Genomic DNA, 72,089 nt, shown 5'->3' with positions numbered 1-72,089 from the left:
GGACGGCCAGCTTGTCGAGGCGGAGCGAACGGAGCACTCGGGGGGAAGAACCTGGGGCTAGAGGGCTTGGGCAGCTCGAGCTTGAGCTCGTGTCAATGGCAGCAGTGGGGAACAGAGCAACCGAGAGGAGAGGGGAGGAATGGATCGCGGGGATGGATAGGGTCGACTGCGGGGAGGTTATCCTTGCCTTGCCAGTGCACCGAGACGTCCAGCCAAGCAGGGAGCTGCGTGGAGGCGCCGGGCGTCGCGACGGCCACCTCCTGCTGCCTACTGGCGAGGAGGAAGACGACAGGGGAGCTGGGCCTAGGCCAGGTAAGCGACAGGTAAGTGTTTTGCATTTTTTTTTCCTGTTTTGTTTTATGTTTTATCCACTGATTTGATTTGCTATTTGTTTCAGCTTCAAAATAGTTTATAAAAATATTTTGAACACATCGGTATAATAGTTGGAATATTTCCAACCATTCCTGAAGTTTGCAAGATTTTTGAAACTTGAAAAATATTTGAATTCAAATTTAAACTTGAATCCAGTAGCTTTTGGATTTAAATAAAATGCCAAATCTGTTTTAGAAATAGTTTTCTTCATTGATTGTTTGCTTTCAAGAATTATCAGAAAAGTTGAACTTTTCTTGAGGCCATTTTGGGTTCATTGATTTTAACAAGTTTGGAATTTCCTTTAAATTGAGAAGTGGCTAGGGTTTTTGAGTTTTGCTTCACCACTTGCTTTGATCTTTTTGCAATTTTCTTGGATGCAATGCAAAGAAGATATGAGCACAATGCTATACTTTGGTTAGGGTTCCAGGGATGTGACAACTCACCCCCACTCAAAAGAATCTCATCTCGAGATTTAGAAGTCATCGGGAATAACGCGGGATACTCAAGTCGGAGACGATCCTCTCTTTCCCATGTTGCCTCCTTTTCAGAATGATTTGACCATTGAACTTTAAGAAACTTGAGGTTTCGACGTCGAGTGGTACGCTCAGCTTGATCAAGAATACGCACAGGGTATTCTCGGTATGAAAGGTTATCTTGGAGATCAAGCGTTTCGTGGTCCACTTCACGGATAGGATCCGAAAAGCAACGCCTGAGTTGTGAGACGTGGAAGACATCATGAACCTTGGAAAGATGCGGAGGAAGTTCCAACTGGTAGGCAACTTCTCCTCGTTTGGCAAGAATGTGAAAAGGACCAATGTAACGAGGAGCCAACTTGCCCTTGATACCGAATCGATGGGTACCCTTCAAAGGTGTAACCCAAAGGTAAGCGTTCTCGTCAACTTCAAAGGTCACAGCCTTATGATGACGATCATATTGGCTCTTTTGACGAGATTGGGCTGTTTTCAACTTTTCACGAATAATGTGAACCTGATCTTTTGCATCCTGGATCATATCCGGGCCAAAGAGTTGCCTCTCTCCGGTTTCTGACCAATTAAGAGGTGTTCGACATCTTCGTCCATAGAGATCTTCAAAAGGGGCTTTGCCCAAGCTTGATTGATAACTATTGTTATAAGAAAATTCAGCGAATGGAAGGCACTTCTCCCAATTCATACCGAACGATATAACACAAGCTCGGAGCATATCTTCTAGGACTTGATTCACTCTTTCTACTTGACCACTTGATTAAGGATGGAAAACAGTGCTAAAGGATAAGTGAGTCCCCATAACATTCTGAAAACTTTCCTAGAAGTGATAAGTAAAGATACTCCCACGACCTGAGTTAATCTCCAGGGGAACACCATGAATAGACTCTATTCGAGAGATATATAACTCTGCTAGCTGGCTAGCTGTTATACTCTCACGAACTGGAAGAAAATGAGCTACTTTGGAGAGACGGTCAATGACCACAAATATAGCATTATTTCCTTTCTTGGTCTTGGGAAATCCGGTAATAAAATCCATACTGACTTTATCCCATTTCCATTCAGGAATAGCTAAAGGTTGAAGGGTGCTAGCAGGTCTTTGATGTTCTGCCTTAACTCGACGACAAACGTCGCAGTTAGCAACGAATTCAGCAATTTCTCTCTTCATCCTAGTCCACCAAAACCTCTGGCGTAGGTCCTGATACATCTTAGTACTACCGGGATGAATGGTGAGAGGAGAATCATGAGCCTCCTTACGGATCAATTGCCGCAGACGTTTGCTCTTAGGAACCACTAAACGTTTCTGAAAGAACACAACACCTTTCTCATTGATGGAGAAATCCCTAGCGTTTCCGCTAGCAATATTCTCCTTAATCTGGGATATACCCTTATCATAAGCCTGCACGGCTATGATTTGATCCCTAAGAGTAGGATTCGCCACCAGGGTAGAAAGGAATCCTTGAGGAACAATATGAAGATTTAACTTCCGAAATTCCACATAGAGATGTGGTTGACCTCGTTGTATCATCAGATTGTTACAATAAGATTTACGACTTAGTGCATCAGCCATAACATTGGCCTTCCCCGGGGTGTAAGTTATCCCTAAGTCGTAATCCGAGATCAACTCAACCCATCGTCTTTGCCTGAGATTCAAATCCGGCTAGGTGAAGATATATTTCCGACTTTGGTGATCAGTGAATATTTCACAACGATTACCAAGAAGGTAATGTCGCCAGGTTTTAAGTGCATGGACTACAACTGCAAGCTCAAGATCATGTGTGGGATAATTATCCTCATGTGGACGCAACTGTCGAGATGTGTATGCAATCACATGACGATCTTGCATGAGAATGCAACCTAATCCTTGTCGCGAGGCGTCGCAATAGATAACAAAGTCCTTAGAAAAATCTGTTGGTAGCAACACAGGTGCGGAAGTTAGGCGTCTTTTCAGTTCCTGAAAACTATGCTCACACTGTGGTGTCCACTCGAACTTTTTATCTTTCTTGAGGAGTTCAGTTAGAGGCTTTGCAACCTTTTGAAATCTTGGCATAAAGGCGATGCTCTCGAAGTTTGATCAATACTAGCCTTAGATGCTCGGCATGTTCTTGTTCGTTCTTCGAGTAGATGAGAATATCATCGAGGTATACCACGACGAATTTATCCAAATACTCCATGAAGATTGAATTCATCAAACGAGAGAAGGTGGCTGGGGCATTGGTTAAACCGAAGGACATCACGGTGTACTCGTATTGGCCATAACGAGTAACAAAAGCCGTTTTTGGAATGTCCCCGTTCTTGATCTTGATTTGATGGTATCCCAACCTCAAATCCATTTTTGAGAAGACCGAGGATCCAGCGAGATGATCATACAGGTCGTTGATCCTGGGAGCAGATACTTGTTCTTTATGGTGACCAGATTAACTGGTCGGTAATCTACAACCATCCGATCCGTTCCATCTTTCTTCTTGACGAAGAGGACGGGGCAAGCCCAGGGAGAAGAGCTAGGACGAATGAAACCTTTATTCAAGGCCTCATCTAGTTGCTTCTTAAGTTTGGCTAGCTCCAGGGGTGCCATCTTATATGGTCTTCTGGCTATTGGAACAGTTCCCGGAACAAGATCTATGACAAACTCTAAATCTTTGTCAGGTGGAATTCCTGGCAGTTCCTCTGGAAAAACATCCGGAAAGTCACGGACTACCGGAATGTCTTCAAGTTCCGGAAGAGGGTTGGCATTGAGGGAATAGAGTTGGCATTTGGCAACTCGAGTAGAGACATTGACTATCTCACCCGAGGGATGGGTAAGCTAAACATTTCTGGAATGAGTATCAATCCTGGCATAGTGAGCTGACATCTAGTCCATACCGAAGATGATATTAATATCCGAAGATTTCAGGGCTATCAATGAGGCTAGAAAAACTAGCCTGTCTACTAGAATTTCATTATCATAGGTTATCCTAGAGGTTTTCCACTTACTACCAGGAGTTTGGACAACCAATGGAGTTGGCATATCACAGAAAGACATGTTATGCAACTGTGCATAACTTTCTGAAATGAAGGAATGAGAAGACCCAGTGTCAAAAAGAACAGTCACTGGGTGATGATTAACAAGGAGCGTACCCAATATGACATCGGGATCCTCTGCAGCTTCTTCTGCTGAAACATAGTTCACACGGCCACGTGCAGGAGTTGGCTTCACATAGTAAGCTTTGCCCGACTTGCCTTGCCCGACGGACTTTCCGGGTTGCTTGGCACCCACATTCTGAGGACACTCACGGGAATAGTGCCCTGGTTCTCCACACTTGTAACAAATCACTTGATTGGAGCATGGTGCAGCATTGCTAGCTGGACCACCATAGGTTTTTGCTAGAGGGTTGGACTGATTCGTCTGAGGCGCCACATAGGATGGCCTCAGAGTGTATCTTGGCGACAGAGAACTGTTTGGAACCCACAGCTTGCATTTTGGAAACGCGGAACCAGATGACGAGCCAAAGTCACGGGAGTGCTTCTTTGTGGCTTCATAGTCGGTATGACCCGTCTCGGCACTGATCGCCTTGTTGACCAGGGCTTGGAAACTTGTACACTCGTGGAGGTGCAAATAACGACGAAGCTCAGGGCTCAGACCCTTACGAAATCTTTCTTGCTTCTTGGCATCAGTAGACACCTCCTCTGTTGCATAGCGGGCGAGGTTACCGAACTCATGGCTATAGGAATCCACGGTCAACTTTCCCTGGGTGAATGCACATAACTCCTCTCTCTTTTTGTCCATCAGGCCCTCTGGAATATGGTGCACACGAAAGGCTGCACTAAAGTCTGCCCACGTGGCTACTGGTTCAGCAGGATGCATAGCTTTAAAGTTCTCCCACCACAGATTGGCGGGTCCTTCCAGGAAATACGCCGCGAAGGTCACCTTGTCGGCCTCAGAAACATTCGTAGAGCGAATCTTACGTGAAACATTGCACAACCAATCATCAACGTCGAGGGGATCGACGGAGTGATGGAACTTTGGAGGATTCAGCTTCACAAAGTCATTGAGGGACACTGCAGCATTCCTAGGCTGACGAGCCGTATTTTGCTCAATATGCTCTAACAGTCGGTTGGTCTCCCTTTTGTTTCTCTCTGCTTCAAGCATGACTACCGCCAGAGAGGGCGGGTGATGCAGGTCTTCCTGCGACGCTTGACTACCCTCGCCTTGCTCATGAGCAGGGGCACGATTCAACCTGGTGAACACCATCCTGACAAACAAACTCACAGCTTAGACCAATATCATCATCAATACTAGCTATGGATTAAGAATGCACTGAACACATGGAATGCGGAAATGAATATCCGAACAACATGGTAACAAGCAACTGCTATATATACACCATGGTTCATACACACCCTTACATAGTTCGGTACAACCTTAACCGAAGAGCAAGCTACTGAAGTTATGAAACTACTCATCAGAGGCTTACAAGCTTCCTATACATTATTTATCTATGCCTCCGGAATTCATTTCACGTCACAAGCATACTTCACAAGTCACATAGTACTGTGAAAGTACAGCTACTACCATACTATCCTTCCACTCACGGTTCAGGCATCCGCATAGAGCATCTCATAAAGAATTCCTCCATGGCCTGGAAGCTCAACCTGCGGATCAGGAAATACTCTAGCCTGGGATCCCTCGGATCCGTAAGGACACGGATGTGGCCTTGGTCCCCTTACTGGTGGTAGTAGTGGTCCCCGAAGAGGGGTGACTCCTCCTATGGCAGGCCAGTCAACATGGGCCGGAAGATGGGTTCTAACAGGGTTCAACATCTCCATATCTCCGTACCCTGTCTGGACTACCGGTGCCAGCTGCGTCAAAGCCGTCCACAGACGGGCACTTGTAGCATAAAGCTCCATGCGGAGGGCACGAGCATCCCTGTCTCTATTCTCTAGCATATCAGCAGTGGACTGTAGTAGCGGATCCTCCATACAGGAATCAAAGTAGACCCCGCTGAGGTATCCTTCTTCACCTGGCTGAGAGGCAGGAACATAGCAGAACTCTGAATTCTGCAGCAGTGCATGTCTAGCCCTCATAATGGTCAGCATTGAATAGGCAACATCTTGTACTACCATGTCAACAGTGACTCCCAATCCATAAGACCAATGGATTGGCTCCTCAGCTCCAGGGTAATCTGGGAATACCCTAACAGTGCAGATATACTGGCTCTGGTTGAAGTCTCGGTATTGTTCCTCCACTGTGTACTTTGGGTACCAGCGGTAACCGCACACCGACATCACCCTGACTAGCATGGCCGTATGACCCGGCACATCAATGCACCTGGTCAGACGAACCACCTGACGAGAAGGACGGCCAGGCCTATGAAAATAGAGAGTAATGCAAAAGCATTAGAGCTCTGAATGCACAATTGGGCAGCATAACGGCTGTAAATGCTCAAAAACAATTTTGAGACAATCCAAAAATAGAATAGCGTAACCACTCAACTATCAAGTTCAATTCTTTGATCATCAACTTACTTCCTTTTCCTAGGGGTAAAAGAAACTCAAAATAACTCTTGCCCGTAGTCCTATAATCTACCGATCAGAAACACGAGCCTAAAAGAAGATGAGTAACCTAGTCCTTAATTCCCGCAGAAAAGACGAGGATGACCAGAATAGAATAACTTGAGAAGAGAACAAAAGTCTTACGTTCCCTTCCACAAACAATTCTCTTATATATAACTAAAGCAATTCTATACTCAACTTCGACCAGTTTGGCTTAGTAATCCTATAGTTAGTCAGACTCTGATACCAACGTTGTCGCGACCCCGATCCTAAGTCATAGGAATCCAGCCTATAACACATCGCATCTCTTTGCGGTCTCACACACGGTTATCCCCACATCTGCAACCTTACCTTAGCCGGGACCGTTTGCGCCTTTTGACTCGCGTATGCAATTGTGTCGCTAGCAATCCAGTGACAGAGATCCCGGATCGACATGTCTAGTCATAAACCAAAGCGGCAGTTCCGCACAGGGACATGCATACATGACCCAGCAAAGCAGGTGTCGGTCGCCAGCGAATGTAGACGAGTCGTGGCAAGCTACAAGGACTCCATTACATCGCGTGACATTTCCCCATCGGGGACAGACACAACAGCTAAGAAGGACACATGCCGGTCAACCTATGTGTCCGGAGCAGTAGCGAACTACCATGGCTCATTGGATCACAAAGGGGCATTTCCCTGTAAGGAATGCTACTAAATCCTATGGCTAGGTAATCGAACCCCATACATATCAAGTACGACAAACGTACGCATGGCATACCGATATGTATAGATACATCGATGGCATCACAACATAACCATAAACATACAAGCTTTATTTAATAGGCTCAGAAGAGCCTCACACATAGTATTACATAGTAGGGGTCTCACAACCCATCATAACAGTCATTCAAGTTACAAGCCAATGGAAGTAGATAAACTGTCTGAGTACAGACAGTTGAAACTAGAAGGCACATGGCCTTACTATACTACAAACCCACCCTAGGGCCAGATCGTAGCTGGGATACCAGCTACTCGTCATCGTTGATGTCTAGGAAGAACCCCCCATTAGGGTCATTAACAACCTCTGAAACAAATATTAAGCAAACATGAGTACGGAGGTACTCAGCAAGACGTTAGGATAACTATCTACTCATGCAATGTATCAATAAGGAATTGTGGGGTTTCATGCGGAAAGCCAGCATTTGACTCGTGGCTAGACAACTTGCATTTTAAATAATTTTGACAACTTGATTTCTCGCACACGAGTCCACTAACACCATACACTACTGAAATTCAGAAATTTGCCGTCTTCCAAGGCGGACGGCAAAGGGTGCAACCACGGACGGCAAAGGCTTTGCCGTCGGTCAGCTGACGGCAAAAAAAATCCGGTGAAGAGGTTCTTTGCCGTCAGCTTACCCAAAGAGGACGGCAAAGAATCTTTGCCATGAGGGGGCAGACGGCAAAAGAAATGGGACGAGACATATTTGCAACGTCCCCGTTAAGTGTTAACGGCAGGCCTCCTCTCTTTGCCGTCTGCCTTCCCCCCTTTGCCATGTGGGGGCAGACGACATAGAGGGGAGAAAGAGGGGGCAGATTCCCCCCTTTGCCGTCTGCCTTCCCCCCTTTTCCATGTGGCGGCAGATGGCAAAGAGGGGAGAGAGAGGGGTAGATTCCCCCCTTTGCCGTCTGCCTTCCCCCCTTTGCCATGCGGGGGCAGACGGCAAAGAGGGGAGAGAGAGGGGGCAGATTCCCCCCTTTTCCGTCTGCCTTCCCCCCTTTGCCATGTGGGGGCAGACGGCAAAGAGGGGAACCAGCCCCTTTTTTATTTATTTTTTGTTATATCCAACATTTTTAACAATAATCAGGATATATATATATATATATTTGACATAAATAAATTTCTTTCCATACTCATAGCCATATTAAAATAACCTCTTATATCCAGCTTTCAAGTTGCATCCGTACCAAACCATATATTACACCAGTTTCATCCATGTGCATACAAAGTTTCATATATTCATATACTACAATAGTTACAATACAACCCATGGTCATCTTCAAGCATTCCATCAATATTTTCCAAACTTCTCGTGAAGTGAAGGTAATCTGCAAAATGACAAATAAGAAAGTTAGAAGAATAATACTAGATGAAGTAGTGTATATACAGGTTATTTAGGAGAGAAATTAGCTAAGTATAGACCATTTATGAGCTAACTAAGCTAATTATGTCATTTAGGTGGAACCCTAGCTAACTATAGGTCGTTTCGGAGCTAACTTGGGTAAAATAGGTCATTCCGGAGCAAACTATGCTTATTAAGCCATTTTTGATCTTGCTAGGCAAATTATAGGCCATTTAATACCTAAGTTAGGGGGAATAGGTCATGTTGCAGCTACGTAAGCCTTATTATGTCATCTAGGAGAGAACTTAGCTAACTATAGGTCATGTTTTATCAAATAGACCATTTAGGAGCTAACTAAGCTAATTATGTCATTTCGTAGGATAATTAGCCAATTTAGCCTTTCTTGGATGAGTCTAAGCTACGTAGAAGAAGAGAAAGAGAAGAAGAAGTAAAATAAGAAGGAGGAGGAGGAGGAGGAGGAGAAGGAGAAGGAAGAGGAGAAGAAGAAGAAAAGAAGAAGGAGAAGGAGAAGGAGGAAGAAGGAGGAATAAGAAGGAGAAGGAGGAGCTCCTTCTCCTTCTTCTCCTCCTTCTTCTCCTTCTTCTTATCCTCCTCCTTCTCCTTCTTCTTCTCCTCTTCTTCTTCTTCCTTCCTTTCATTTTTCCACTTTCTTCTCGTCTTGTCCCCTTCTTTGGGCTAAATTCGCTAAGAATGCCTTTTTGGAGCTAATTATGTCATTTCGAGGATAATTAGCTAAGTATAGGACATTTTTTATTAAATAGGTCATTTTGGAGCTAACTAAGCTAATTATGCCATTTAGATGGATAATTAGCCAATTTAGCATTTATTGGATGAGTCTAAGCTACGTAGAAGAAGAGAAAGAGAAGAAGAAGTAAAAGAAGGAGGAGGAGGAGGAGGAGGAGAAGGAGAAGGAAGAGGAGAAGAAGAAGAAAATAAGAAGGAGAAGGAGAAGGAGGAAGAAGGAGGAATAAGAAGAAGGAGGAGCTCCTTCTCCTTCTTCTCCTCCTTCTTCTCCTTCTTCTTATCCTCCTCCATCTTCTTCTTCTCCTCTTCTTCTTCTTCTTTCCTTTCATTTTTCCTCTTTCTTCTCGTCTTGTCCCTTTCTTTGGGCAAAATTGGCTAAGATTGCCTTTTTGGAGCTAATTATGTCATTTCGAGGATAACTAGCTAAGTATAGGATATTTTTTATTAAATAGGTCATTTTGGAGCTAACTAAGCTAATTATGTCATTTCGATGGATAATTAGCCAATTTAGCGTTTCTTGGATGAGTCTAAGCTACGTAGAAGAAGAGAAAGAGAAGAAGAAGTAAAAGAAGGAGGAGGAGGAGGAGGAGGAGAAGGAGAAGGAAGAGGAGAAGAAGAAGAAAAGAAGAAGGAGAAGGAGAAGGAGGAAGAAGGAGGAAGAAGAAGGAGAAGGAGGAGCTCCTTCTCCTTCTTCTCCTCCTTGTTCTCCTTCTTCTTATCCTCCTCCCTCTCCTTCTTCTTCTTCTCCTCTTCTTCTTCTTCCTTCCTTTCATTTTTCCTCTTTCTTCTCGTCTTGTCCCCTTCTTCGGGCTAAATTGGCTAAGAATTCCTTTTTGGAGCTAATTATGTCATTTCGAGGATAATTAGCTAAGTATAGGTCATTTTTTATTAAATAGGTCATTTTGGAGCTAACTAAGTTAATTATGTCATTTAGATGGATAATTAGCCAATTTAGCCTTTCTTGGATAAGTCTAAGCTACGTAGAAGAAGAGAAAGAGAAGAAGTAAAAGAAGGAGGAGGAGAAGGAGAAGGAAGAGGAGAAGAAGAAGAAAAGAAGAAGGAGAAGGAGAAGAAGGAAGAAGGAGGAAGAAGAAGGAGAAGGAGGAGCTCCTTCTCCTTCTTCTCCTTCTTCTTATCCTCCTCCCTCTCCTTCTTCTTCTTGTCCTCTTCTTCTTCTTCCTTCCTTTCATTTTTCCTCTTTCTTCTCCTCTTGTCCCCTTCTTCGGGCTAAATTGGCTAAGAATGCCTTTTTGGAGCTGATTATGTCATTTCGAGGATAATTAGCTAATTATAGGTCATTTTTTATTAAATAGGTCATTTTGGAGCTAACTAAGCTAATTATGTCATTTAGATGGATAATGTAGCGACCCGACTCAAAACGAGTCAAGCCTCTCTGTTTCTGTGCCATCCCTAGATCAGTATGCTGGCACACACAGTACATCAATGTATATATCAAAGTGCAATCACATGTAAATAGCGTAAAACTGATATATACCTTAAATATCTCAGCGGAAGCAGTCAAGGGAGTGGAGTCGCAATAAACACCAACGGCAAGTTGAGTGTAGACCGTAACCCTAAATCGTACTCTTACTCGTCGAAGAAAATATCTGCAACATAAGACGTTGCAGCCGTGTAGGTCAACATATTGAATATGCCGGCAAGTCACATAAGAGAGGGGTGAAAAGTAATCATCTATACTATATGCATATATGGCAGGTGGGGCTATAAGTTTTTAGCGAAAAGCAAGGTTTCTCCTACATCAAGAGAGGGCTAAAAGCAAAATGTTACTACTTTGTTGGTTGTTAACGAGATGGTTCCACCAACCAATTCTCGTACCCATGTTGTCGATAATACCCACATCAATATTATTATTTGTATTGAGAATTTTAGATAACTTCATTTCCTTTGGCTCAAGTTGTCCATGACCGTGGACACGGCTAATCGATTAGGTTTGAGTACTCTGCAGAGTTTTGCACATGTTCCCCACAAGATTTGATCGCCTCCGTGTATGTCCTCGCACTTCAGGGTGTTTGAAGACCGGATGATCAAAACATGGTCTTTCAACGGGTCCCTCTGAATCCCTGTCGGTGCCCATCCATTCCTACCGTTCTTCTACATCTGCTAGCATCGCCTGTCCAGAGTCGCCGCGTTGTCCAACCAAGCCAGAGCCCATAATGACTTGTGGTGGTGCAGGTAAGCCTTGGGTCTTGAAAATATCCGTCCGTCTCTTTGAGCCTGGGTGAAGCTTTCCGCAGGATGTCATGGCCTCTCCAGCATCCCGGGTCATCCACTGGGTTCTCCAGGGAGCCGATCAACCGTCCTTCACCCAGAGTTGCATTGCGTCCGAGGTCTTGAAAATCTTGTCTTAACCGGTCTTGAGTATTTAATCAACCTCGCATCACTCGTGTTATGCACTCAACCGAAATCCCGTCTACTCAAGCATAGCAATATGAACTTTGTCGTCCCGGGGCCAAGTATCGGGGTTGTTGGGTGCCTACCACATGATACTACAATATGTAACCATAATTTCCAAGTACCTAATCAGCATGCAATTGGGCATAGGATGGTAGAACTACGATGCATAATACATAGGTGATACTACGATGCAATTGGCACTCCAGCGGTACTACCGCTGACACTCCAGCGGTACTACCGCTGGCCCCAGCGGTACTACCGCTGGGCCCCTGGTAGTGCAAAGGCACTACCACCGCCAAGAAAGTCTTCGCAAAAAGTTCCGTCCACGAACAACCGCTAGGCAGGCGGTACTAAGCTCCTGGAGCGGTACTACAGCTCACGAGGGGCGGTACTACCGCTCACCAGGGGCGGTACTACCGCTCACCAGGGGCGGTACTACCGCTAGGGCCAGCGGTACTACCGCCAACTCTAGCGGTACTACCGCTAGGTCCAGCGGTACTACCGCTAGGTCCAGCGGTACTACTGCTCGCCACTGAAACAGCCATAACTTTCGCATACGAGCTCCGAATCGAGCAAACCCAAGCTTGTTGGATTCACGACGACAAGGGCTATCCGAATCGAGCAAACCCAAGCTTGTTGGAAATCTTAAGACCATGCGGTTATGAATATGCCAAAGATATAGAGATGTGAGATCTCTATGAATGAAGAACCGGCAAAAACTCCAACATCGAAAACATCATAGTAGATGCATATGGACTCCGTTTTCGATGAACTCGAGCTTGTCACGAAGATGACCATGTGCTCTAAAACTCACAAAGAGAAACACCAAACAGGAACCAAGAAGTATGATGCAAGGATGCAAATGGTTTGAGCTCTCAACGAACGATACGATCAAGCTACTCACTTGAGAGCCCCCCTTGATAGAACAACAATCTATCCTAACCAGAAAACCTATCAAGGGCAAACCTATACCTTGCACCTCTTCCTCTTGAGCTAGATGATGATGATCTTGGCTTCCTCAAGATGGACCACCTTTCTTGATTGTGTTGGCTTGATGAAGACTAGTTGATTGCTCCCCCATACTCACTATGGGTGAGCCACTCTTCAGCATATCTTCACAAGTCCATTGCCACCATAATGGACGGCAAGCTTCAAGCATGCTATCTTCGTGCTGATCCACTTGAACTTGCACATCGCAATCTTGATGACGATCACAACTTGACGTCATACTCCATGGGTTGTATGAGATCTTCCCTTTGACGCAAGCCCATGGAAACACACCTAACCCCCACATAGAACTCTCACGAAGACCATGGGTTAGTACACAAACACGTAATGGACAATGCTTACCATACCATGGGATCACTTGATCCCTCTCGGTACATCTTGTACGCTTTGTGTGTTGATCATCTTGATTTACTCTTTGTCTGAGATCTTGATCAACCATGTGTCTCTATGACCATTCTTTGGATAATACCTTGAATACCATCTTGGTCATCATATAAACTCCTTGAACCCAACAGATGGACTTCAAGAAGTGCCTATGGACAAATCCATACCATGGGATCACTTGATCCCTCTCGGTACATCTTGTACGCTTTGTGTGTTGATCATCTTGATTTACTCTTTGTCTGAGATCTTGATCAACCATGTGTCTCTATGACCATTCTTTGGATAATACCTTGAATACCATCGTGGTCGTCATATAAACTCCTTGAACCCAACAGATGGACTTCAAGAAGTGCCTATGGACAAATCCATACCATGGGATCACTTGATCCCTCTCGGTACATCTTGTACGCTTTGTGTGTTGATCATCTTGATTTACTCTTTGTCTGAGATCTTGATCAACCATGTGTCTCTATGACCATTCTTTGGATAATACCTTGAATACCATCTTGGTCATCATATAAACTCCTTGAACCCAACAGATGGACTTCAAGAAGTGCCTATGGACAAATCCTATAAACGTAACTTAAGGCAACCATTAGTCCATAGGAATTGTCATCAAGTACCAAAACCACATATGGAGATATATGCTCCAACACTGCTACTGCAACAAAAGACCTTCCAATGGCGCCAGAAACAAGCGTGCTGATAGGAGACTATTCTTGTCTTGATACTCCTCAGCAACGACACCAGGAATCCTTCTGATACGGCTACGCCTTTAGTGACGTCCTAGGCAAATATGCAAACGATTCCCCCATGGCCTTGGAGCCTTGCGTTGGTGTTCCCTTGAAGCGGAAAGGGTGATGTAGCACAACGGTGGTAAGTATTTCCCTCAATTTTGAGAACCAAGGTATCGATCCAGTGAAGGAATATCACAAGTACCTGCACAAACACAAAGAGCTTGCTCCCAACGCTATGAAGGGGTTGTCAATCCCTTATAGATTGTTTGCCAAGTGAGAACTGAAAGCAACAAAGAAACAAAGCAAAGTAAAAGCAAAAGTGGAAACGATAGGTGTGAATAGACCCGGGGTCCGTAGTGTTCACTAGTGGCTTCTCTCATGAAAGCAAGTAGACGGTGGGTGAACGAATTACTGTCGAGCAATTGATAGAACCGCGCAAAGTCGTGACGTTATCTATGGCAATGATTATATTTATAGGTATCACGTCCAAAACAAGTAGACCGATACTTTCTGCATCTACTACTATTACTCCACACGTCGACCGCTATCCAGCATGCATCTAGTGTATTAAGTTCATGAGAACAGAGTAACGCCTTAAGCAAGATGACATGATGTATATGGACAATCTCATATCTACGATAAAAGCCCATCTTGTTACCCTTGATGGCAACAACACGATGGGTGCCTTGCTGCCCCTTCTGTCACTAGGAAAGGTCACCACACGGTATGAACCCAAAACCAAGCACTTCTCCCATTGCAAGAATCATAGATCTAGTTGGCCAAATAAAACCAAAGACTCGGAGAGACTTACAAGGATATCAAATCATGCATATAAGAAATCAGCAAAGACTCAAATATATATCATAGATAATGTGATCACAAATCCACAATTCATCGGATCTCGACAAACACACTGCCAAAGAGGATTACATCGGATAGATCTCCATGAAGATCATGGAGAACTTTGTATTGAAGATCCAAGAGAGAGAAGAAGCTATCTAGCTACCAACTATGGACCCGTAGGTCTGAAGTGAACTACTCACGAGTCATTGGAGGGGCGATGATGTTGATGTAGAAGCCCTCCAACTCCAAAGTCCCCTCCGGCAGGGCACCGGGAAGGGTCTCCAGATGAGATCTCGCGGAAATGGAAGCTTGCGGCGGCGGAAAAGTGTTTTCGTGGATGCCCTGATTTTTTCTGGATTTTTAGGGAATTTATAGGCCCAAGACCTAGGGCAGGGGAGCGCCAGGGGGGCACAAGCTTGGTTGCCACGGCCTCCCCTTGGCCACGGCAACTGGGCTTGTGGGCCCCCTGTGGGCCCACTTGCTTGGCCCTCAAGCCTCCCGATCTTCTTCCGTTCTGGAAAAATTCATTTCGGGGATTTTATTCCCTTTGGACTCCGTTCCAAAATCAGATCTGAAAAGAGTCAAAAAACAGAAAAAACAGGAACTCGCACTTGGCACTGAGTTAATAAGTTAGTCCCAAAAAAGATATAAAAGGTAAACAAACCATCCAAAGTTGACAAGATAACAGCGTGAAACCATCAAATATTATAGATACGTTTGAGACGTATCAAGCATCCCCAAGCTTAACTCCTGCTCGTCCTCGAGTAGGGAAGTGATAAAGAATGAATTTTTGATGCTTTCATGCTGTCTAACATAGATGTCCTTTGTAACTCCTCTTATGTGACGTGAATGTTCAGATCCATTAGATTCAAAACAATAGTCTGCCTATAGTAATTAGATTCGAAACATTAGATTCAATACAATAATAATTCAAGCAAACTAGCAAGGTAATCATGAACTTTCAAAATAACAAGGCCAAAAGAAAGTTATCCCTACAAAATCATACAGTCTGGCTATGATCTATCGTCATTGCACAACGAATTTAAATGATGCACAACCCCGGTATTGGCCAAGTAATTGTTTTCACACCTTTAATTTCTCAAACCTTTTCAACTCTCACGCAATACATGAGCGTGAGCCATGGTTTTAGCACTATAAGTGGTGTGGAGTGTGGTGGAGGTTGCAAGACAAAACAAGGAGAAGATGATCACAATAACTAGGCATATCAATGAGCTATGGAAATGCTCATCAATAGATATCAACGTGAACGAGTAGGGATTGCCATACAAATGATGCACTAGAGCTAAGAGTATGTGAAAGCTCTTAATGAAAACTAGTGGGTGTGCGTCCAACTTGCTTGCTCACGAAGACCTAAGGCAAATTTTAGGAACCCTATTATTGGAATATACAAGCCAAGTTATATAATAAAAATTTCCCTATGGTGGTGACAAAACGAGAGACTCTCAATCATGAAGATCATGGTGCTTAATATGCACAAGTGTGGATAGGTGGTAGCATTGTCCCTTCTCTCTTTTTCTCTCATTTTTTTGGATGGGCTCATTGGCCTCTTTTTTTTGGTGGGCATCTTTGGCCTCTTTTATTTCCTCACAAGGGACAATGCTCCATCAATGATGATCATCACACTTACAACTCAAAACTTAGAGCAACGATGACTCTATATGGAATGCCTTCGGTAGTGTACCGTGACAATGATCTAGCATGGCATGAACATTAATGGAAACCTCATGCTAGCTATCTTACGATCATGCAATGGCTATCTAGACGTGGTGGCACATGTCATGGTGGTAGTTTCATGGCAATATATCTTGGAATGACTTTGAAAAAGCCATAGTAGGTAGGTATGGTGGCTGTTTTGAGGGAGGCTAATGGTGGGTTTTGTGCATCGACGAAAGTTGCACGGCACTAAAGAAGATACTGATGGTGGAAGGTGAAAGTGCATCTAAACCATGGACTCAACATTAGTCATGAAGAACTCATATACTTGTTGCAAAAGTTTTATTAGTAATCGAAACAAAGAATTCAACGCATACTCCCAGGGGAAGGGTTGGTAGGTATAAACCATCGCGCGATCCCGACCGCCACACAAAGGATGACAATCAATAGACTAATCATGCTCAGACTTCATCACATAGCAGTTCACCATACGTGCATGCTACGGGAATCACTAACTTAAACACAAGTATTTCTAGATCCACAACACATTATTAATATAACTTCAATATTATCATAACCACATCTCAAAACTAGTTGAGATGAATCAAACTTCTCTAACTATTCAATGCACATGAAGGTGGAAATTTTCGTATCCCTTTGGATAACTACCCCTTTTGAGACTACTTTCATAGCATAGATCAACTACCAAGCCATGCACCGCCGTGCTCTAAAAGATATAAGTGAAGCACATAGAGCAAAATCAACTAGCTCAAAAGATATAAGTGAAGCACATGTGAGTTGAATTGTCTAACCAAAGGATATAAGTGAAGCTCAACAAAATCACGGTGAGTGCATGTCTCTCTCTCTCTTGGTGTGCAGCAAGGATGATTGTGACACACCAAAAAATAAAAGACTCCTACGATACAAGACGCTCCAAGCAAAACACATAACATGTGGTGAATAAAAATATAGCCCCAAGTAACGTTACCGATGGATTGAAGACGAAAGAGGGGATGCCTTCCCGGGGGATCCCCAAGCTTAGGTTTTTACGGCATCCTTGAATCATCTTGGGGTGCCTTGGGCATCCCCAAGCTTGAGCTCTTGCCACTCTTTATCTTTTTGTCCATAAGAACTTCACCCAAAACATGAAAACTTCACAACACGAAACTTAAACAGAAACTCGTGATAACATTAGTATAAGAAAGCAAACCGCCACTTCCTTAGGTACTGTAGAAAACTTAGATTCTACTTATATTGATGTTGGCTTACTGTATTTTCAATCTTCCATGGGTAATACCCCCCGATACTATCCATAGTTTTAGCAAAATAAGCATACAACACAACAAAAAACTGAATTTGTTAACAACAGACCAGTCTGTAGCAATCTGTATAATTCGTATACTTCTGTTACTTCAAAAATTCTGAAAAATTACGACAATCTGAAGAATTTGCGTAGAAATCAGCAGCAAAAAGAATCAACTCAAAAGCTCTTACAGAAAAAAACGAAAATTCTTTTCGTGAGCAGAAAGTGTTTGTCTTTTTCTAGCATGACCTAACGATCATCCCCAAGACCAATCATAAAGGTTTTGCTTGGCACAAACGCAAAAAGAAACACAAAAAACACAATCATAGCAGAATTATGAAAGTGTGGAAAACACAAAACAGAAAGAAAAAGGATAGATTCTTTGGGTTGCCTCCCAACAAGCGCTATTGTTTAACGCCCTTAGGTAGGCAAAAGGTGATGGAATCACGTATAGTCATCCTTGGTGGTCAAACCATAAGTAGTGTGATCATTTATCATCTTAAGATCTTCCTCTTTGTTGGATGACTCACCACTAGCTTTAGGAACAAAAACGGACTTGACGGTCTTTTTGAGAGTGAGATTTGGAGTATTTTGCACAGCGGCAAAAGCGGAACCCAAGTTGGTTATGACATCCTCTAGTTCGCCAATTCTACAAGAATCATTAACTATAGGTTCCTTCTCCCTTAAATTTTTCAAAACATTTCCCACTTTGGATCCATACTGAGTAATTTTATTGTGGATCTTTCTATGCAAACCCTCAATAAGTTCAACTGTGGCAATTTTGTTTTCAATAGCGTCAAGCCTTTGCATCACGTGTTCCAAGGTTAATGTAGTTCCATTAACCATGAGCAGGGGTGAGCCTACCAAATTCGTGATAGCTCCATAGGAGTCAACAGTATGGCTCCCCAAAAAATTGCCGCCTACGATGGTATCAAGAATATACCTATTCCAAGGATGGATTCCAACATAAAAACTGTGAAGAAGGATGGTAGTGGATTGCTTACGACTGGATCTACTTTGAGCACTGCAAATCGTGTATCAAGCGTCCTTTAAATTTTCTTCCTCATTCTGCCTGAAAATGAGAACTTCGTTCTCAGGGGTATCGTTTGGAGTAGTGGGTCTAGCCATTGATGGACTATCCCACACAAGAACGAGCATGAAGAAAGCGAGTGAAGCGGGCAAAAGAGAACGACAAAAGAAGACAGCAAAAAGGCAAGAAGGCAAAAGAAAACTCCAAAGGAGAAAGGCAAAAGAAAGCTGCAAATGTGAAGTGGGGAGAGGAAAACGAGAGGCAACTGGCAAAAAAAGTAAATGCAAGAGATGAGTTTGTGAGACCTACTTGGATAGACCTCTCCTTCCCTGGCAACGGCGCCAGAAATACTTCTGCTACTGCAACAAAAGACATTCCAATGGCGCCAGAAACAAGCGTGCTGACGGGAGACTATTCTTGTCTTGATACTCCTCACCAACGGCACCAGGAATCCTACTTCTATGGTTATGCCTTTAGGGACTTCCTAGGCAAATATGCAAAGGATTCCCCTATGGCCTTGGAGCCTTGCGTTGGTGTTCCCTCGAAGCGGAAAGGGTGATGTAGCACAATGGTGGTACGTATTTCCCTCAGTTTTGAGAACCAAGGTATCGATCTAGTGGAATATCACATGTACCGGCACAAACACAAAGAGCTTGCTCCCAACACTATGAAGGGGTTGTCAATCCCTTATAGATTGTTTGCCAAGTGAGAACTGAAAGCAACAAAGAAACAAAGCAAAGTAAAAGTGAAAGTGGAAACGATAGGTGTGAATAGACCCGGGGGTCGTAGTGTTCACTAGTGGCTTCTCTCATGAAAGCAAGTAGATGGTGGGTGAACGAATTACTGTCGAGCAATTGATAGAACCGCGCAAAGTCATGACGTTATCTATGGAAATGATTATATCTATAGGCATCACGTCCAAAACAAGTAGACCGATACTTTCTGCATCTACTACTAGTACTCCACACGTCGACCGCTATCCAGCATGCATTTAGTGTATTAAGTTCATGAGAATAGAGTAACGCCTTAAGAAAGATGACATGATGTAGATGGACAATCTCATATCTACGATAAAAGCCCATCTTGTTACCCTTGATGGAAACAACACGATGCGTGCCATGCTGCCCCTTCTGTCACTGGGAAAGGTCACCACACGGTATGAACCCAAAACCAAGCACTTCTCCCATTGCAAGAATCATAGATCTAGTTGGCCAAACAAAACCCACGACTCGGAGAGACTTACACGGATATCAAATCATGCATATAAGAAATCAACAAAGACTCAAATATATATCATAGATAATCTGATCACAAATCCACAATTCATGGATCTCGACAAACACACCGCCAAAGAGGATTACATCGGATAGATCTCCATGAAGATCATGGAGAACTTTGTATTGAAGATCCAAGAGAGAGAACAAGCCATCTAGCTACTTACTATGGGCCCGTAGGTCTAAAGTGAACTACTCACGAGTCATTGGAGGGGCGATGATGTTGATGTAGAAGCCCTCCAACTCCAAAGTCCCCTCCGACAAGGGACCGGGAAGGGTCTCCAGATGAGATCTCGCGGAAACGGAAGCTTGCGGCGGAGGAAAAGTGTTTCGTGGATGCCCTGAATTTTTCTGGATTTTTAGGGAATTTATAGGCCAAAGACCTAGGGCAGGGGAGTGCCAGGGGGGGCACAAGCTTGGTTGCCGCGGCCTCCCCCCATGGCCGCGGCAACAGGGCTTGTGGGCCCCCTGTGAGCCCACTTGCTTGGCCCTCAAGCCTCCCGATCTTCTTCCGTTCTGGAAAAATTCATTTTGGGGATTTTATTCCGTTTGGACTCCGTTCCAAAATCAGATCTGAAAAGAGTCAAAAACACAGAAAAAACAGGAACTGGCACTTGGCACTGAGTTAATAAGTTAGTTCCAAAAAAGATATAAAAGGTAAACAAAAGATCCAAAGTTGACAAGATAACAACGTGAAACCATCAAAAATTATAGATACGTTTGAGACGTATCACTTACCCCTTCGGTTTTCTAAAATGAACCGGCCAGCCGGTTAAGTTATTAAGTTAACTGAAACGTTTTTCTTACATATCGGCCGTTTGCTAGTTTAGCTCTAGCAGCGCACGGTTTCAGCCAATCAGAGCATGCGACGTCACCGTTTTCTTTTCTATTTTAAATCTGTAACAGAAATAGTTCTGTTTTTGGTTTCTTAATAACTTTAAAACTACAAATCCAGTTAAGGTGATTATTTTTGCGTTAGATCACAAAGTTTATGTAGTTTCCAAAATATAAAATTGGACTATGTTTGAATTTATAAAATTTGAGTTAGAACAAATTTGGTTTAAATCTTATTTTGTGCATACTGGCAGTTCAAAAATAGATTTTTAATTGATTCCTTTTGCTAATGATCACTAGTGATCTTATTTGTTAGTAGGTTTAATTACAGAGTTTTTAGAGTATTTTATCTTGGGGTTTTCAACAAAACAAATTTTGTTTTGGTTCACGAAAGACAATTTTCATCTCACATGTTATAGCTATTTTTGTTTATTGGTCTATTTTGATCACTTGTCCTTATGGTGCTTATTGTGTGAATTTGTTTGTGTCGATAGATCACCCGGAGTGCGAAGCTTGTTACCTAGAAGCGTTCGAGTTCGACATTCGTCAGCAAGGCAAGTCATGTTGATCATGTTTCCTATGTTTTATATGCATTGTAGATCAACCTTTCTTCACCTATTGCATGCTAAGTAGGAACTCGACAAATTGGTTCTTGATGTAGTATCATGTGGTAGGCACCCATCATCCTTATTACTTGGCCCAGGACAATACATGTTATTTTGCTATGCTTAAGTAGACAGGGTTTTGGTTGAGAGTCTATCACGAGTGTTGTGAGAAAATTTTAATAATCAAGACCGGATATGTCAAGACTTTCAAGACCTCGTATTGCAATATACCTCTGGGTGAAGGACGGTTTTGATGGGCCCTTTGGGATAAACCAGCGGAGGACCCGGGATGCATGGAGAAGCGCCATGATATCTTGCGGAAAGCTTCACCCAGGCATGAAGAGATGGATGGATGCTTCAAGACGCAAGGCTTACCTGCACAGCCACAAGTCATTATGGGCTCTCGCTTGGTTGGACAACGCAGCGACTCTGTACGGGTGTTTCTACGAGATGTAGAAGAACGGTAGGATTGGATGGGCACCGACAGAGGCTCAGAGGAACCCGTTGAAAAACCATGTTTTGATCATCCGGTCCTCAAACACGCTGTAGTGCGAGGACATTTAACAGAGGCGATCAAATCTTGTGGGGAACGTGTGCAAAACTCTGCAAAGTACCCAAACCTAATCGATTAGTCGTGTCCACGGTCATGGACAACTTGAGCCGAAGGAACCGAACCTATATGGAATGCTCAACACAATTAATAATGATGTGGGTATTATTGACAACTTGGGTACGAGAAATTGGTTGTTGGAACCATCTCGTTAACAACCAACTATGTAGTAATATTTTTCTTTTAGCCCTCTCTTGTTGTAGGAGAAAACCTTGCTTTCCGCTAAAAAAACTTACAAGCTCCATCTGCCATTTATGCATGTAGAATAGAAGATACTTTTCAACTCTCTCTTTTGTGACTTGCTGGCATATTCCATATGCCGACCTACACGGGTGCGACGTGTCATGTTGCAGAGTACTTTTCCGACCAGGAGTGAGGTCACGATCTACGCTCGGTGATATGCCCTGGAGTCAGATGGACTCGACTACTTTTGAAGCTTCCAGTAGTCTTTGTTTAGTTATCTCATGAGATGGCCTTCAGCCACTTTATTGTAATAATTATTGTAATAAAGTACTCGATATGAGATCCGATTAATAAAGCTCTGTGATTGAACTCTCAATATGTACATTGATGTACCGTGTGTGTAGCAGCATGATCTTGGGATGGTACAGAAACACCAGAGACTTGGCCGTTTCAGGTCGGGTCGCTACAAGGATACCATATCATCATATTACATCACAACCATTTTAAAGCATGTTGACATCCAAGATAAATCATTATCCACTCCTTGCTACTTAAGCATGGCATGAACAACTATAATATATAATTGTCATTGCAAACATTTTTAGTCATAATATGCTAAATCGTGTATACTGGTCTAAATATATTTAGAAAAACAAAAACAAGTTGAGTTCGTACCCGCATCTCTCTTCCAGAGTCACTTCATCAAATATTGTCATTATTTCCTTTCACTTGCATGACCGAACGATAAGAAGATAATAATAGTGCAAGAGTGCCATGGACTAAGATGGGATCTGCAACATTTTGTTCCAAAGGAGAAGACAAAATAATATGGGCTCTTTATTAGATCAATAATAATGCATATGAGAGTCACTCAATATTTTCGTCATGGTCTTCCCCTTGGGTACAACTCAATAAAAGGAAAATAAATTCATAGAAAAACACTAAAATATTTTTGTATTTTTTATTTTTTTCTATAAAAAAAAATTAGAGGGAAAACTAAAACGAGAAAAAAAAAATTACATGGGAAAGCTCCCAACAAGCAAAAGAAGAAAAGAGAAATCTTTTTGGGTTTTCTGCAAGTTTTTCAAACACACAACAAGAAGGCAAGAAAAATAAATCTAACATGGATAATACAATACAAAAGGTGAAGACCAACAACTAGAATATGTGAGCATGAATGTAAAGTCGGTGGAAACACGTACTCCCCCAAGCTTAGGCTTTTCTCCTAGCTTGGTAATCACCACCCGTAGTGGCCGTCCGGCCTCATGTAGAAGTGTTTGGGAAGAAGCACCCGAGAGTCCCACTCCTGGGGCTGCTACTCAGCCGCTGCCTTGGCATTCTGGTAAGATAAAATGTCCTCAAGCATGATCATGTATCCGTTCCTCGCAATAGAATCAAACAAGGGGTGCACGCAATGAAATAACATCTTGGGTAATCTTAATAAAAACCAAGTTATAACGAATGTTATCAAAGGAATCATCACAGTCAGTAAAGTGGTGAGCCACCAAAGGTTGATGGTCTTGATAAACTCGTAGTAAAAGATAACCATCATGACGAAACGGGATGTTAAAATGTTTCGCTAAGCGCGTGGCATAAATACCGTCATGGATTTTGCCCTTAGATGTGTTAGTGTGTAAACGACGAGCAATAATAGCTCCCAAATTAAAGGTCTGATCGTTATGGAGTGCTCGGTGTAGAATGGCAAGGTTGGGAGAACTAAGTATACTACTCTTCTCCCTAGCACGTAAACACTCCGTGACAAATAAAACAAAGTAATGCACCGAAGGAAACTGCATGCTAGTGCCAGTGGCTTTCGACACACTAGTTCCCTCATCCACCGTTAAAGTGAGCAGTAAGTCCTAAAACTCAGGGGGCTTGGGCTCTCAGTGAGCAGTAAGTCCTAAAACTCAGGGGGCTTTCGACACACTAGTTCCCTCATCCACCGTTAAAGTGAGCATAAATACCGTCAAAAGGAATTAAGCATATCTCAGAGAATTCCGTAAGCAACATTTGGTGGGTTTCAACATATTAATTAAACCGCACTAAAGGAGGATCATGCTTATTCAGAAAATAGAATTTTTGCACGATGGAATTAGTGAGGGTATGGTATTGGTCCCACCCATCCGCGATGAAGTTGGTTAAGCCAACATTTGCTATGAGTTGTGCGAACTCATGGTGGAATCCATCTTGTTCCACGAAGGGAATGTGTGGCGATTCGCATGGCCGGGCCTCAATCAACCGCGGGGTGGTGAGTCTAGAAGCAAATTATTCACAAACAACCCCCTTGCCATTCTTCTTGGGTGAACTCCTCCTGAAGAGATTCATGTTTTTCAAGAACAAATTTCTGATTTTTTTGGGTCACAACATAAAGTTAACAAAACTTCACAAGAATGATAGCAACTACTCATAAGGATGCCTGGAGCCTAAAATAAGCATTCAAGCTACTTGGAACTTCAAAAATTCAACATGCAAGCTCATCTACTTCAGCACCTAAAGTAGCTAATTACTTCTAAGATAAACCACTAAAGCAAAAAACTAATTGGAGGAGTGGGGGAGTTAAATATGAAGGAGCAATCCGCAAAATAGTTTCAGAAATGGAGTTTCGAGAAAAGAGATCGAAATCTGCGGGTTTGAGAGCAAGAACATGGGAGAGAGAGATACATGGATTTTTTTTTCTGGAGGTAGGCGAGGATGTCAGCTGAAGGGATAAGTGAGGGGCCCCCGAGGGTCCCATTAACCACGAGGGCATGCCTCGTGGGTGTGGGGTGCCCTGGTGTCTAGTGGACACCTGGGACACACCCGTGTGAGGTTTTCTGTGCCAGATATTCTGAAATATTCAGGAAAAAATATTGTGAAAGTTTGAGGTCATTTGGAGAACTTTTATTTTTGGGCACTTTTTTATTGCATGGAAAATTCAGAAAACAGGATAATCATGGCAGTTATTGTATTTAACTAAAAATAATAGGAAAAATAAAGTGGGTACAGAAGGTTGTGCCTACCGAATTCATCGACCTCAATGCTTTAAAAAATGACACATTGACAAGGTTGATCAAGTCTTATTAATAACCACTTCCAAATAGCATGAACCCAAAGAATTTTCATAAGACACTAAGTTACCTCAACGGGGATATGCATATCCCCAACAGTAAGTATTTCATATTTATTTTTGGAAGTAGGTAGAGGTAGATGAAAAGTTCCATTAGTGACAGTCGAAGATGTTTCAATAACATTAACACCATTCACTTGGAATTGTTTCCTCGGAAAATGCACTATATGTTATTTACCATTGACATAAAAAGTGACTTTGCTTTTATTGCAATCAATAAAAGTCCCCGCAGTATTTAAGAAAGGTCTACCAAGGATAATCGATATGTTGTCATCCTCGTACATATCAAGTATAACAAAGTTTGTCTAGATAGTAACATTTGCAACAACAACGGGAACATCCTCTCAAATACCGATAGGTATGGCAGTTGATTTGTCAGCCATTTGCAATGAAATTTTAGTAGGTGCGAGTTTATTCAAGTCAAGTATTTTGTATAAAGAGAAATGCATAACACTAACACCATCTCCTAGATCACATAAAGCAGTTTTCACATAGTTTCTGTTGATGGAACATGGTATAGTTGGTATTCCTGGATCTCCTAGTTTTTTAGGTACTCCATACTTAAAAAGTATAGTTAGCAAGCATGGTGGAGATTTCAGCTTCTGGTATTTTTATTTATTAGTGATGATGTCTTTCATATACTTAGCATAAGGGGCCAACTTTAAAAGATCAGTTAAACGAGTACGCAAAAGACCGGCCTAAGCATTTCAACAAAGCGTTCAAATTATTCATCATGTTTTTTCTTAGTCGGTTTGGGTGGATAAGGCATAGGTTTTTGAACCCATGTCTCTCTTTCTTTGACATGCTTTATAACAACAAAATCTCTTTTATCATAACATTTATTCTTAGGTTGTGGGTTATCAAGATCAACAACAGGTTCTATCTCAACATCATTATCTCGTTGTTTATCTTTATAAGGTTGAACGTCATTATGAGCATCATCATTACCATTTTCATTATCGCTAGGTGAATGCTCACTACCAGTTTGAGTTTCAACATCAGAGATAGAGATATCATTAGCATTATCAGAAGGTTTTTCTATTTCAGGTTCACTAGAAGTATGCAAGGTCCTATAGTTTTTATTTTTCTTCTGCTTCCTAGAAGGACTAGGTGCATCAATATTTATTCTTGTTCAGTTATGTTAGGACGACCTTCAGGATATAGTGGATCTTGAGTAATTGTTCCTCCTCTAGTCATTACTCTAACAACATGATCATTTATATCATTATTCATTTCATGAAGTAGCTCACTTTGAGATTTAGCAACTTGTTCTAGTTGAGTTTGAAACATAGAAGCATTTTCCCTGCACCTCTTACATCATTGGTGATTCTAAATAACAAGTCACTTAAGCAAGCAATCATATTTGAGTCTGGTTTCAATGGTTTCATAACATAGGCTTTGAAATGATCTTGCTTTCTAATATAATTATCAAACTCATATAAGCATTTCCTAGGATGTTTATTGTAAGGGATGTCACCTTCATCAAACTTTAAAATACAATTTACCTCCACCACCTATGGTGATGTGTTGAGACCATGTATTTCTTTGATAGGTGGTAAATTCTAAACATCTCCAGCTTTAATGCATTTTTCATTAATACATTTCTTTGCCTCTTGCATAGTTTCAGTACTAAGAAATAAGATACCCCTCTTGTTCGGAGTAGATTTAGGTGGTGGTTCAGGAAGTGTCCATTCATCATGATTCTTCAATATATTAGTTAATAACTCCCGAGCTTGTTTGATAGTTTGTTCCCTGAAAACACAACCAACACAACTATCTAGGTGGTCCCTAGAAGCATCAATTAGTCCATTATAAAAGATATCAATTATTACATTCTTCTTAAGAGGATGATTAGGCAAATCATTAAGTAATTGGAGAAGCCTCCCCCAAGCTTGCGGGAGGCTCTCTTATTCAATTTGCACAAAGTTAGTTCCAGTAAGGCAACTTGTTTCTCATGAGCAGGAAAATATTTTTCACGGAAGTAATAAATCATACCCCGGGAACTATGCACACAACTAGGAGCTAGAGTATTGTACCAAATCTTAGCATCACCCTTTAATGAGAACATAAATAATTTGAGAATATAGTAGTAGCAAGTTTTATCATCATGAGCAAGTAGGGTGGCTATATCAGTTAACTTAGTGAGATGTGCCACAACAGTTTCATTTTCATAGCCATGAAAAGGATCAGAATCAACCAAAGTAATTAACTCTGGGTCGACTGAGAATTCGTAATCCTTATCGGTTGCAAAGAGAGGTGAAGTAGCAAACTTAGGATCATATTTCACTCTAGCATTCAAGAATTTTTCTTTCAACTTGCATAGTAGTTTCTTAAGATCTTCTATATCCTCACAAGCAAGAAAGTCTCTAGCTATTTCTTCATCCATAACATAATCTTCAGGTACTTTAGGCATTTCAGTTCTAGGATAGTCATGTCTATAAGGTGTTTCAATATTTTCAGTTTCAAAGACTTCATCAGTTTCGATAATATCATCAGTTTCAGCATGCTCAATCTCTTTAGCTCTAGCAAGTTGTTCATCAAGAAATTCACCTAGTGGCATAGTATCATCAAGCAAGGTACTAGGACCAACATTAGCATCATTCTTAGCAGAGGTAGCATCATCAATAACTTGCCACATATCAAGATTAATAGGATGTGGTGGTGGTGTTGCAAGTCTATTCCAAACAGAGGGTGAATCAAGTGCATAGCTAGATGGCAGTTCCTTACCTCCCCTCCTCTTAGAGGGAACAATCTTGGTTCTTGTATCTTTCATATTCTTCATTGTGATCAATAAATAGATATCACAAGTGACTGAAGAAATATACCTATGCTCCCCGGCAACGGCACCAGAAAACGTTCTTGATAAGCCACAACTATATGGGATCTTTATAGTTTTCGAGGGTAGAGTATTCAACCCAAATTTATAGATTCGACACAAGGAGAGCCAATGAATATTTGTAGGTATTAGCAACTGAGTTGTCAATTCAACCACACTAGGAGATTTAGTATCAGTAGCATACCAATACGATAGTTTTGATAGAAGTGGTAACAGTAGCAATAGTAATAATAATAGTGATAGCAGTTTTGTAGCAGTTGTAACAACAATAGCAATAGTAATATCTTAGTAAGAACAATATGTGGAAAAATCATAGGCATTGGATCAGTGATATTGTTGGATGGTATTTATCATGTATTAGTCATAAATTAGGGCGACACAGAACTAGCTCCCGTTCATCGATATATTGTATGCATGTATTCCGTAAATAGTCATACATGCTTATGAAAAAGAACTTGCACGACATGTTTTGTCCTACCCTCCCGTGGCATGGGGTCCATAAGGAAACTAATTATTAAGGCCACCTTTTAATATAGCACTGGAACAAAGCATTAACACATAGTGAACACATGAACTTCTCATACTACGGTACTGACAGGAAAAATTCCAATTATTATCATGTTGGGGTATGCGGATCCTAACACGTAGTAGGTGCATATAACTTGCAAGATCGAATCGAGAACATAGATATAATGGTGAAAACATAAATGGTTCAGATCTGAAATCATGGCATGCTGGCCCTAGTGACAAGTATTAAGCATGGCAAAGTCATAGCAACATCAACCTCCGAACATAGTGGATACTGGGGATCAAGCCCTAACATAATTAACTCGGTTACATGATGAATCTCATCCAACTCCAAACTGACCAGCGAGACTACGAAGGAATTACTTACTCCCAGTGGGGAGCATCATAGAATTGGTGATGAAGGAGGGTTGGTGATGACGAAGACCTAAGATTCCCCTCTCCGGAGCCCCAAACGTACTCTAGATCTAGCATCCCGATGAAGAACAGGAGGCGGCGGCGGCTCCATATCGTGAAATGTGATGAAACTTCCTGCCCTATTTTTTCTCCAAAAATAGGAATTTATAGTGCTGGAGTTAGGGTCAGCGGAGCCCCGAGGGCCCTACTACCCACGAGGGTGTGCTAGGGGGTGGCGAGCCCTCGTGCCTAGTGGGAGGCTGCCCCCCTCCAGTGGGTCTTGGTTCTAGTATTTTTCTTTTATTCAATAAAAAATCCCCAGAAAGTTTCGTCCAATTTCAAGAACTTTTATTTCTGCACAAAAACAACACCATGGTAGTTCTGCTGAAAACAACATTAGTCCGGGTTAGTTTCATTCAAATCATGCAAATTAGAGTCCAAAAGAAGAGGAAAAGCGTTTGGAAAAGTAGATTCGATGGAGGCGTATTAGTGCTAATTAGAATCCCTTTTGTGAATTGTGATGTCCGACTTATGCCGTGTTGTAAAAAACATCTAATCACTTAGTCTAAATGATTTTAAACCTTTCTTAGAATGCGATGAACCCCAAGTGGTTCTTATTCCAATACTAGTCTTCGGATTGCACACCAGTTCTTACTTATCGTGCCCGTCAATTTTCGGCTTTCTCCACTTAGGTACTTAACCAGACTAGATGGAAATACAATCGCATCGGTTCTCCCTATGAACACAGGAGCGGGGCAACCCAAATTTTGACCAAAGACATAATTCGAATCCGATGCATATAATGCGAATGCAAGACCCCACACATGTGAAATGTCAAATAGTATTGTAACAGTTCGAAGGGGTGGTCATGACGTCCAAGCCCCCTGTCAATTTAGCCAATATCTAAGATGTGCATGAAAATAGGCTTGTGTTGGTGTTCAAAAACAGTTCGGAAAAAGAAGGAGGCAAAAGACATTGTGTAGCTTGTAAACCAAAAAGAGCATTCCTTGTTTCCGAAAAACTTTTAATCGTATAATTCAAAACTCAACAAGCGGTTGTATACATATAATGAAAAAAAGTTTAAAAAGTAGAGGTTTACATAGGGTTTGGTATAATTGGCTTGATTTTCCTATAAACACCCTACTTCACGTGTTTGCATTCACTCTTCGGGGAATATTCCTTGAAAGGGGATAACTTCAACGAACAACTATTTTTAAATAATGGAATTCTTGAGATATCGTCGATCTATGGATTTGCTTAATGCAGAGATTGGTCCTTAACGGTACTTATATGTGTTCGAAATTATACTAGCCATGGTTCGGTTTACCCGAACAATAAGTTGTATATTATTATTTCCCATAGCTTCCCATGGTATTTTAAGTGCAAAATTGTGTACTCTAGGTACATAGTTTGCTCGAGGCAATGTGCAGCTATGGGGAGCATATCCCTATTTAGCTCGTGTGATATGTAAGTGCGGTGGGGTGCGAGCCCGTTTATGGTGCTTGATGGTTAGCTTTGGCTTGGGAGTCATGTCCTTGACCTGTACTTTGGCTGCCCAAGCCATAGTGTGATCATCTGTCCGAAGGGATCGCTCAGTGTTACCATTGACTGTAATAACACCCTTAGGTCTTGGCATCTTCAGCTTGAGGTATGCATAATGGGCGACGCCACTGTAGCGAGCGAACGGCGTACGACCGAGGAGTGCATGGTACCCATTGCGGAAGGGGACAATGTCGAAGATAAAATCTTCGCTATGAAAGTTGTCGGGTGAACCGAACACTACCTCTAGGGTTATCATGCCCGAACGGCGAGCCTCGACGCTAGGAATTACTCCTTTGAAGGTGGTTTTGCTGGGTTTGATTCTTGATGGATCAATGCCCATTTTCCACACCGTATCCTCAGACATGATATTGAGGCTTTTATCTCCATCCATGAGGACTCCTGTGAGATGGTACCCATCAGTGATTGGATCGAGTACCAAGGAAGCTGACCCACCATGCCGAATACTAGTAGGGTGATCCGTGCGATCATAAGTGATCGGGCATGCTGACTAAGGATTGTACTCCGGAGTTACTGGCTCTATGGCGTATACGTCTTGAAGTGCCCACTCCCTCTACTTTTTTGGCAAGTGGGTGACGTTGATCATGTTCACCGTTTTTACTTCGGGTGGAAACTGCTTTTTGCTCCCATTGTTCGAGCGACGAGGCTCTTTGTTGTCTTCGCTGTGGGGGCTCTTGGCCTAGTCTTCAACCATGCTCTTGCTTGATGCCTTGATCACCCAACAATTAGGGTTGGTCTAGGTAGCAAGCTTGTTTTGATTGTTGTGTATCTGATAGGGCCTCTCGAGTATTTTGTCCAATGCGGTCGGCCTGTCCTGATTTCCTTTGAAAGGCTTCTTTTTTGGTCTGAGCATGGAGTTGCTGAATCCCGCATTGACTATCGTGTCATCGGCTTCACAACTATTGTGCCAACACTTGTTCTTGTTGTGTCGTGACTTTCCATTACTGTCCCAGACTGTTGAGGTTCCGGGCTTTGAGCGAGGGTTGCTCTGACGGGATAGCCAAGTATTCTCACTCGCACAACGGCGAGTCTTGAGTGAGGCAAGGGCGGCCATTGCCCTTGGCCTTAGTTGCCCATGCATTCGGGCTAGACATTCATCTCATATGTTGTTGCGGAAGGAATCTAGCACCTCAGCGTCTGAAAGTTCAACAATCTGATTTTTCTTGGTGAGGAATCTGTTTCACAATTGCCGAGATGACTCATCGGGTTGTTGGAAGATGTGGCTTAAGTCATCGAACCAAGGTGCCCGAACATAGGTGCCCTGAAAGTTGTCCCGAAAGGCATCTTTGAGATCCTCCCAACTCCCAACGGAACTTTCTGAGAGGTTGTTCAACCAGTGCCTAGCTAGCCCTTTGGGATTTAGTAGTAAGTATTTGATGGCATGTGAATGTGGAGGAGGAAATCTTTGATCCATACGACATGGTCTATTGTCCCTTCATACTGCTCAATATTTACGGGTTTAAACCCTTTGGGGAATTGATTCCACATCACCTTAGGTGTGAAGCACATTGGGTGGACGCGCCCCTTACCCGAGATCTGTCATGCAGGAGATCACACAGATCCTACCGTGCTGCTGATCCCGAACTCCATCGTTATGATTGGGACGAGCTTTGTATATTTCTTGTCTCACACGATGTGAATTTTGGATCGTTTGTCCTGCTTGAGATTTAATGTTCTCTCATAGATCAAATAGGTCTCTCGGTTGAACCGATTATTTTCTCCTATCCCGTCCTCGAGGTGGACGGTCTTCTTGATAGTCTTGTGCGAATCTGGGTTGTGCTGGCTCCAAGGCCTCATCTTCGAATTCTGGCAACAAGCAGTGATGTGGATAACTTTTAGTTTGTCCTTATCATTCCTGTCTGTACCCCTCTTCGGTGGCAACACCTTTGTCCATCTTTTAGTGATGGAGACTTGTTCGGCTTTGAGTTTCCTCTGCTTTAGCTTAAGACTCCGAGAAGTAGCTATGAGTTGTCGCTTCAATACTTCTTAATCCAGTGGGTCTTTGGGGATGATGAAATCCTCGTCTCCCAAGGTGTCCTCCTCCTTAATCGGAGGGACATAGTTGTTGTCTTCGAAATTGCTGAGATCTTCAGGTTTGTGTGTATCCATTTAACTTGGTAGGCCAGGATCATATTCAGGGTCTGTAGGTTTTGGGGATTCTCAGGGTATAAATTGTCCGCGGTGCCCACATTGCTTTTCTTCACCTTATGAGATTTAGGTTTTTCACGCTCGTGACGTCGCTTGATGGGCTCGTCATCACTGTTTTATGCCAAGGTCTCATCTTCACTTTTCCTCATGGCACCCTCGTCCCTAGGGGTGTCCACCATGTAGACATCGTATATGGAGGTGGCAGTCCATTCTCCCATTACGGGAGGACTGGGTGATTGAATAGCCATGTCCATATCTTTGGCTTCTTCGGAGAAGAAGTCTAAAAGATCGTTTAGATCTTTGATAGTGGCGATGAAGTGGGTCGTGGGTGGGGAATAAAGTTCCTTACACCTGTTCCCTGGACCGAGAGGGTCCTGGATCGAGGTCGGTCTGTCCGGACCATCAATGGTTTTGGTTTGGGACATCGTCTCATTTGACCATGAGAGATTTGTTGGACTGATCCCCAAAGCCATGGTAGAGTTGAACCCCGGTTCTTCAGTGTGGGAAGTGTGCTCGTGTGGTATTACCATCGGGCCTCCGAACAACATGGTCATATCCTGGCTCGAGGCCAAATCAAGGTTGGAATCTATTCCAGACTCGAGGTTGGGAAGAAGGCCCGAAGTTAAGGATTCAGAGTTTTCAAGCTCCTCGTCCAAAGACAAGGCCTCAGAGAGGATCATGTCGCCCCTGAAAGCACATATGTTCCCTTAGTGGTTTAGATAATTCATGAAAACATACATTGTCTCTTGGAATAACACTTTTACCTAGTATATTTCAAGTATAGTCCACAAAGAGCATTGGCTAAGGATTTTGTGGAGAAGCCCCAAGGAAAGGAATAGGGTTGGCCAAGCTTCAAGCTAAAAGACTCTACATTTTATATTTGTGAGAAATCACTTTTCAGTCCACAAGAAAGCCAATACTATTAAAAGGGGGTTGGTTATGAATGATGAATTGGTTGCTGAAGTGCTTAGAGATAGCCATCATAAATACTCATCCATTCTCCCACGATATTCTCTGTCCAAAGCCTAATCATCAAAATTGGTGCCACGAAAAATTTCCACTCGGCCCTACCAATTATTCCAAAGACAGAACCTATGCCAAATCCTAGAATCTCGGCACCACCAACTTTAACTTCGATGCAAGCAAAAATCAGTGACCATCTTTTTGGTCTATCAATTTCAAGAATCAAAATTTCCGATTTTTGAAATTGGTCTCACCGAGATTTGGAAACTGCCATAGGTTACCAAATTGGTACCACCGAGATGCTTGTATCGGTCTCATTGAGAATTAGCAAGTTGCCACATTTAGTGCAACTCAGTACCACCGAGATTCACTTTGGTTTCATCGAGTTGGGAAACAAGGTTGTAATGGTTGGACTTTTGGTGATGCGTATATATACCTGTCTGCCACCTCTCATTCGTAGAGGAAGCACTCATATTACACACACACTTGCCATACTCATTTTTTCGAGAGAGAGCCACCTGCTCATCTGTTGAGATCTAGATTCCAATCCATCCATTAGAAACTTGATCAGTAGCCTCCCCAAGTTTCCTTCCACCAAATCAATCTCTTCCACCCATGCCAAATCTGTGAGAGGGTGATTGAGTGTTCAGGAGACTATCTTTTGAAGCACAAGAGAAAGGATTTCATCGTTCTACCGCATCTATTACCTTTTGGAGGGTGTTGCCTCCTAGATTGGTTAGGTGTCGCTTGGGAGCGTCCTACTTCATGTTGTGGAGGTGAACCAAGAAGTTTGTACGGGCAAGGAGATCGCCTACTTTGTGAATATCTATCCCGAGTGAGGCTAGTCTTGTGTGGACGTAAGCCATGGTGGAATAGACAAGGCCGCTTCTTCATGGACCCCTTGTGGGTGGAGCCCTCCATTGACTCTCGTAGCGGTTACCTCCATGGGTTGAAGTGTCCACTAACGTGGACGTATGATAGCACCACCTATCGGAACCACGCCAAAAGTCACCATGTCCATCTTTGTGTTTGATCTTCCTAAACTCTACTCCTTATTTACATGTGCAATGTCTTTACTTTCCGTTGCCATATATGTTGACTAGCATGTGTAGGGTGCACTAGACTTGTTAGAATTGCTAAAATCTGCCAAGAATTAAAAATGGGAAAATGCTAGGTTTTAATTTATGCAAGTAGTCTATTCACCCCCCTGTAGACATACCTTCGGGTGATCCCACAATTGATATAAGAGCTTTGGTCTCCATAGCCTTGGTTTAATCAACACTGGATTAAGATGTATGTGTCTAGTTTGGGGAATCTTAGTTGTAGAGTGTGTGTCCTTAATGGGGAGTATTATAGACAACGGAAAGGTGAAATGCTTGATATATTCGATGAATTCCATTCAATGTATGTGTCTAGTTTGGGGAATCTTAGTTGTTGAGTGTGTGTCTTTAATGGGGAGTATTATAGACAATGGAAAGGTGAAATGAGATGAAGAACTTTGAATGTGCTTATACTTTCTCGAAAGATTTGGAGAAAAGATATCCCGACTACTCCTTGAAAAATCTTGATATCATTTTCCAAAAATCTATTGCCTTTCACAAGATGACGCCAAATGATCCTAATTTTGGTAAATGTCTATTTGAGCTTCGTGGCCACATGCATGGTAAAGGAGATGTCATTACCATTAATAACATCATTGTTGAAGACATTCACATGCATAAATATGAACATTGTCATAGTTGAAATTCTGAGGAATCTCTTGATTCTTGTGATGAGGATATTCCATGTGATGATGACAATGTGGAGCATGGATACTACAGTTAAGATGAGGAGCTTGACATCACATATGAGAAGAACATGAGGACCCGAAGTCTTATGGCAAACCTTAGAGGCTACATGGCCGGAGGAAAGGAGTGGATACTTGACGGTGGATGGACCTATCACATGACCGGAGATAGAGACATGTTTCATGATATGACACAAAACCATGTACCTCAAAGGTATGTGACCCTTGGAAACAACTCCAAGGGTAAGGTACTTGGTCTCGGTAAAGTGGCCATATCTCATGATAGTTCCATTCAAAATGTCATGCTTGTTGAATCCCTTCGCTGCAATCTTCTTTCCGTATCTAGACTAGCGGACTTTGGTTTCAATGTGTTATTTACGAAAGTTGACTGCCAAGTGTTTCTTAGCGATTCATAACATGGTCTTTACTAGTTTTCGTAGAGGTGATCTATACGTTGTCGATTTTACTAAAAGATCAAAACCCCGTATATGTCTTATTGCAAAACCTTTTAAAGGTTGGTTATGGCATCGAAGGCCAGGACATGTTGGTATGCATAATCTTGACAGGCTTACCAAAGGTGATCATATTCTCGGTGTTGAAGATGTTATCTTTGACAAAGATAGACTTTGTAGTGCTTGTCAAGCAGGAAAACAAGTCGGTGGAAGTCATCCCGTGAAGAACATCATGACTACTAGAAGGCCACTCGAGCAACTTCACATGGCTCTCTTTGGTCCCAATGCTTACAAAAGCCTTGGCGGAAATTCTTTTGGTCTAGTTATTGTTGATGATTTTTCCAGATTTAGGTGGGTGTTCTTTCTTGATGAAAAGTCGCACGTATAAAAGATCTTCAAGAACTTCGCTCGGAAAGCTCAAAATCAGTTTGAAGTGAAGATCAATAAAGTTCCGAGGGACAACAGATCGGAGTTCAAGAACACAAATGTGGATACTTTTCTTGATGAAAAGGGTATCTCACATGAGTTCTCGACAACCTACACACCTCAACAAAATGGAGTTGTTGAGAGGAAGAACCAAACTCTCATTGAGATGGCTAGAACGATGCTTGACGAATACAAGACGCCAAGACACTTTTGGGCTGAACCCGTGGAAACACCTTGTAATGCCACAAACCAACTCTACTTACACTAGCTTCTCGGTAAAACGGCATACAAGCTACTCACCGATAACAAACCCCAAGTTGGACACTGTCGTGGTTTTGTCATGACACATGTCCTCATGAGAGAACTTAGGTGTGGAGCCATCGCAGCTATCTCGCGGCTTGAGAGGGGTTGGTCGGAATCGAGAGGCGCGAGTTTACCCAGGTTCGACCCCTTCGATGGAGGTAAAAGCCTACGTCCTGCTTGTGTTTCATTGATGAAGATGATGACCTCGATTATAAAGGTGCGTAATCGCTACCTATAGTATCGAGGGTTTCTAATATGTCTATCTAATGTTTAGTCTTGTCTAGACCTAATTTGACTTGTCCCTCTTGGGGTGTCCTTCCCCTTATTATATAGGTTGAAGGGGTAGGCTTACATGGAGTCCTACTAGGACTTGGAAGGAATTCATCCTCTTCTTGGGCCTTCTCTGTGTACCGCCTTCCATGCCTCTCCAGAAGCCTCCTTTGTCGGCTTGCACACTGGGCCTTGGGCCTCGTCGTCCAGTTCCATCGAGCGAGCGAGGTGACCCACGAGCCGCCAGCTGTATGGAACAAGTCATACCTCCTGGCCGCGTCATACCTCCTTGCTTGGTCAAACCTTCTTGCCGGGTCAAACCATGTGGGATATCCCCAACATTAGCCCCTAGTTTAGCTTGAATTTATTCATCGTAAGCTCCTGAAATAAGAATAATAAATATGTTAAGGGACCGCCTTGATCCTTGGTCATCTTATTTCAATGAAGTGGCTCCTTGAAAATCCTGGTTTCTTCGAGCCGTTTTGACAATCATCTTGCTGGTCAATGTCCTTTGCAATAGAATATTGGGAATGAAACACCCATATGTCGTTGAGTCGACCTCGAATGCTTTGTCTTCATAAATTTTTTGGAAATAATAAAACCATATGACAACCTGTAATCACTTTTTATCTTCACCACCTCAAACATTAAGGATTCGCATCTGCATTTATATTCGTCCTCAAAAAGTGACTTTGAGCTTAATCCGTCCAACTCTGTTAGCTGATTTTCCAAGAATAATGCCATAAAAAGTCGTGGCAGAAGTTTGCAAACTGTTATTGTGAAGGTTCATCCGCCGGAAAGTATCGTAATATAAGATGTTGATGTTGCTTCCTCCATCCATGAGGAGCTTTGTGAGGGTATAACCACCAACCTGCGGCGCCACCAGAGAGGCTAGATCTCATGGGTTATCAACCCGGACAGGGTGATCCTCTCCGCTCCAAATGATTGGTTGCTCACACCAGTTGAGGCATGTAGGGACTGCCGGCTCGACCATATTGATGGCTCTTTGCTTGCACTTCTAGTCTTGTTTGCAAGTGTTAGTGATGAAAATATGGTATTGACCATTTTTCAGATAATTAGGGTTGTTTTGAAACCAAAATTAACTGTTATGCTGTTGAATGCCCTCATGAGGATGCTCCCCATTGCCAGTGTTTCCTTAGTGCTAAAAATCCGATTGCGAGCTGCCTAGTTCATTCAAACCTGATCCTGAAAACCCTCCAGGCGAGCTGCCTTGTGAGCTGGTTTGACCATACTGACCTGGATGTCCTCCACCATTAGGCCCGTAGTGACTCTGGAAGGCTTGATTCTGGAACTCCGACATAATATAACAATTCTCGCATGAGTGAGTAGATACCTTGTCTTGGGTACTATGCTTTGGGCAAGTCGCCTTTAGTGCTTCCTCACAATTGTGCGGCTTATTCCCATTGTAAGCTCCTTCATAGAGGCCATGGTTCTTGAACCCAGTATTTGTATTAGGTGTTCGGGAACATTGCATGGGAAACAAAAAAATTCCTACACTCACCAAGATCTATCTATGGAGACTAACATCTATGAGAGGAGGAGTGCATCTACATACCCTTGTAGATCACCAAGCGGAAGTGTATATAACACGGTTGATGTAGTCGAACGTCTTCATGATCCAAATCACAATCCGTCCTGCGATCCCATCACGACCCGTCTTGCGATCCCATCATGATTTGTCTTGCGATCCCATCATGATCCGTCCCGATCTAGTGTCGAACGAACGTCACCTTTGTGTTTCAAACATGTAAAGATTGATGACGTCTCCACTTCCTCGATCCAGCAAGCGACTGAGGAGTGGTAGATAAGTTCCCCGTCTGCACGACGGTGTGACAGTGATGGTGGTGTAGCTATCCTGGTAGGGCTTTGCCAAGCACTACTGGAATATCTAGAGAAGGAGACGATCTAGAGGGAAAGGGAGAGGCTGTGTCGTGGCATTGGTGTGATGTAGTCTTCTCTCCCTTGCCATATATATAGGAGGAGAGGTGGAGGGAGGCGCCCTAGGGTTTCCCATAGGGGTGGGGCGGCGGTCAAGGGGGGTTCCTTGGCTGCCAAGGCAAGTGGGGTGCCTCCCCTCTTGGCTCAACCCTAGCCCTAGCCGCAAGGGCCTTAGGTGGGAGGGGCGTCCAGCCGACCAGGGGATGGTACGTCCGCTCTCACATCCCATGGATCCCTCCGGGGTAGGTGGACCCTCCCGGTGGAGCCCCAGAACACTTCCGGCACTCATGTCACAAAACTGGCGAGTCCCGTAACGTTTCCGGAATCCGAATACCAACTTCCCATATACCAATCTTTACATCCAGACCATTTCGGATATACTCGTGACGTCCGGTATATTATCCAGGACTTCTAACAACTTTCGGTTACCACCAACAATAACTCATTAATACTAAATCATCACTAAACATTAAGTGTGCAGACCCTATGGGTTCGAGAACTATGCAGACATGACCGAGACACTCTCCGTTCAATAACCAATAGCGGGACCTGGATGCCCTATTGGATCCTACATATTCTATGAAGATCTTTATTGGTTGAACCATGATGTCAAGGATTCAATCAATCCCATATACTATTCCCTTTGTCCATCGGTATGTTACTTGCCCGAGATTCGATCATCGGTATTTGCATACCTAGTTCAATCTCGTTACCGGCAAGTCTCTTTACTCGTTCCTTATTACAAGATCCCGTGACTAACTCCTTAGTCACATTTCTTGCAAGCTTCTTATGATTTTGTATTACCGAGTGCGCCCTAGAGATACCAATCTGTCATATGGGGTGACAAATCACAGTCTTGATTCACGCCAACCCAAAAGACTCCCTTGGAGATACCTGTAGAACACCTTTAGAGACACCCAGTTGTGTTGTGACATTTGATAAATAGAAGGCATTCCGCTAGTTTCCAGGATTTGCATAATCTCATGGTCATAGAACAGATACTTGACATGTAGAAAATAGTAGCAATAAACTCACATGATCATATGCTACGTTTATAGTTTACGTCTTGTCCATCACATCATTCTCCTAATGATGTGATCCAGTTATCAAATGACAACTCATGTCTATGGCCATGAAAACTTGACCATCTTTGATCAACGAGCTAGCCCATCATAGGCTCACTAGGGACACAGTGTTGTCTATGTACCCACACATGTATTTGAGTTTCCAATCAATACAATTCTAGCATGGATAATAAACGATTATCATGAACAAGGAAATATAATAATAACTATCTTATTGTTGCCTCTAGGGCATATTTCCAACAGTCTCCCACTTGCACTAGATTCAATAATCTAACTCACATCACTATGTGTTTTACATTGTAACGAATCTAACACCCATACAGTTGTGGGGTTTGATCATTTCTTGTTTGCGAGAGAGGTTTTTAGTAAACGGTCTGCAACATTCTGATCTGTGTGTATTTTACAAATCCCCATGTAATGTTGTAGATGTTTCTACCATGCTACGCTTGGAACTATTCCTAATGACTAATCCACTATACGAATCTGGGTTGCTACTCAGAGTCATCCGAATTTGTGTCAAAGCTTGCATCGACACCTTTACGATGAACTCTTTTAACACCTCCATAATCGGGGAAACATTTCCCTAGTCCTAAAGTTACTAAGGATAATTTCGATCACTGTCCAGTGATCCAATCCTGGATCACTCTTGTACCCCTTGAAAGACTCATGGAAAAGCACACATCACGTGTTGTATACAACATGGCATACTATAGAGTCTACGGCTAAGGCATAGGAGGCGACCTTCGTCGTTTCTCTTTGTTCTTCCGTGGTCGAGCTTTGTTTGTCACTCAAATTCACACCTTACAATATAGAGAAGAGCTCCTTCTTTGACTGATCCATTTTTGAACTCCTTCAAAATCTTGTCAAGGTATGTGTTCATTGAAAGTTTTATCAAGCGTCTTGATCTATCTCTATAGATCTTGATGCCCAATGTTCAAATAGCTTAATCCAGGTTTTCCTTTGAAAAACTCCTTTCAAACAACCCTATATGCTTTCAAGAAATCCTACATCATTTCCGATCAACAATATGTCAACCACATATACTTATCAGAAATTCTATAGTGCTCTCACTCACTTTCTTGGAAATACAAGTTTCTCATAAACTTTGTACAAATCCAAAAGCTTTGATCATCTCATCAAAGTTTATATTCCGAATCCGAGATGCTTGCTCCAGTCCATAGAAGGATCACTTGAGCTTGCATACGTGTTAGCATCGTTCGGATCAACAAAAACATCCCGGTTGTATCACATACAACCTTTCCTCAAGGAAACCGTTAAGGAAGCAATGTTTTGACACCCATCTGCTAGATTACATAATTGAAAAATGTAGCAACTACGAACATAATTCGAACAGACTTTTAGCATTGCTACGAGTGAGTAAGTCTCATCATAGTCAACTCCTTGAACTTGTCAAAAACCTCTTTGCGACAAGTCGAGCTTTCTGAATGGTGACACTTGCCATAATTGTCTGTCTTCCGTTTAAAGATCTATTTGTACTTAATAGCCTCCCGAGCATCAAGTAGTTCTTCCAACGTGCACTCGTTGGTTTCATACATGGATCCTATCTCGGATTTCATGGCCTCTAGCCATTTGTCGGAATGCGGGCCAACCATCGCTTCTCCATAGCTTGTAGGTTAATTGTTGTCCAACAACATGACCTCCAAGACACGATTACCATACCACTCTCGAGAAGTATGTGTCCTTGTCGACCTACGAGGTTGGTAATAACTTGATCCGAAGCTTCATGATCACCATCATCAGCTTCCAGTTCAACTGGTGTAGGTGCCACAGGAACAACTTCCCGCGCCCTTGTACTCTCTGGTTGAAGTGATGGTTCAAAAACCTCATCAAGTTCCACCATCCTCGCACTCAATTCTTTGGAGGGAAACTCTTCCTCGTGAAAGGACCCGTTTTAGCAACAAACACTTAGCCTTTGGATATGAGATAGGAGTTATACCCAACTGTTTCATTTGGGTATCCTATGAAGATGCATTTATCTACTTTGGATTCGAGCTAATCAGGCTAAAGCCTTTTGACATAAGCATCATAGCCCCAAACTTTAAGAAACAATAGCTTATGTTTCTTGCCAAACCATATTTCATACGGTTTCCTCTCAACGGAATTATATGGTGCCCTATTTAAAGTGAATGTGGTTGTTTCTAATGCATAACCTTAAAATGATAGTGGTAATTCGATAAGAGACATCATAGTATGCACGGCATCTAATAGGGCACGACTACGATGTTCGGACACACCATCACACTATGGTTTTCCAGGTGCCATGAGTTGTGAAACAATTTCCACACTGTATTAAATGTATACCAAACTCGCAACTCAGATATTCACCTCTACGATCACATCATAGACATTTCATCCTCTTGTCACGCTGATCTTCAACTTCACTTTAAAATTGCTTGAACTTTTCAATATTTCAGACTCGTGATTCATCAAGTAAATACACATGTATCTACTCAAATCACGTGTGAAGCAAGAACATAACGATATCCATTGCGTGCTTCAGTAGTCATTGGACTGCATACATCAAAATGTATTATTTCAAATAAGCCATTTGCTTGTTACTTCTCACTAGAAAACAAGACCTTCAGTCATCTTGCCCATGTGGCAAGGTTTGCATGTCTCAAGTGATTCGAAATCAAGTGGGTCAAAAAGATCCATCTACATGCAGTTTCTTCATGCATTTACACCAATAGGCATGGTTCGCATGTCTCAAACAATTCAAAAGTGAGTGTGTCCAAAGATCCATTAGTATGGAGCTTCGTCCTGCGTTTTATACCAATATGACCTAAGTGGCAGTGCAACAAGTAAGTGGTACTATCATTACTAACTTCGTATCTTTTGTCATACATACTATGGACGTGTGTATTACTACGATCGAGATTTTGTAAACCATTCACATTGGGTGCATGACCATTGAAGGTTTTATTCATTTAAAGAGAATAACCATTATTCCCCGACTTAATTGAATAACCGCATTGTAATACACACGATCTAATTATGTTCATGCTCAACGCAAACACCAAATAACATTTATTTAGGTTCAACACTAATCCCGAAGGTAGAGGGGGTGTGCGATGGTGATCACATCAACCTTGGAAACACTTCCAACACACATCGTCACCGCTCCTTCAGCTACTCTCCATTTATTCTGTAGCTTTTATTTCGAGTTACCAACATTTAGCAACTGAATCGGTATCTAATACCCAGGTGCTACAAGGAGTACTAGTAATGTACACATCAATAACACGTATATCTAATATACTTCTTTTGACGCTGCCGGCCTTCTAATCTACCAAGTATCTAGGGCGGTACCGCTTCAGTGATCGTTCCCCTCATAATCGAAGCACTTAGTATCGGGTTTGGGTTCAACCTTCGGTTTCTTCGCTAGAGTGACAACTAGTTTGTCATCCTCGAAGTTTCCCTTCTTGCCCTTAGCCGTGTTGAAACTAGTGGTTTTACGAACCATCAACTCTTGAGTCTCCTTCTTGATTTCTACCTTCGTGGTGCCAAAAATCTACTTTGCATCCCAAAAACAACCACCCAATTCGGAGTCCGGATGTAAAAGTTGAAGGCCTCTTGGTACAGGTATGTATGTGTAGTTCGAATCAGAGTCCAAAATGTGAAAGACTTGGACTCTATCTTCTCTTGGGCTAAAAGTGACGTGAGATAACTTATTGAACATCAACTAATTATTTCCTTTGACATGAGAGGACCTGTTGAATAGCACCCAATCATTTCCTCTTCCCTTGTCAGCACACGTGGTTCATACAAGTGTTCGACCATTCTGCATTTAGGCGTAAAATAAAAATAGGTGAAGTATTTTTGTTTCGGATAACATAAATAAATTATTGCATGACTTTTATCATAAATAACCTCAAATAAATACGCATATGCAATTATTGTGATAATATCCAAGGTCGTCATGTCCTCATCACCTGGTACGCTATATTTCATCACAAAGATAAGTAGCATTGTGGCAGTGACTTTGGAGAACTATGTCAATCACTAAGTCATTTGTAAGATCAACTCCCACTTGATTCAAGCGATTGTAGCACCCAGACAATCTAAGTACATGCTTACCGATTGAGCTTTTATCCTTCATTTTGCATGCAAAGAATCTTGTTGGAGGTCTCATACATCTCAACATGGGCACGAGCCTAAAATCGTAATTTCAGCTGTTGGAACATCTCATATGTTCCTTGATGTTCAAAACATTTTGGAGCCTCAATTCTAAGCCATAAAGCATGATGCACTGAACTATCATGTAGTCATCAAAACTTGTGTGTCAGATGTTCGCAATATCCATAGCCGATGCTTGGGGGGCAGCGCACCGGGTGGTGCATTAAGGACATAAGCCTTTTGTACAGCAATGAGGACAATCCTCAGTTTATGGATCAGACGGCATAATTTCTACTATCATCTTTCAACTTAGTTTTCTCTAGGAACGTATCAAAATATAGGGGAGCTATAACAAAAGCAATTGGTCTACAACATAATTTGCAAAGACATTTTGACTACGTTCATGGTAATGAGTTCCATTAATCATATTACTTAAGAACTCCCACTAAAATCAACATCCCTCAGGTTGTCGGAGTGTGACATGATCCTAATCCACCAACCCATGTCCGATCATCACGTGAGATGAGGTGGTTTCAATGGTGAACATCTCTATGTTGATCATATACACTATATAACTCATGTTTGACCTTTCGGTCTCCTGTGTTTCGAGGCCATGTATGTACATGCTAGGCCTGTCAAGTTTAACTCGAGTGTTCCACATGTGCAAAAATGTCTTGCAACCGTTGTATGTGAACGTAGAGTCTATCACACCCGATCATCACGTGGTGCCTCGAAACGACAAACTTTCGCAATGGTGCACACTCGGGGAGAACAAAAATTTATCTTGAAATTTTACTGAGGGAACACCTTATAATGCTACTGTCTTCCTAAGAAAAACAAGGTGCATAAAAAGGATTAACATCACATGCAAATCATAAGTGACATGATATGGCCATGATCTTATGCTTTTGATCTCCATCTCCAAAGCATTAGCATGATCTGTGATACGTCTCAAACGTATCTTTAATTTTTGATGGTTTCACGCTGTTATCTTGTCAACTTTGGATGTTTTGTTTACCTTTTATATCTTTTCTCGGACTAACTTATTAACTCAGTGCCAAGTGGCAGTTCCTGTTTTTCTGTGTTTTTGACTCTTTTCATATCTGATTTTGGAACGGAGTCCAAACAGAATAAAATCCCCGAAATGAATTTTTCCAAAATGAAAGAAGACCGGGAGGCTTGAGGGCCAAGCAAGTGGGCCCACAAGCCCTGTTGCCGCGACCAGGGGGGAGGCCGCGGCAATCAAGCTTGTGGCCTGTAACATCCCAATTTTCGTAAATTCGGATGTTAATAGATCATTCATTTGCATCCCACATTTTATGCATCATTGCGTTCCTCTGAAAAATTTTATCGTTATGTGACTACAGGCAATTTATCGGAGCGGAGATAATATGACTTCTCCCCTGTGAGTTAAAGTCATCATTTTTGATTTTTGCAAATTTTTCCAAACTCCGAATTATTTTAGTCGAGTTTTTTTTTTTCGATCGCGTTGTGTGATCCTAGTGCATAAAACTTTTTTTTAGTTGCATTAGGTGGAACTAGGGTTCCTATATATATATTATATATGTATTAGTTGTATATGTATTTTGTTTTCCTAAGTATTCTAGCGCATATACGTATATTAGTACCTACTCTGTTTCTAGTATTTTTGTTAGCTAGGAAAATATTTTTTCTGTTTTGTTTTTTTCTTTTTCTTTCTTTTTGTTGCTGCTGTTTGTTTGTTTTTTTTAAAAAAAAAAAAAAAAAAGAAAACTGCCAGCCCCCATGCATGCACGCATGCAAGCCTTGCATGCAGCCCCCAAGCCCTCTCCACGTCTCTCCCTCCCCACGTCTCCTCTTTCCTTTTTTTCTTCTCTCCCTCCCCACGTCTCCTCCTTCCTATTTTCTCTCCCTTTTCCTTATTTCTCTCTTCCTTCTTTCTCCTCCCTCTCTTTCCTATTTTTCTCTCCCATGATCTCCTTCCCAAAGTTCTCCCTCTCCTTCCTTTCTACTCTCCTCCCCTAAGCCTATATAAACCCCCCCCACCTCCACCTCTCCCCAACCCTAGCCGCCGTCTCTCCACCGTCGCCTCCACAAGCCGCCGCCGGCGCCTCACCCCACCGCCGCCCTAGCCGCCGCCGCGAGCAGCGGCAGCAGCCCGAAAGCTGCTGCACCTCGGCCTCGCCGCGGAGGAGGAGCCCTCCCCGAACTCTCTCTCCACCGCCGCCTCTTCCCCGCGGAGGAGGAACCTCACCGCCGCCGCCCGATGCCCCACCGCCCGGAGCTACTCCCTCCTTCCTCGCCGGCCATCTCCTTTCTTGCCAGTGCAACACCTCCAGCAGCAGGTAGCAACCTCTCTCTCTCTATTTCATGCACTCCATCTCAGCCATTAGAAGCTTGCCACGTGTGCCTCTCATTAACACTAGCAGTTTCGTAATTTCTGTCCAGATTTCGAAAACAGAAACTTTCAATCTTGTTTTGATCACAACTTTTTATCCCTACGTCCAATGACATTGATTCTTTTTCCAGTAGCTCACAAATTTCCTGTAGTTGTCAAAAATATATAATGTTTATGTGTTTGGAATTTTTAAATATAAGTTAGAGCAGATTTAGTTGAAACACCGTTTTGCCTATTCCAGTAGTTTGAAAAATGATATTGAGTTGATTCTTTTTGCTACTGTTTTCTAGTGATAAAACCTTACTGTAGTAGAATTTTCAGAATTTTCCAAGTATTTTTACTAGTGTTTTCAACAGAAACAAGTTTCTGTCCTACCGACGTGCAATAAAATTCTTTTGCGTAGTCGTTTGCCAATCTTTCCATGTGATGTTATTTTTTTTCTCGTGGAATGATTGAATTGCTTATGGTGTGCTTTGTGTTTGTATCGGTAGATCATCCGGAGTGCGAAGCGTGTTACTTAGAGACGCTCGAGCAGGACAACTATCATCAAGGCAAGTCATCTTTGATCATGTTATTTTCCTATGTTTTCAATGCATAGTAGATCACCTTCTTTGCCCTATTTGCATGCTGCCTAGGTACTTGGAAACTTTAGTCATAGGTGTAGTATCATGTGGTAGGAACACCAACACCCCGATACTTGGCCCCGGGACGACAAAGTTATACATGCTATGCTCTAGTAGACGGGTTATCGGTTGAGTGTATTCCACGAGTGATGCGAGGTTGATATAATAACCAAGACCGGACTAAGACAAGATTTTCAAGACCTCGGACGCAATGCAACACTGGGTGAAGGACGGTTGATCGGCTCCCTGGAAAACCCAGTGGATGCCCGGGATGCTGGAGAGGCCATGTCATCCTGCGGAAAGCTTCACCCAGGCTCAAAGGGACGGACGGAGACTTCAAGACTCAAGGCTTACCTGCACAGCCACAAGTCATTATGGGCTCTGGCTTGGTTGGACAACGCGGCGACTCTGGACAGGCGGTGCTAGCAGATGTAGACGAACGGTAGGAATGGATGGGCACCGACAGGGATTCAGAGGGACCCGTTGAAAGACCATGTTTTGATCATCCGGTCTTCAAACACCCTGAAGTGCGAGGACAAACCCGGAGGCGATCAAATCTTGTGGGGAACGTGTGCAAAACTCTGCAGAGTACTCAACCTAATCGATTAGCCGTGTCCACGGTCATGGACAACTTGAGCCGAAGGCATTGAATTTCCCCTGAACTCTCGACACAACTTAATAATGATGTGGGTGTTAGCAACTATTCGGGTACGAGAACTGGTTGGCGGAACCATCTCGTTAACAACAAACTATGTAGTAATATTTTGCTTTCGACCCCTTTTGTTGTAGGATAAAACTGGCTTTATGCAAAAACTTAGCTCCACCGGCCAAATATGCATGTAGAGATAGTGATTATTTTACTCCCTCTCTTGATGATTTGCCAGCATATTCAATATGCTGACCTACACGGCTGCAACGTATCATGTTGCAGAGTACTTTTCCGACCAGGAGTGAGGCTACCGTTCTACGCTCAGCGACATGCCCTTGGAGTCGGATGGACTCGTCTACCTGATGCTTCCGCTTAGTCTTCGTTAGATAATCTCATGAGTTGGCCTTCAGCCACTTTATTGTACTCCTTTATTGTAATAAAGTACTCTTTATGAGATTTCGATTAATAAAGCTGTGTGATTGCACTCTTGAATATATATATTATGTACTGTGTGTGTACCAGCATGATCTTGGGATGGTACAGAAACACCAGAGGCTTGACTCGTTGAGTCGGGTCGCTACAGAAATGGTATTCAGAGCACACGCTGACCTTAGGACGTAACCTCTAGGAATGGAAAAAGCCTTAGGAAGAAAACTATTTTCTCTAAAATCTTCTATTTCCTCTTTTGATCATTTCTGACTTCTCTCCGATTTTCCAATGTTTAGATGGCCACCTTCATCCCTGTTATGTTCACGGAGTTTTGCCAGCCCGACACCACTATGCCGTTCGGAAAAGAGCTGGTGCAGATCACCAAAGACTTGAGGATTGCTATGCCGACTATCACAGGGAAGCCAACTTCATCTTACCCGGAGGATTCACGCTACAGGATCGAGGTGCATATTCCCGGAAGGACATTCGAGCCGCGCACTGAGCCGATGGATTTCAAGTTCATCGCACCCAGCTGGATTCTCGGAAGGGACATGGCGATCCATTGTGCACTCGGACGTATCAAGGATAAATACAAAGGCTGCCCTATTTCTCCAGACCTATTCGTTGTATCCTGGAGAAATGAAGACGGAGACATCATCTCAAGCAAGACCAACGACGCTCTCTTATCTTATGCCCAGACCTTGGAGAAGCACAGCGTAACTCTAGAGTATCACGCGATCAAGGACGCCAAGAAGATCAAGCAACTGTCACTCCGCGAGCTTGAGCTTGAAGATGCAGCCCAGGAAGCCCACTATGAGCATGAGCTGGAAGTGAAGGACTTTCTGGAGCGGATCGAGAAGCTGAAGACTCGAGTTGCATACCTGGAGGAGGAACTGGACATGGGCGAGAACCTTCATCCCGAAGGAGACGTAGCCCCCGTGATCAGCAACGACGAGGACTATGAAGAAAGCTCCACCGAAGGACCCGACACTATGCTATTTTGAGGAGGACACTTAGACTAGACCACCAATTTTTACTTTATCGTTTTACGTTTTAGGCCGATGTTTAGGATTATCGATTTTGTATCCTCGTGCGAACCTTTGTGATGTTTGAATAAAATGTGTGGTGTGATATTTGTGTGTTGCATTCATATGGGTAGTGTAATTCCTCTAGACCATTGTTCTATGCTAATCTCACCCCTCTACAAACATCAGATGCCTCCAAGACGCGCCCCTACCTCCAACTTTCCGCCGGAACTCACCCAGTTGATCCAGCAACAAAACACCCTGATGCAACTGATCATCCAGAACCAGAACAACAACAACCATCATCCACCCCAGGCCGACAACCTTACCCGTTTTCTGAGGTTGAACCCTCCAACTTTCTCCAGCAGCATTGAGCCCATTGTGGCAGATGATTGGCTTCGCAAGATGGAGCGTGAGCTCGTCACCGCTGGTTGTTCTGAAGCTGAGAAGGTGCGTTTTGCCGCGCATCAACTTGAAGGCCCTGCAGCTGCTTGGTGGGAGAACTACACCACCACTTATCCCATTGCTGGAGTCACTTGGGAGCAATTCAAGCAAGCCTTCCGCACCGCGCATGTCTCAGCTGGTGCAATGAGTCTGAAGAAGCGTGAGTTTCGCAACTTACGCCAGGGGAGTCGCACTGTGGCCCAGTACGTTGATGATTTCAGCATGCTCGCCCGTTATGCACCCGGAGATGTGGCCGATGATGCGGCCAAGCAGGAAAAGTTCTTGGAAGGACTGAATGATGAGCTGAGCATTCAGTTGATGGTAGCCACCTTCAACAACTACCAGGAGTTGGTTGATAAGGCCCTCATCTTGGAGGGGAAACATCAGCAGATGGAGAACCGCAAGCGAAAGTATGGGGTTGGAAATTTCAACTCCGGCACTCAGCAGAAGCCTCGCTACACCCCCTACTCAGGGAATACCGGGACTGGATCCGGTAAGTTTGGTGGACATGTTCAGCATAACCACCCTGTGCACAACCATGGAGGCCACAACCATGGAGGAAATGGGAATCACCGCAACAACAACAACTTCAAGAATGACGGTACTGGCACTCAGCAGAATTCAACTCCAGCTCAGAAGGATCTGACTCACATCACTTGCTTCAAGTGTCAGAAGAAGGGACACTATGCCACTGATTGTCCCCAGAACAAGCAGGGAAATGGAAACGGCAACGGCAACGGCAACGGCAACTCTGCAGCAAAGAAGCCCAATCCTTTTCCTCGAGCTCAGGTGAACCACATTGATGTGGAAGAGGTCTATGATCACCCCGATACTGTGGTTGGTAAGTTTTTGCTAAATTCACATCCAGTATTGGTACTTTTTGATTCTGGTGCAACGCATTCATTCATATCAAGGGTAGTTGTGGAAAAGTATAGTTTGCCAACTAGAACCCTCAGCCAACCTATTAAGGTCAGTTCCCCAGGAGGCATGATGACAGCCGGGATAGGATGCCATGCTTTGAGTCTCAACATCGGGAACCATAATTTCCCCACCGACCTCATCGTATTAGAGTCCCAGGGATTGGATGTAATCCTAGGCATGGATTGGATGGCCAAGTATGAAGGTAATATCGATTGTGCCCTTAAGTCTATTTTGCTCACCACCCCCGAGCAGAAGCGGATTAAGTACGTGTCTCAGCGCCCGACACGGAGTAAGCGAGTAAACTCTCTCACGGGAGTAGTCCAGGAGGAGGTACCAATCGTACAGGAGTATCCAGATGTATTTCCGGAGGAATTGCCGGGCATGCCACCCGATAGAGAGATTGAGTTCTTGATTGAGCTATTACCCGGAACAGCACCGATATCCAAGAGACCTTATCGGATGCCCGCAAATGACTTGATAGAAATCAAGAAGCAAATTAAGGAGTTGTTGGACAAAGGGTATATTCGCCCAAGTTCTTCACCTTGGGGAGCCCCAGTGCTCTTAGTTGAAAAGAAGGACAAGTCCTTAAGAATGGTTGTCGATTATCGTGCATTGAACGATGTGACCATCAAGAACAAGTACCCCTTGCCGATGATCAACGATCTGTTTGATCAGTTAGTTGGAGCTCGCATATTCTCAAAGATCGATCTTTGATCCGGGTATCATCAGTTGAAGATTCGTGAACAGGATATACCCAAGACAGCCTTTACCACTCGGTACGGCTTGTATGAGTACACGGTCATGTCATTTGGACTGACTAATGCTCCGGCATATTTTATGAATCTGATGAACAAGGTATTTATGGAGTACTTGGACAAGTTTGTCGTGGTGTTCATCGATGACATACTGATATTCTCCAAGAACGAAGAAGAACACAAGGAACATCTGCGTCTAGTTCTGGAGAAGCTTCGAGAGCATAAGCTATATGCAAAGTTCAGCAAATGTGAGTTTTGGTTGAAGGAAGTCGGATTTCTCGGACATGTCATCTCAGGAGAAGGCATAGCAGTGGACCCTGCCAAGGTCGCAGCAGTCACCGAATGGGTAGCACCCACTTCAGTCAAGGAGATCCGCAGTTTCCTCGGACTTGCCGGATATTACCGGAGGTTCATTGAGAATTTCTCAAAGATTGCCAAGCCCATGACAGAGTTATTGAAGAAGGAATCCAAGTATGTTTGGACTGAGGATTGTGAAACCAGTTTTCAAGAGCTGAAGAAACGTCTTGTGACAGCCCCAGTGCTGATATTGCCGAACATTCAGAAGGATTTCCAGGTTTATTGTGACGCTTCTCGTCAAGGACTTGGAGGAGTGCTCATGCAAGAAGGCAAAGTTGTAGCCTATGCATCCAGACAGCTCAGACCTCATGAGTTGAATTATGCCACACATGACTTGGAACTAGCTGCCGTAGTGCACGCTCTCAAGACCTGGAGACATTTCCTGATCGGAAATAGTTGTGATGTTTACACTGATCACAAGAGCCTGAAATATATCTTCACGCAGAAGGAGTTGAACCTCAGACAGAGGCGATGGCTAGAGTTGATCAAGGACTACGACATGAGATTGCATTATCACCCAGGCAAGGCAAATGTTGTAGCCGATGCGTTGAGCCGCAAGAGTTATGTGAACACGCTCACAGCGGGAGGATTACCCCAGGAGTTAGTCGATGATCTCCGAGATCTCAAATTGGAGATAGTTCCAAGAGGATTTGTTGCCACACTAGAAATTCAGTCTACTTTGACGGAAAAGATCCGTGAAGCACATAAAGCTGACAAAGAGATAGCTGAGATTAAGCAGAAAATGGAAGACGGGAAAGCCAAAGGTTTTCGTGAGGATGAACACGGAACTTTATGGTTTGAGGATCGCATCTATGTGCCCAATGATCCCGAACTCAGGAAGTTGATACTTCAGGAAGCTCATGATTCCCCGTACTCGATACACCCTGGTAACACCAAGATGTATCTGGATCTGAAAGAAAGTTTCTGGTGGACAGGATTGAAGAAAGACATTGCCGAGTACGTAGCTATATGCGATGTTTGTCAGCGAGTAAAAGTCGAGCATCAGAAGCCAGCAGGTTTGCTCCAACCTCTGCCGATACCCGAATGGAAATGGGAAAAGCTTGGTATGGACTTCATCACAGGATTACCTCGGACCCGTTCTGGCTATGATTCTATTTGGGTTGTGGTTGATCGGTTGACCAAGGTAGCTCACTTCATTCCGGTGAAGACTACCTACACTAGTGCCAAGCTGGCCAAGATTTATATGACGAGGATCGTATGTCTGCACGGAGTACCAAAGAGCATTGTGTCTGATAGAGGGACTCAGTTCACATCAAAATTTTGGCACCAACTGCACGAAACCTTGGGAACAAGATTGGAGTTCAGCACAGCATTTCACCCGCAGACAGATGGACAGACCGAGAGAGTTAATCAAATTCTGGAAGACATGTTGAGAGCTTGCGCACTAGACTATGGGTCTAGTTGGGATGACAATTTACCGTATGCCGAGTTCTCATACAACAACAGCTACCAGACCAGTCTGAAGATGGCCCCTTTCGAAGCTCTATACGGAAGGAGGTGCAGAACACCACTGACGTGGGATGGAGTTGGCGACCGACAACTTTTTGGTCCCGACCTCATCCGAGATTCTGAAGAGAAGGTCAAGCTTATTCGTGACCGACTCAAGATAGCTCAGTCCAGGCAGAAGAGTTATGCCGACAGCAAACGCAAGGAAGTAACATACGAAGTGGGAGATCGAGCATATCTTCGGGTGTCTCCACTTCGAGGAATCAAGAGATTCGGTGTGAAAGGAAAGCTAGCACCACGTTTCATTGGCCCCTACAAAATTCTTGAACGTAGAGGCGAAGTCGCATACAAACTGGAACTGCCGGAAGGATTGTCCGGAGTTCATGATGTCTTCCATGTTTCCCAGTTGAAGAAATGCCACGCTGAGATGGCCGATGTTCCGTTGAGAGATACAGTGCCCCTAGAGGCCATACAGCTTGACAGCGATCTGACGTATGAGGAGAAACCCGTCCGAATTCTCGAGACCGCCAACAGAGTTACCCGCAGCAAGATCATCAAGTTCTGCAAGGTGTTGTGGAGCCACATTTCGTAAATTCGGATGTTAATAGATCATTCATTTGCATCCCACATTTTATGCATCATTGCGTTCCTCTGAAAAATTTTATCGTTATGTGACTACAGGCAATTTATCGGAGCGGAGATAATATGACTTCTCCCCTGTGAGTTAAAGTCATCATTTTTTATTTTTGCAAATTTTTCCAAACTCCGAATTATTTTAGTCGAGTTTTTTTTTTTCGATCGCGTTGTGTGATCCTAGTGCATAAAACTTTTTTTTAGTTGCATTAGGTGGAACTAGGGTTCCTATATATATATTATATATGTATTAGTTGTATATGTATTTTGTTTTCCTAAGTATTCTAGCGCATATACGTATATTAGTACCTACTCTGTTTCTAGTATTTTTGTTAGCTAGGAAAATATTTTTTCTGTTTTGTTTTTTTCTTTTTCTTTCTTTTTGTTGCTGCTGTTTGTTTGTTTTTTTTAAAAAAAAAAAAGAAAACTGCCAGCCCCCATGCATGCACGCATGCAAGCCTTGCATGCAGCCCCCAAGCCCTCTCCACGTCTCTCCCTCCCCACGTCTCCTCTTTCCTTTTTTTCTTCTCTCCCTCCCCACGTCTCCTCCTTCCTATTTTCTCTCCCTTTTCCTTATTTCTCTCTTCCTTCTTTCTCCTCCCTCTCTTTCCTATTTTTCTCTCCCATGATCTCCTTCCCAAAGTTCTCCCTCTCCTTCCTTTCTACTCTCCTCCCCTAAGCCTATATAAACCCCCCCCCCACCTCCACCTCTCCCCAACCCTAGCCGCCGTCTCTCCACCGTCGCCTCCACAAGCCGCCGCCGGCGCCTCACCCCACCGCCGCCCTAGCCGCCGCCGCGAGCAGCGGCAGCAGCCCGAAAGCTGCTGCACCTCGGCCTCGCCGCGGAGGAGGAGCCCTCCCCGAACTCTCTCTCCACCGCCGCCTCTTCCCCGCGGAGGAGGAACCTCACCGCCGCCGCCCGATGCCCCACCGCCCGGAGCTACTCCCTCCTTCCTCGCCGGCCATCTCCTTTCTTGCCAGTGCAACACCTCCAGCAGCAGGTAGCAACCTCTCTCTCTCTATTTCATGCACTCCATCTCAGCCATTAGAAGCTTGCCACGTGTGCCTCTCATTAACACTAGCAGTTTCGTAATTTCTGTCCAGATTTCGAAAACAGAAACTTTCAATCTTGTTTTGATCACAACTTTTTATCCCTACGTCCAATGACATTGATTCTTTTTCCAGTAGCTCAAAAATTTCCTGTAGTTGTCAAAAATATATAATGTTTATGTGTTTGGAATTTTTAAATATAAGTTAGAGCAGATTTAGTTGAAACACCGTTTTGCCTATTCCAGTAGTTTGAAAAATGATATTGAGTTGATTCTTTTTGCTACTGTTTTCTAGTGATAAAACCTTACTGTAGTAGAATTTTCAGAATTTTCCAAGTATTTTTACTAGTGTTTTCAACAGAAACAAGTTTATGTCCTACCGACGTGCGATAAAATTCTTTTGCGTAGTCGTTTGCCAATCTTTGCATGTGATGTTATTTTTTTTCTCGTGGAATGATTGAATTGCTTATGGTGTGCTTTGTGTTTGTATCGGTAGATCATCCGGAGTGCGAAGCGTGTTACTTAGAGACGCTCGAGCAGGACAACTATCATCAAGGCAAGTCATCTTTGATCATGTTATTTTCCTATGTTTTCAATGCATAGTAGATCACCTTCTTTGCCCTATTTGCATGCTGCCTAGGTACTTGGAAACTTTAGTCATAGGTGTAGTATCATGTGGTAGGAACACCAACACCCCGATACTTGGCCCCGGGACGACAAAGTTATACATGCTATGCTCTAGTAGACGGGTTATCGGTTGAGTGTATTCCACGAGTGATGCGAGGTTGATATAATAACCAAGACCGGACTAAGACAAGATTTTCAAGACCTCGGACGCAATGCAACACTGGGTGAAGGACGGTTGATCGGCTCCCTGGAAAACCCAGTGGATGCCCGGGATGCTGGAGAGGCCATGTCATCCTGCGGAAAGCTTCACCCAGGCTCAAAGGGACGGACGGAGACTTCAAGACTCAAGGCTTACCTGCACAGCCACAAGTCATTATGGGCTCTGGCTTGGTTGGACAACGCGGCGACTCTGGACAGGCGGTGCTAGCAGATGTAGACGAACGGTAGGAATGGATGGGCACCGACAGGGATTCAGAGGGACCCGTTGAAAGACCATGTTTTGATCATCCGGTCTTCAAACACCCTGAAGTGCGAGGACAAACCCGGAGGCGATCAAATCTTGTGGGGAACGTGTGCAAAACTCTGCAGAGTACTCAACCTAATCGATTAGCCGTGTCCACGGTCATGGACAACTTGAGCCGAAGGCATTGAATTTCCCCTGAACTCTCGACACAACTTAATAATGATGTGGGTGTTAGCAACTATTCGGGTACGAGAACTGGTTGGCGGAACCATCTCGTTAACAACAAACTATGTAGTAATATTTTGCTTTCGACCCCTTTTGTTGTAGGATAAAACTGGCTTTATGCAAAAACTTAGCTCCACCGGCCAAATATGCATGTAGAGATAGTGATTATTTTACTCCCTCTCTTGATGATTTGCCAGCATATTCAATATGCTGACCTACACGGCTGCAACGTATCATGTTGCAGAGTACTTTTCCGACCAGGAGTGAGGCTACCGTTCTACGCTCAGCGACATGCCCTTGGAGTCGGATGGACTCGTCTACCTGATGCTTCCGCTTAGTCTTCGTTAGATAATCTCATGAGTTGGCCTTCAGCCACTTTATTGTACTCCTTTATTGTAATAAAGTACTCTTTATGAGATTTCGATTAATAAAGCTGTGTGATTGCACTCTTGAATATATACATTATGTACTGTGTGTGTACCAGCATGATCTTGGGATGGTACAGAAACACCAGAGGCTTGACTCGTTGAGTCGGGTCGCTACATGGCCCCCTAGCTCTCCCCTGCCCTAGGTCTTTGGCCTATAAATTCCCTAAAAATCCAGAAAAAATCAGGGCATCCACGAAAACACATTTCCGCCGCCGTAAACTTCCGTTTCCACGAGATCTCATCTGGAGACCCTTCCCGGTGCCCTGCCGGAGGGGACTTTGGAGTTGGAGGGCTTCTTCATCAACATCATCGCCCTTCCAATGACTCGTGAGTAGTTCACTTCACACCTACGGGTCAGTAGTTAGTAGCTAGATGGCTTCTTCTCTCTCTTGGATCTTCAATACAAAGTTCTCATGATCTTCATGGAGATCTATCCGATGTAATCCTCTTTGGCGGTGTGTTTGTCGAGATCAGATGAATTGTGGATTTGTGATCAGATTATCTATGATATATATTTGAGTATTTGCTGATTTCTTATATGCATGATTTGATATCCTTGTAAGTCTCTCCGAGTCTTGGGTTTTGTTTGGCCAACTAGATCTACGATTCTTGCAATGGGAGAAGTGCTTGGTTTTGGGTTCATACCATGTGGTGACCTTTCCCATTGACTGAAAGGGAAGCAAGGCACACATCGTGTTGTTGCCATCAAGGGTAACAACATGGGCTTTTATCGTAGATATGAGATTGTCCATCTACATCATGTCATCTTGCTTAAGGCGTTACTCTGTTGTCATGAACTTAATACACTAGATGCATGCTGGATAGCGGTCGACGTGTGGAGTAATAGTAGAAGATGAAGAAAGTATCGGTCTACTTGTTTTGGACGTGATGCCTATAGATATAATCATTTCCATAGATAACGTCACGACTTTGCGCGGTTCTATCAATTGCTCGACAGTAATTCGTTCACCCACCATCTACTTGCTTTCATGAGAGAAGCCACTAGTGAACACTACGGCCCCCAGGTCTATTCACAACTATCATTTCCACTTTCGCTGTTACTTTGCTTTGTTTCTTTGTTGCTTTCAGTTCTCACTTGGCAATCAATCTATAAGGGATTGACAACCCCTTCATAGCGTTGGGAGCAAGCTCTTTGTGTTTGTGCAGGTACTTGTGATATTCCTTCACTGGATCGGTACCTTGGTTCTCAAAACTGAGGGAAATACTTACCACCACTTTGCTACATCACCCTTTCCGCTTCGAGGGAATACCAACGCAAGGCTCCAAGGCCACGGGGGAATTCTTTGCATATTTGCCTAGGAAGTCCCTAAAGGTGTAGCCATAGCATAAGGATTCCTGGTGCCGTTGCTGAGGAGTATCAAGACAAGAATAGTCTCCAGTCAGCACGCTTGTTTCTGGCGCCGTTGGAAGGTCTTTTGTTGCAGCCGCAGAAGTATTTCTGGCACCGTTGCCGGGGAAGGAAAGATCTATCCAAGTAAGTGTCACAAACTCATCTCTTGCATTTACCTTTTTTGCCAGCTGCCTCTCGTTTTCCTCTCCCCCACTTCACATTTTCCGTTGTCATTTCCCTTTCTCCTTTGCCTTTTTCATTTGCCTGCTTTGTTCGCCCTTTTATCTCGCTTGCTTTCTGTTCGTTTGTGTGCCATGTGCCTTTAATATGCTTGCATCTTCACTTGCTGAAAATCTAGTGATATGGATCCTCATCCACTTGCTAATCTCTTTAAGAGATCCAATTATGTTGATCCAATTGCTAGTGACTTGAGGGCACTTGACTATCTTTATGGGGTTTTGCTTGAGATGCGTGAATCTGAAAATTGTGTGGAATAAATTTATGAAGTGATTCACGAGGGCTCATTGAATGAAAAGCATGATTGCAATGGTTTCACTATAAATCCTATTAGTGACAATCATGCTAAAAATAAGCAAAACCCTAAGCTTGGGGATGCTAGTTTTGCTATGTACTCTACTTGTTGCAATGATCATGAATGGGGTGATGATTTTTCTTATGATCTTGAAAATTTGTTTAAACCTCATGATGAATGTGGTATTTGAAATATTACTGAAAGTGGGTTTGGAGAAGTCATGACTTTAGTTGATGATAATCCCACTATTTTTGAAGAGCGTCAACATTGCATGTATGTGGATCATGAAAAGAATATCCTATGGGATAGCTATATTGTTGAATTTGATTATGAACCCACATGTAATTTCTATGAGAGAGGAAAATATTGTGGTAGAAACTTTCATGTTACCCAATCACCTCTCGTTATGTTGCGATTGCTATTGTCTCTTTCTTCTTCCTTGCATTTGGTAACTATTGGTTGTCTTGCCAGTTTGTTTTCCTATAAAATTCCTATGCATAGGAAGTATGTTAGACTTAGATGTGATTTTCACATGCTTTATGATGCTCTCGTTGTGCTTCAATTCTTGTCTTTTATGCGAGCATCATCAATGCCTGGCTAAGGGCGTTAAACAATAGCGCTTGTTGGGAGGCAACCCAAAAAATCTATCCTTTTTCTCTCTGTTTTGTGTTTTCCACACTTCAATAGTTCTGTTATGATTGTGTTTTTTGTGTTTCTTTTTGCGTTTGTGCCAAGCAAAACCATTACGATTGGTCTTGGGGATGATCATTTGGTCATGTTGGAAAAGACAGAAACTTTCTGCTCATGAAAAGAATTTTCATATTTGTTTTGTAAGAGATTTTGAGTTGATTCTTTTTTCTGCTGATTACTATGCAAATTCTTCATACCTTCATAATTTTTCAGAATTTTGGAAGTAACAAAAGTATACGAAGTATACAGATTGCTACAGACTGGTGTGCTGTTAACAGATTCTGTTTTTGTTGTGTTGCTTTCTTATTTTGATGAAACTATGGATAGTATCGGGGGGTATTAGCCTTGAAGATTGAAAATACAGTAACCCAATATCAACATAAGTAGAATTCAAGTTTGCTACAGTACCTAAGGAAGTGGTGGTTTGCTTTCTTATACTAATGTTATCACGAGTTTCTGTTTAAGTTTCGTGTTGTGAAGTTTTCAAGTTTTGGGTGAAGTTCTTATGGACAAAAAGATAAAGAGTGTCAAGAGCTCAAGCTTCGGGATGCCCAAGGCACCCCAAGATGATTCAAGGATGACGTAGAATCCTAAGCTTGGGGATGCCCCGGAAAGGCATCCCCTCTTTCGTCTTCAATCCATCGGTAACTTTACTTGGGGCTATATTTTTATTCACCACATGTTATGTGTTTTGCTTGGAGCATCTTGTATCGTAGGAGCCTTTTATTTTTGTTGTGTCACAGTCATCCTTGCTGCGCACCTAGAGAGAGATACATGCACTCACCTTGATTTTGTCGAGCTTCACTTATATCCTTTGGTAGACAATCCAGCTCACATGTGCTTCACTTATATCTTTTGGGCTCGTTGCTTTTGCTCCATGTGCTTCACTTATATCTTTTAGAGCACGGCGGTGCGTGGCTTGGTAGTTGATCTATGCTATGAAAGTAGTCTCAAAAGGGGTAGTTATAAAAAGGGATACGAAAACTTCCACCTTCATGTGCATTGAATAGTTAGAGAAGTTTGATTCATCTCCACTAGTTTTGAGTTGTGGTTATGGTAATATTGAAGTTATATTAGTAAGGTGTTGTGGATCTAGAAATACTTGTGTTGAAGTTAGTGATTCCCGTAGCATGCACATATGGTGAACCGCTATGTGATGAAGTCTAAGCATGATTAGTCTATTGATTGTCATCCTTTGTGTGGCGGTCGGGATCGCGCGATGGTTTATACCTACCAACCCTTCCCCTAGGAGTATGCGTTGAATGCTTTGTTTCGATTACTACTAAAACTTTTGCAACAAGTATATGAGTTCTTCATGATTAATGTTGAGTCCATGGTTTAGATGCACTTTCACCTTTCACCATCACTATCCTCTTAGTGCCGTGCAACTTCCGCCGGTGCACAAAACCCACCATTAGCCTCCCTCATAACAGCCACCATACCTACCTACTATGGCTTTTTCAAAGTCATTCTGAGATATATTGCCATGCAACTACCACCATGACATGTGCCACCACGTCTACATTGCCATTGCATGATCGTAAGATAGCTAGCATGATGTTTCCATTAATGTCCATGCCATGCTAGATCATTGTCACGGTACACTACCGAAGGCATTCCATATAGAGTCATCGTTGCTCTAAGTTTTGAGTTGTAAGTGTGATGATAATCATTGATGGAGCATTGTCCCATGTGAGGAAATAAAAGAGATCAAATATGCCCACCAAAATAAAACAAAAATAAAATAAAAAAGAGGCCAAAGAGCCCATCCAAAAAATGAGAGAAAAAGAGAGAAGGGACAATGCTACCACCTATCCACACTTCTGCACCATGATCTTCATGATTGAGAGTATCTCGTTTTGTCACCACCATACAGTTAGTGGGAAATTTTCATTATATAACTTGGCTTGTATATTCCAATGATAGGCTTCCTCAAAATTGCCTTAGGTCTTCGCGAGCAAGCAAGTTGGATGCACACCCACTAGTTTTCTTTAAAGAGCTTTCACATACTCCTAGCTCTAGTGCATCATTTGTATGGCAATCCCTACTCATTCACATTGATATCTATTGATGAGCATCTTCACAGCTCATTGATATGCCTAGTTATTGTGACAATCTTCTCCTTGTTTGTCTGGCAACCTCCACCACACTCCACACCACTTATAGTGCTAAAACCGTGGCTCACGCTCATGTATTGCGTGAGAGTTGAAAAAGTTTGAGAAAGTAAAGGTGTGAAAACAACTACTTGGCCAATACCGGGGTTGTGCATGATTTAAATTCGTTGTGCAATGATGATAGAGCATAGCCAGACTATACGATTTTGTAGGGGTAACTTTATTTTGGCCTTGTTACTTTGAAAGTTCATGATTACCTTGCTAGTTTGCTTGAATTATTATTGTCTCCACGTCAATAGCAAACTATTGTTTTGAATCTAATGGATCTGAACACTCAAGTCACATAAGAGGAGTTACAAAGGACATCTATGCTTGGTGGCATGAAATCATCAAAAATTCATTCTTTATCACTTCCCTACTCGAGGACGAGCAGGAGTTAAGCTTGGGGATGCTTGGTACGTCTCAAACGTATCTATAATTTTTGATGGTTTCACGCTGTTATCTTGTCAACTTTGGATGTTTTGTTTACCTTTTATATCTTTTTTGGGACTAACTTATTAACTCAGTGCCAAGTGTGAGTTCCTGTTTTTTCTGTGTTTTTGACTCTTTTCAGATCGGATTTTGGAACGGAGTCCAAAGGGAATAAAATCCCCGAAATGAATTTTTCTAGAACGGAAGAAGATCGGGAGGCTTGAGGGCCAAGCAACTGGGCCCACAGGGGGCCCACAAGCCCTGTTGCCGCGGCTAGGGGGGGAGGCTGCGGCAACCAAGCTTGTGGCCCCCTTGGCGTTCCCCTGCCCTAGGTCTTTGGCCCATAATTCCCTAAATATCCAGAAAAATCAGGGCGTCCACGAAAACACTTTTCCGCCGCCGCAAGCTTCCGTTTCCACGAGATCTCATCTAGAGACCCTTCCCGGTGCCCTGCCGGAGGGGACTTTGGAGTTGGATGGCTTCTTCATCAACATCATCGCCCCTCCAATGACTCGTGAGTAGTTCACTCCAGACCTACGGGTCCGTAGTTAGTAGCTAGATGGCTTCTTCTCTCTCTTGGATCTTCAATACAAAGTTCTCCATGATCTTCATGGAGATCTATCCGATGTAATCCTCTTTGGCGGTGTGTTTGTCAAGATCCGATGAATTGAGGATTTGTGATCAGATTATCTATGATATATATTTGAGTCTTTGTTGAGTTCTTATATGCATGATTTGATATCCTTGTAAGTCTCTCCGAGTCTTGGGTTTTGTTTGGCCAACTAGATCTATGCTTCTTGCAATGGGAGAAGTCCTTGGTTTTGGGTTCATACCATGTGGTGACCTTTCCCAGTGATAGAAATGGCAGCAAGGCACACATCGTGTTGTTGCCATCAAGGGTAACAAGATGGGCTTTTATCATAGATATGAGATTGTCCATCTACATCATGTCATCTTGCTTAAGGTGTTACTCTTTTCTCATGAACTTAATACACTAGATGCATGCTGGATAGCGGTCGACGTGTGGAGTAATAGTAGTAGATGCAGAAAGTATCGGTCTACTTGTTTTGGACGTGATGCCTATAGATATAATCATTGCCATAGGTAACGTCACGACTTTGCGCGGTTCTATCTATTGCTCGACAGTAATTCGTTCACCCACCGTCTACTTGCTTTCATGAGAGAAGCCACTAGTGAACACTACAGCCCCCGGGTCTATTCACACCTATCGTTTCCACTTTCGCTTTGACTTTGCTTTGTTTCTTTGTTGCTTTCAGTTCTCACTTGGCAAACAATATATAAAGGATTGACAACCCATTCATAGCGTTGTGAGCAAGCTCTTTGTGTTTGTGCAGGTACTTGTGATATTCCTTCACTGGACCGATACCTTGGTTCTCAAAACTGAGGGAAATACTTACCACCGCTGTGCTACATCACCCTTTCCGCCTCGAGGGAACACCAACATAAGGCTCCAAGGCCACGGGGGAATCCTTTGCATATTTTCCTAGGAAGTCCCTAAAGGCGTAGCCGTAGAAGAAGGATTCCTGGTGCCGTTGCTGAGGAGTATCAAGACAAGAATAGTCTCCAGTCGGTACGCTTGTTTCTGGCACCGTTGGAAGGTCTTTTGTTGCAGTAGCAATCTCCATCGTCACCAGGATAACACCATGATCTCCATCATCATGATATCCATCATCGTGTTACAATCAAGGTTTTCACGCTAACCATGGTTCTTCTACTATTGGTACCATTTAGCGATAAAGTAAAGCATTACATAGCGCTTAATGATTGACACTCACGTCATACAATAATTAGAGACAACCCTATGACTCCTGCTGGTTGCCGTAGCATCGACATGCAAGTCGATATTAACTATTACAACATGATCATCTCATACATCAAATATATATTATCATGTCATTTGGACATAACATATCACATCATACCCTATAAAAACAAGTTAGGCGTCCTCTAATTTGTTGTTGCATGTTTTACGTGGCTGCTATGGGTATCTAGAAAGAACGCTTCTTACCTACACAAAACCACAAAGGTGATACGCAAGTTGCTATTTAACCTTCTATAAGGACCGCCTTTGTCGAATCCGATTCAACTAAGGTAGGAGAGAGAGACACCCGCCACCTATATTATGAAACAAAGTTACATGTCAGTCGATAAAACCGGCCTCTCGTATGTGCACGAGTAAAGTTGGTCCGACCGCTTCATCCCAAAATACCGCTAAATCAAGAAAAGGCTAAGGAGGCAAGCAATCTGAATATCAACACCCACAAACTCCTCTATGTTCTATTCGTGATGTCATCTACGCATAGACCTATCCCATGATGCCACTGTTGGGGAACATCGCATGGGAAACAAAAAAATTCTACGCTCACCAAGATATATCTATGGAGCCTAACATCTATGATAGGGGGAGTGCATCTACATACCCTTGTAGATCGCTAAGAAGAAGCGTATATAACGTGGTTGATATAGTCGAATGTCTTCACGATCCAAATTGCAATCCGTCCCGCGATTCCATAACGATCCATCCCGCGGTCCCATCACGATCCGTCCCGATCTAGTGCCAAAGGGTTGACACCTCCATGTTCGACACACGTAGATCTTGATGACGTCTCCACCTCCTTGATCCAGCAAGTTAGGGCGGAGTGGTAGATGAGTTCCCTGTCAGCACAATGGTGTGACGGTGGTGGTGGTGTAGCTGTTCCGATAGGGCATCACCAAGCACTATCGGAATATTAAGAGGAGGAGACAAGCTAGAGGGAGAGGCTGCGCCATGGCATTTGTGTGTTGTAGCCCTCTCTCCGCTCACATATATAAAGGAGGAGAGGCGGAGGGAGGCGCCCTAGGGTTTACCCTAGGGGTTGGGCGGTGGCCAAGGGGGTGCCTTGGCCCCCAAGGCAAGTGGGGCGCCTCCCCTCTTGGCCCAAACCAAGCCCTAGCCGCATGGGCCCTAGGTGAGAGGGGCGGCTGCTACGGCAACAAAAGTCCTTCCCTGGCAATGATGCCAGAGATCCTTCTGTCGTCTCTTGAGCTTGCGTTGGTTTTTACCTTGAAGAGGAAAGGGTGATGCAGCACAGGAGCAGTAACTAATTCCCTCAGATTGAGAACCAAGGTATCAATCCAGTAGGAGAATCTCGTCAAGTCCAGAGTACGTGCGCAAACACAAAAGAGCTTGCACCCAACGCTTTAAAGGGGTTGTCAATCCCTTCAAGATTGATTGCAAAGTGAGATCTGATGGGTTTGGACTCCGTTTAAAATCCTCATCTGAAAGGGGTCAAAAACATGGAAAAAACAGGAACTGGCACTTGGCACTGGGTTAATAAGTTAGTCCCAAAAAATATATAAAAGGCATACAAAACATCCAAAGTTTGACAAGATAATAGCATGAAACCATCAAAAATTATAGATATGTTGGAGACATATCAAGCATCCCCAAGCTTAACTCCTGCTCGTCCTCGATTAGGGAAGTGATAAAGATTGAATGTTTGATGTGGAATGCTACCTATAATAGTTGCCCTTTGCAACTTCTTTCGTGTGACATGAATGTTCAGATCCATAAGATTCAAAACAATAGTTTGCTATTGACATGAAAACAATAATACTTCAAACAAACTAGCAAGGTAATCATGATCTTTCAAAATAACAAGGCCAAGGAAAGTTATCCCTACAAAATCATATACTCTGGCTATGCTCCATCATCCTCACACAACCAATGTAAATCATGCACAACCCCGGTATTGGCCAAGTAATTGTTTTCGCACTCTTACTTTCTCAAACTTTTTATAAGTATCACGCAATACATGAGCGTGAGCCATGGATATAGCACTATAGGTGGAATAGAGTGTGGTGGTGGTTGTGAGACAAAAAGGAGGAGATGGTCGCATTGAATCGGCGTATCAAAGGGCTACAGAGATGCCCATTAATAGACATCAATGTGAATGAGTAGGGATTGCCATACAAAGGATGCACTAGAGCTATAAGTATGTCAAAGCTCAAAAGGAGAACTAGTGGGTGTATATCCAACTTGCTTGCTCACGAAGACATAGGGCAGTTTTGAGGAAGCCCATCATTGGAATATACAAGCCAAGTTATATAATAAAGATTCCCACTAGCATATGGTCGTGACAAAGCAAGAAGCTCTCAATCATGAAGAACATGGTGCTATTATGATGCACAAGTGTGGAAAAATATAGTAGCATTGTCGCTTCTCTCTTTTTCTCTCTCTTTTTTTTGGAGTCTTGGCCTTTTTTTATTTAGGCTCTTTGGCTTCTTCTTTTTTAATTCCTCACATGGGACAATGCTCTAATAATGATGATCATCACACTTTTATTTACTCACAGCTCAAAGCTTACAACGATGGTGACTCTATAGGAAATGCCTCCGGCAGTGTACCGGGATGTGCAACGATCTAGCTTGGCGTATGACGTTGAAACATCTCGCTAGCTATCTTACGATCATGCAACGGAAATATGAGAGTGACGGCACAAGTCATGAGACGGAATGGTGGGAGTTGCCTGGCAATATATCTCGGAATGGCTACGAAAATGCCATAGTAGGTAGGTATGGTGGCTATTTTGAGGAAGGCATATGGTGGGTTTGTGTACCGGCGAAAGTTGCGCAGCACTAGAGAGGCTAGCAAAGGTGGAAGGTGAAAGTGCATCTATAACATGGACTCACATTAGTCATGAAGAACTCACATACTTGTTGCGAAAGTTTTTATTAGTAATCGAAACAAAGTGCTAAACGCATACTCCTAGGGGAAGGGTTGGTTGGTGTTAACCATCGCGCGATCCCGACCTCAACACAAAGGATGACAATCAATAGATCAATTATGCTCCGACTTCCTAACATAGTAGTTCACCATACGTGCATGCTACGGGAATCACTAACTTCAACACAAGTATTTCTAGATTCACAACACCCTACTAACATAACTCTTAATATTACCAAATCCACGTCTCGAAACTAATTGAGAGGAATCAAGACTTCTCTTTCTACTCAAAGCACATGAAGATGGAGGTTTTTGTATCCTCTTTGGGTACCTATCACCTTTGGAACTACTTTCATAGCATAAGCCAACTACCAAGTCACGCACCGCCATGCTCTAAAAGATATAAGGGAAGCACATAGAGCAAAATTATCTAGCTCAAAATATATAAGTGAAGCACTATGAGCATTGTAGCAAAATCATGATGAGTGCATGTCTCTCACTCCCAAAAAGGTGTGCAGCAAGTATGATTGTGACACAACAAAAAGAAAAGGCTCCTACGATACAAGACGCTCCAAGCAAAACACATATCATGTGGTGAATAAAAATATAGCTCCAAGTAATGTTATCGATGGATTGAAGACGAAAGAGGGATGCCTTCCCTGGGCATCCCCAAGCTTAGGCTTTTTGGTGTCCTTGAATTTGGCTTGGGATGCCTTGGGCATCCCCAAGCTTGGGCTCTTTCCACTCCTTATATCTTTGTCCATGAGAACATGACCCAAAACTTAAAACTTCACAACACAAAACTTAAACAGAAACTCGTGATAACATTAGCACAAGAAAACAAACTACCACCTATTTTGGTACTGTAGCAAACTTGAATTCTATCTATATTGGTGTTGGGCTACTGTATTCCCACTTTTCCATGGCTAGTACCCCCCGATACTAACCATAGTTTCATCAAAACAAGCAACCAACTCAACAAAAAGAGAATCTGTCAAAAACAGACCAGTCTGTAGCAATCTGTATACTTCGTATAATTCTGGTACCTCGAAACTTCTGAACAATTATGACTTCCTGGGAAAAAGGCATATCAACCAGCAGCAAAAAGAATCAACTCGAAAGCTCTTTTGTGAATAAAAATGAAAAATCATCTCGTGAGCGAAAAGTTTCTTTCTTTTTCCAGCAGGATCAAACAACCATTATCAAGACTAGTCATAAAGGTTTTGCTTGGCTCAAACACGAAAAGAAACACAAAAACACAATCACAAAAGAATTATGATGGTGTGGGCGCAACAAAACAGAAATAAAAACGATAAATTCATTGGGTTGCCTCCCAACAAGCGCTATTGTTTAACGCCCTTAGCTAGGCATAAAAGCGATAGAATCACGTATCGTAGTCTTTGGTGCTCAAACCATAAGTGGCCCTCATCATGGATTCATAAGGAAATCTTATATTCTTTCTAGGAAAGGGTTCCATGCCCTTATTTAAAGGAAATTGAAATCTAATATTCCCTTCCTTCATATCGATGATAGCACCGATATTCCTTAGGAAAGATCTACCAAGAATAATAGGGCATGTAGGATTGCACTCAATGTCATGCACAATGAAATCCAGGGTACATAGTTAATTCCTATTTGCAATAATAAGAACATCATTGATCCTTCCCATGGGTTTCTTGATAGTAGAATCCGCAAGATGCAAATTAAGAGAACACTCTTCAATCTCATTAAAATCCAGAACATCACATAAAGAGTTTGGAATCGCGGAAACACTAGCACCCAAATCACACAAAGCATTGCATTCATAGTTTTTGATTTTGATTTGATAGTAGGTTCCCACTCATCATGAAGCTTTCTAGGGATAGAGACTTCCAATTCAAGTTTCTCTTCAAGAGATTTTATCATAGCTTCGACTATATGATTGGTAAAGGCCTTGTTTTGGCTATAAGCGTGTGGAGAGTTTAACATGGAATGCATCAAGGAAATGCATTCAATCAAGGAGAAACTATCATAATTGAATTCCTTGAAATCCATGGTAGTAATTTCATTACTACTCAAAGCTTTAATATCTTCTACTCCACTTTCAATGCTTTTTGCATCAAGATAGATGGACTCCGAATCATTGGGGCGCTTTTCAACCAAAGTGGATTCATATGGCCAGCCCCATCATCATTAGGTTTGTCACAAGAAAACAAAGATTCAATGGGAGTCACAGCAAGCACTTTAAGATCTTCGTGATTCTTATCATGAGAAAACGCCTTTTTAAGCCATTCATGTCTAGCACGAATTTGGGCGGTTCTTTCTTTTCTCTCAATCATGGAAACACACATAGCTTTCAAAGTTTCATCTAACTTTCAAAGCATCAATATAACTAGACATTCTATCAACGCTCTTAGCCAAATCATCAATTTTGAGTAGTTTTTCCTCTATGGACGCATTGAAAATCTTTTGTGAGTTGATAAACTCTTTGATATTACTCTCTAGATCAGAGGGTAATCTATTGTAATTTCCATCAGTATTGTTGTAGGAGTTGCCAAAGTTATTAGAGGAGTTACTAGGAAAAGGCCTAGGAACATAGTTTCCTCTAAAAGCATTGTTGTTGCCAAAATTATTCCTACCAACAAAATTAACGTCCAAGCTAGTGTTGCTACTCTCAATCAAAGAACACAAGGGCATGTCATTAGGATCTAAAGGAGCACTTCTACTAGCAACCAAATTCATTAACTTATCCATCTTAGCACTCAACGAGTTAATTTCTTCTATAGCGTGTACCTTCTTACTAGTAGGTGACCTTTCAGTGTGCTAGCGTAGAAGATTTGTATAATCATCCAAAGACTCAAGCCATGAGCGGGACAATTTCTAATCATCAATTTCATTCTCTCCCAAGATTGTGCAACATGTTCATGACAAGTTGCTTGAAATTCATGATATCATTATGGAGAGAGATAATCTCAGCCGGCGGAAAATACTTGGATATATAAGCATATTTGCACTTATCCCAAGAATCGATACTATTTTTGGGCAAAGACGAAAACCAAGTTTTTGCTCGATCTCGCAACGAGAAAGGAAAAAGCTTCAATTTAATCACATCATTATCCATATCTTTCTTCTTTTGCATATTGCAAAGCTCAATGAAAGAATTGAGATGGGATGCGGCATCTTCACTAGGAAGGCCGGATAATTGCTCTTTCATAACAAGATTCAGCAAAGCAGCATTGATTTCGTATGACTCCGCACTAGTGGCGGGAGCAATCAGAGTACTAATAAAATCATTATTATTAGTATTCTAGAAGTCACGGAGTTTGGTGTTTTCATTCATGGTGACTTCAGCAAGCAAGCAAGCACACAAGCGAACAAATAGCAAGCGAGAAAAATGGCGAACGAAAAGGCAAACAAAAAAGGCAAACGAAAAAGGCAAATTGTGAAGTGGGGGAGAGGAAAACGAGAAGCAACTAGCAAACAAAGTAAATGCAAGAGATGAGTTTGTGACACTTACTTGGATTAGTTCTTGACGTGATCCTCCCCGGCAACGGTGCCAGAAATTCTTCTTCTACAGCAACAAAAGTCCTTCCCTGGCAATGGTGCCAGAGATCCTTCTGTCGTCTCTTGAGTTTGCGTTGGTTTTTTCCCTTGAAGAGGAAAGGGTGATGCAGCACAGGAGCAGTAAGTATTTCCCTCTGTTTGAGAACCAAGTTATTAATCCAGTAGGAGAATCTCGTCAAGTCCACAGTACCTGCGCAAACACAAAAGAGCTTGCACCCAACGCTTTAAAGGGGTTGTCAATCCCTTCAAGATTGATTGCAAAGTGAGATCTGAAGGCGGAAAGTGCAACGCAGAAAAAAGAGTAAGGCTGAAAATATGGTGTGGAGTAGACCCGGGGGGCATAGTGTTCACTAGAGGCTTCTCTCAAAATAGCAAGTATTACGGTGGGTGAACAAATTACTGTCGAGCAATTGATAGAACCGCGCAAAGTCATGACGATATCTAAGGCAATGATCATACATATAGGCATCACGTCTGAGACAAGTAGACCGATACTTTATGCATCTACTACTATTACTCCACACATCAACCACTATCCATCATGCATCTAGTGTATTGAGTTCATGACGAAGAGAGTAACGCCTTAAGCAAGATGACATGATGTAGAGGGATAATCTCAAATCAATGATGAAAACCCCATCTTTTTACCCTTGATGGCAACAACATGATGCATGCCTCGCTACCCCTTCTGTCACTGGGTGGGGTCACCGCACGATATGAACCCAAAACCAAGCACTTCTCCCATTGCAAGAATCATAGATCTAGTTGGGTAAACAAAACTCACAACTCGAAGAGAATTACAAGGATAAGAAATCATGCATAAGAGAGATCAGAAGAAACTCAAATAAGATTCATAGATAATCTGATCATAAATCCACAATTCATCGGATCTCGACAAACACACCACAAAAGAATATTACACCGGATAGATCTCCACGAAGTTCATGGAGAAATTTGTATTGAAGATCCAAGAGAGAGAAGAAGCCATCTAGCTACTAGCTATGGACCCATAGGTCTATGGTGAACTACTCACGCATCATCGGAGAGGTCATGGTGTTGATGAAGAATCCCTCCGTATCCGAATCCCCCCTCCGGCAGGGCATCAGAACGTGCCCCAGATGGGATCTTGCGGAGGCAGAAGCTTGCGGCGGCGGAAAAGTACTTTCGATGATTTCCTGATTTTTCTGTGATTGTAGGGAATTTATAGGCGAAAGACCTAGGGTAGAGGAGGCCCAGGGAGCCCACAAGCCTGGGAGGCGCGGGCCCGCTGGCTGCGGCTAGGGGGCTTGTCGGGTCCCTGGTAGCCCCCTGCCCTGATTCTCAGGCTTCTTGGTCTTTTTCTGTTTCGGAAAAAATCTTTTTGGCATTTTTGTTCAGTTCGGACTCCGTTTAAAATCCTCCTCTGAAAGGGGTCAAAAACATGGAAAAACAGGAACTGGCACTTGGCACTGAGTTAATAAGTTAGTCCCAAAAAAATTATAAAAGGCATACAAAACATCCAAAGTTTGACAAAATAATTGCATGAAACCATCAAAAATTATAGATACGTTGGAGACGTATCAGCGGCCAACCCACCAGGGGCTGATGCGCCCCCTCTCACAGCCCATGGGTCCCTGCGGGGAATGTGCACCCTCCCGGTGGACCCCCCGGAACAATTCCACCACTCCCGTCACAAAACCGGTGAGTCCCAAAACTTTTCTCAAACCCGAATACCAACTTCCCATATATCAATCTTTAACCCCGAACCATTCTGGAGCTCCTTGTGACATCCAGGATCTCATCCAGGACTCCTAACAACTTTCGGTTACTACCAACCATAACTCATTAATACTAAATCGTCACCAAACCTTAAGTGTGGAGACCCTGCGGGTTCGAGAACTATGCAGACATGACCGAGACACACCCTGAACAATAACCAATAGCGGGACCTGGATTCCCATATTGGCTCCTACATATTCTACGAAGATATTTACCAGTCAAATCATCATGTAAAGGATTCAATCAATCCTGTATAATGTTCCCTTTCTCCATTGGTATGTTACTTGCCCGAGATTAGATCATCGGTATCTGCATACCTATTTTAGT

The sequence above is a fragment of the Hordeum vulgare genome, chromosome 5H (assembly GCF_904849725.1).
Source record: "Hordeum vulgare subsp. vulgare chromosome 5H, MorexV3_pseudomolecules_assembly, whole genome shotgun sequence".
Classification (NCBI taxonomy): Eukaryota; Viridiplantae; Streptophyta; class Magnoliopsida; order Poales; family Poaceae; genus Hordeum; species Hordeum vulgare.
The sequence above is the reverse complement of the archived record's forward strand: the minus strand, read 5'-3'. Positions refer to the sequence as shown.